General features: G+C 41.4%; 2 protein-coding genes across 3 annotated transcripts; one reads left to right on the forward strand and one right to left on the reverse strand.

The window, feature by feature from the left end:
• Positions 1-11,946: 11,946 nt before the first annotated feature.
• Positions 11,947-22,379, reverse strand: TSPAN6 (tetraspanin 6). The gene is made up of 8 exons (XM_066249850.1): positions 22,166-22,379; positions 21,025-21,213; positions 19,688-19,762; positions 18,758-18,856; positions 18,139-18,273; positions 15,765-15,848; positions 13,889-13,992; positions 11,947-13,082 (listed from the first exon to the last, which is right to left on the reverse strand). Exons 1-7 carry the CDS (start codon positions 22,250-22,252, stop codon positions 13,924-13,926), a joined length of 738 nt encoding a protein of 245 aa, XP_066105947.1. The 5' UTR covers positions 22,253-22,379; the 3' UTR covers positions 11,947-13,082; positions 13,889-13,923.
• Positions 22,380-30,851: 8,472 nt separating this feature from the next.
• On the forward strand, positions 30,852-57,359 carry SRPX2 (sushi repeat containing protein X-linked 2). 2 transcript variants are annotated; one of them, XM_066249045.1, is made up of 11 exons: positions 30,852-31,139; positions 32,779-32,996; positions 38,481-38,561; positions 47,889-48,080; positions 50,113-50,289; positions 50,589-50,715; positions 50,851-50,972; positions 52,268-52,447; positions 52,796-52,929; positions 55,358-55,479; positions 56,570-57,359. In XM_066249045.1, the coding sequence occupies exons 2-11, from the start codon at positions 32,915-32,917 to the stop codon at positions 56,748-56,750; spliced, it is 1,398 nt and encodes a 465-aa protein (XP_066105142.1). In that variant the 5' UTR covers positions 30,852-31,139; positions 32,779-32,914; the 3' UTR covers positions 56,751-57,359. The 2 variants fall into 2 exon arrangements, with proteins under 2 accessions (XP_066105142.1, XP_066105143.1); XM_066249046.1 differs by lacking the exon at positions 32,779-32,996.
• The last annotated feature ends 3,589 nt before the right edge of the window (positions 57,360-60,948 follow it).

Here is a 60,948-nt window from a genome sequence, read left to right on the forward strand (position 1 = left end):
AAACATTTTGTGAAGTGAAAACACCAGACAGCCTGACCAGGCAGTGGCACAGTGGATAGAGCATCAGACTGGGATGTGGAGGACCCAGGTTCGAGATCCCAAGGTCGCCAGTTTGAGCGCGGGCTCATCTGGTTTGAGCAGAGCTCACCAGCTTGGACCCAAGGTCACAGACTTGAGCAAGGGGTTATTTGGTCTGCTGAAGGCCCACGGTCAAGGCACATATGAGAAAGCAATCAATGAACAACTAAGGTGCCACGATGAAGAATTGATGCTTCTTATCTCCCCTCCTGTCTGTCTGTCCCTATCTGTTCCTCTCTCTGACTCTCTCTGTCTCTGTCACACGAAAAAAAAAAGAAAAAGAAAAAAGAAAACACCAGACACAGAAGACCACATATCGTATAATTTCATTTATATTAAATGTTTACAAAAGGCAAATGTATGGAAACAGAAAGTAGATTAATGGTTGCCTCAAGTCAGGTGTGGGAACAGGATTAACTATAAATGAACACGAAGAATCTCATTGTGGGGATGAAAGTTTTCTACAATTGATTAAATCAATGACTTGTACATTTAAAATGGATACATTTTATGATATGTAAAATATATCTTAATAAAGTTATTTTTTAATTGTAGCTAATATTTATATAGCTTTAGTATATACCATACATAGTGTTAAGTGCTTAACATGTAGAACTTATTTAATACTCATAACAACCTTATGAAATAGGCAATATTATTTATCCCTTTTTCACTGATTAGGAAACTGAGGCACAGAGAGATTAGGTAACTTGGTGAAGAACACATACAATATAGAGATGGCATCCAAACCCAGTTAGTACAGCCTTACAGTCTGTAATTTTAACCATGGCTTCCATTTATGGGAAAGAAAAAAATATATACAGATATATACTGCTCACAAAAAAATTAGGGAATATTTCAAAATGAATACGAAGCAATAAAATATCACCTAACTTTTGTGAGCAATATACTTGTATATGGCAAAATGTGAAAGAAATCACAAGGAAACTGTCAGTAATTCCCTCTATGAAGTGGGAATGAGGGTGGGCAGGAGAGGGAAACAAACCACTTTGAACTGTTAATTTTGTTTTTACATTTCATAATTCATGCATTAATTTTGTAAATAAGCAACATCTATTTTTAAGTTAAACAACTGATTATTTTTTATTTCTCAGATTTTACATTTTTCATTTTCCCTAAACTTTTTGATATTTTCTAAATTCTTCAGGGTATGTTCTTTAAGTCAAGCTCTCAAATAATCTCCATTGCATGTTTTCTGTTACTTTTTGTTCTGCCAACGTCAGAGCCCCAGGATGGGACTGAGGCCAAGGAGAGTCCAGATGAGGACTGAGGAAGACTTTATGAAAGAAGGGCTTATGTTGCTTGCTCCTCTACTTGGGCCAGGCTGTGATTGGACTGGATTCAAGACTGCACTGAGCTGCTGTGTGCCTCTCTAAATTCCTTAACTGACCTGGGGTGCATCGCAGGGGCCTGCTGCCTTAGAATTTGTTGCTATCCTGAAGAGGTAGATTATCTGCATGCAGGTGTGTATGTGCAAACAAACTCATTGAACTAAAGCACAAGGTTGGATCTGTACCTACAGGGTTAGAGTGATTCTGCCTACAGCATACAGTATGTGTCTGCGCTGCGGTGGCTTGTATTGGGGGAGGTGTCTTTTTTCCACTTAATATTTAAAAATACTCACCAGGGAACACATCCTGAAATCAGCTAGGTGTTGTGGAGTATATTTACTAACATAGGAAATATTAGTTTATAAACTTCAGGAAGCATTCGACTATATAACAAGATGCTTAAAAGAAAATGGTAGATGTTAATGTTTAAACTATGATTAACTCTTTGTAATCATTTCTTTGGTTCAAAAATGTTGGGGCAGGGAATAACAACAGGGTTTGTTTGTGTTTAAATGTACTTGTATGCTAATACCCTATCAGAGCATATAGAATACTATTTTTCATGAAGGCGTTCTTTTTAAAGGTTACATATGCGGCTGTGGCTAGTTGGCTCAGCAGTAGAGCATTGACCCAGCATATGTATGTCCCAGGTTCAATTCCTGGTCAGGGCACAGAGAAGACCATCTGCTTCTCCACCCCTCCCCTTCTCTCCCTCTTTCTCTCTCTCTCTTTCTCTTTCTCTCTTTCTCTTTTCCCTTCCTGCAGTCATGGCTGGACTGGAGCAAGTTGGCCACAGGAACTGAGTACGGCTCCATAGCCTCATCTCAGGTGCTAGGAAGGGCTCAGTTGCAGAACAACAGAGCAGCAGCACCAGATAGGCAGAGCATTGCCTTGTAGGGGGCTTGCCAGGTGGACCCTGTTCAGGATACATGCAGGAATTTGTCTTTCTGCCTCTCCACCTGACACTTAATAAAAAAATTTTTTAATTGCATATGCAATAAAGACAGATTAAAAGGTATTTGGAAAAGTAATTTTTCTTCCTTACTTCTGTTCTCTGGCTATGGACTAGTGTCACATAATCCCTACATAATTTCCTTTTTGCTGTTAAAATGAAGCAAAATCCAATAAAAGAAGCATGAGCTTTAGAGTCAGATATTGTTCAAATACCAGATCTGGCACTTACCAGCTGTGAAACCTTGAATAAATTATTTAATCTAATCTCCAGCTTTTTTGGAGAAGGGCAGGATGTTCTGAGAAATGAGGACAGCAGTAGCTCTCAGCACAGTATGGTTGATCAAAGCACGCTACACAATGTCTGGCAATTAGTAAGTGCTCAATAAACATTACTTCTCTTACCTCCTTTTTGGGACCAAGAAACTGAATGGGGGACGAAAAGATCCTTTGCAAAGTGTCTACCTTTTCCTATATGCCACTTTCCTAAGGGAGTACAAGAAAGAATGACAATGTATGCATGCCTTCCCTAAGCTCGCAAAATTTCTTATAGTGTACCTCACATGTATTGTCCTAACTATGTACATTAATGTAGCTATTTCACCTTTCCAGAGATGACTGAGTAGTTGTATCACCTCCTTATATGCTATTTACACAACTTTATGAATTGTTTCTGTCCAGGCAAGCACCATGCCAGTTTGATTCGCTTTGAGACTATTGCTACTACCTTGTCTTTTCCCAGAGAAGGTGGTGAGAAACATGTTGGAAGAAAGAAGAGGCATTACGAGTCACTACTTTTTTTTAATAAAAACTTTGAGGACGTGGTAATGAGAACACCACCAGCTCAAGCAGGACAATCTTACTCTAAGAATTCATGTTTGTCTAATATATGCATGTGGCAGAAGCAATGGTAATGAACTCTTAGAGCAACTGGTCTGTTACCCCAAATTCCCATGAACTGTGCTATTCCTACTGAAGAAACCAGTTCATTCAAGATCAAATGAGTGCCTATTGTCCATGGACTAATATTATAGAGGGAGTTCTTGAATTTTAAGCGTTCAGAATGTTAAGCCTTTGGGTATGATTGAGGGATAGGAAGAATGCAAGCAAGCTGCTATGACCAACACACAACTAACCTGACCAATTAGAGAGCAAAGGGTTAGACCTTGTGACCATCTACATTTAATTCCTCCAAGGTTATCATAGTCTAAGAGCAGAAAGCCAAATGCAGGCCTTTGGGGACAGCCACACTTGGAAATAAGAGAAAATTAGGCCCTGGACAGTTGGCTCACCAGTAGAGTGTTGGCCCAGTATGTGAAAGTCCCAAGTTCAATTCCTGGCCAGGGCACCCAGAAGCGCCCATCTGCTTCTCCACCCTTCCCCCTCTCCTTCCTCTCTATCTCTCTTTTCCCCCTCCCACAGCCAAGGCTCCATGGGAGCAAAGTTGGCCTGGGTGCTGAGGATGGCTCCATGGCCTCCACCTCAGGCGCTAGAATGGCTCTGGCCACAACAGGCCAATGCCCCAGATGGGCAGAGCATTGCTCCCTGGTGGACATGCCAGGTGGATCCCAGTCAGGCACATGTGGGAGTCTGTCTGACTGCCTATCCATTTCTGACTTCAAAAAAAAAAAAAAGAAAGAAAGAAAATAGGAGGAAATTAAAACAGCAAAGTAAATCAGAAAAAGCAGTAAAAGCAAAAAAAAGCAGGATATTACAAGATCAAAACAAAGAACAAAACAAGAATCTGGTAGTTTCAAATGAAGTAAGTTCAGAAAAGAGAAACAGCAAAAAGCGATTTGACCAAGAGGAAGTTAGCAGTGGTTTTTGAGGTTAAGTGGCTTCTAACCAGGCAGGTAGTTTGTACTATATAAACGGTGGCTTACATGGAATGAGATATTTAGACCAACAATGTATTTCACACAGAGCATTAAAGAGACATTATAATTAGTATCACTCACTTATTTCATTAATATTTGCTGTGCTCTTACAAGTACCTAACACTACTAGCCATGGGGTAGAGATCCCTAATAGAAAAGCCATAATTAAGTCATAATGGCTTCTCTCTCACAAGGAATTTGGGTGAAGCTGTAAACCAATTACTTAAAAATGAAAGTCTCATTCCCTGGTAACTGTTTCAGTTTATGTATTATTTTCTGACATATCAGCTTTTACCCTTTTAGAATTAAACAAAAGTTGGATTTGCCACATCACAGGCAAAGAGTCAACCTCAAAGGATGACAAACTTAAAAATCAATGCATCTTATGCATGCTGAGGAAAAGTAGAGATTGTATTTATTGTGTGTTAAAGTTCTTTCTACAAGTACAAACGCCTACACAGAATAGCCCAAAGGAACCAAAGTTTTCTCATTTTCATAAAAAAAAATGTGTACCATACATTATTTTACTTCTCATAATTTAATTGGTTGAGTTGGCCACATCACTGGCAAAGTACCAATTCAGATTCTGGCAGGAGGTTAAACACATCATGTCTCAAAGAATCCTGTGTGAGCTCCAAGGAAAAACAGAAATGGCATTTATACCTTGTATTAGGTATTCATTTCCATAAAACGGTGATGCCTAAAACATATGTCTAACCCTCTACAGGAATAGGCCAAAGCTGCCAGGCTTTCCATACTTTCAGAAAATGTACCCATGGAACTTTTCTTCTCAAAGTGGAGTTCAGAGCTGCTTTGCAGGAATCAACACGGGGCCTGGAAGTGAATCAACCCACAGGATACCTTTGGCATGTTGAAGGTGGAAGTAAATTTTACATGTCAGTATGCACACACACACATTGGCTATAAGGTCAATAAAATAAACCCACTTTAAAATAAATACATAAACATCCTGACCTGTGGTAGTGCAATAGATAGAGCTTTGATCTGAAACACTGAGATTGCTGGTTTGAAACCCCAGATTTGCAGGATCAAAGCACATACGAGAAGCAACGATGAGTTGATGTTCCCCACTCCTTTCCCCCTTTCTCTCTCTCTGCTCTAAAATCAATAAATAAAATCTTTAAAAAAAATTGTTTAAAAATTTTAAATAAATACATTAACCAAGCTTAAGGGTGATGTGTGGTATATATTTTTTTAATTTCTACTTCCCATATTTTCTCTTTTTTTATTAGTGAGAGACAGAGAGAGAAAGAGAGAGAGGGACAGACAGGAAGGGAGAGAAATGAGAAGCATCAATTCTTTGTTGCAGCTCCTTACTTGTTCATTGATTGCTTTCTCATATGTACTTGGCCAGGGTCGGGGGGCTCCAGCAGAGCTAGTGACCCTTTGCGAAAGCCAGCGACCTTGGGCTCAAGCTGGTGAGCCCGTGCTCAAGCCAGCAACCTAGGGATTCGAACTTGGGTCCTGTGAATCCCAAGCCAATGCTCTATCCACTGTGTCACTGCCTGGTCAGGCTCTACTTTCCATATTTTCTATGTTTTCTTTCTTTTTAATAATGAGGGGAAATGTTTAACTTTTCAAAAACTACTTAAAGAAAACTTTAAGCCTGATTAGGCAGTGGCGCAGTGGATAAAGTGTTGGACTGGGACGCAGAGGACCAAGGTTCGAAACCCTAAGATCACAGGCTTGAGCGCGGGCTCATCTGGTTTAAGTAAGGCTCACTTTTTTGAGCCCGGGGTCACTAGCTTGAGCAAGGGGTCAGTCTGCTGCAGCCCCCTGGTCAAAGCACATATGAGAAAGCAATCAATAAACAACTAAGCTGCCTCAAGAAAGAATTGATGCTTCTCATCTCTCTCCCTTCCTGTCTGTCTGTCCCTATCTGTCCCTCTCTGTCTCTCTCTGTCTCTGTCACACACACACAAAAAAGAAAACTTTAAAAGGTTCTTCATCCTAGTGAAAAATACCTATTGGAAAATTGGTGATTCTCCTTTAAATATTTTCTCTTTTGGCTTCATTAATTCTGTCATTAATTTTGTCCTTGGTGCCAATTCAACACCAACAGAAATCCCCAATTTTGGGGTGCAGTGAAGAAGGAAACTTTAGTACAAACAGCTTAATTGTGATACAGCATAGCTGTGAAAACAGCATGGCTGTGAAACAACATGACTACGAGGCAGCCCTGGGATGAAGCAGCGCTGTGGCAAGGGGGTCCTGGGTTGAGGCTCCTCTCCCCGTAGACGGCTGTTCTCTGTTCCACCTGCTCAGTTCTGCCTGCTCTGTTCCACTACACTTTGTGCTGCTCTGCTCCACTCTGCCCTGCGCAGGTCTGCCCTCTCTGCTCTAGTGTGAATTCTTTGGTGTTTCAGCTCCAGATGAGGAAATGCACTCTTTAGTCTTCGGTGGAAAAGGAAAGTACTCTCCAATTAAGAGGGGAGCTGACATATAGACAGAAGTTCCTCTTTCTGGTCTCTCACTGGTTTGTCCTCATGAAAGTGAAGACTGCAGAGCCTTACAGTTTTGTTCCAAAAAACACTGTTCTGATTGAGCAAAATAGAGCTGATCTGATTGGTCAATAAAGATGCTGATGGGGGCCTTGACTTGACCGGTTGGCTCAGTGGTAGAGCATTGGCCCACTCCAGTGTGTGGATGTCCCAGGTTCGATTCCCAGTCAAGGCACACAGAAGAAGCGACCATCTCCTTCTCTATCCCTTGCCCTCTTCTCTCTCTCTCCCTTTCTTCTCCTCCTGCAGCCATGGCTAGATTGGTTCGAGTGCATAGCCCCGGGAGCTGAGGATGACTCCATGGAGCCTCTGCTTCAGGTGCTAGAAATAGCTTAGTTACAAGCATGGCCCCAAATAGGCAGAGCATTGGTCTCAGATGGGGTTTGCGGAGTGGATTCTGGTTGGGACTCAGGCAGTAATCTGTCTCTCTATCTCCCCTCCTCTCACTTGGAAAAGAAAAAAGAAAGATGCTGGTGGGGATAAAGCTGTGTAGCTCTGATTGGATGGTGTTGAAATACAACTTCAGGAACCTTTTTCTAAGGGCTGGCTCAGATGTCAGTGCAAGCAAGCAGATCAGTGCAGGCTTCTCCCTGAAGTATGGTTTGAATGAGAGACCAGTTTAAAAACAGCTTCTAAGCTCTGCTTTTAAATTTGAGCCTGATTAGCCACCAGAAGGTCTTATCAGTAGGTATCTTCTTTCTCAGTGTCCATGAGGAGCCACTGCGCCATTTCACCCCCAGGTGTTGTAAAGCACCAAAGGCTACAGAATTAATATTAATATTTTAGGAGGCTTGGAGAACATTTTATTAATTTGGGTTAAGGTGTGCAGAGAAATTGTGAGAATAGTCTCTGTACTGTGTGATTGGCATAACCAGGATGGCTCTTGCCATTGTATTGTAAATGAAAAGGGAAGGAAAGCATGGATTCCCTGACATTCCACCACACCTGTGGGGAAAGGAGTGAATGGCTAGCCAGGTGCAGGAAGAGAAAAGCCAAAATAAACCTTTTCTTATAGCAATGAGCCATTTGCGGGCATTTGTCCCCACGGAAACTACCTCTCTTATGTAAATGCATGTGGTTAATACGTCTGACTCTGGACAGAGAGATGGCCGATGAACACTAGAAAATATAGGAAGGCCTTTTAATATGTAAAGAGATATCTTTCTACCATTGTGTTGACTTGTAAATTTTGTTTTCTCCAAAATGATGTATGGTTTGCAAATTGAATGTGGTCCTATCATGTTAAAGGACATATGACTATAACCAATAGCGGTAAGGGGCTCCTAATTGCAATTTTTGCTTCTGTACTTCCCACTTACAAAACTATAAAAACTAAGTAGAACAAAGGGCCGACGCGCTCTCCATCAGATTTCTGTCGGAGTTCCCGCAGCTTGGCCAAGCTAGACAATAAAGCTAGACAATCGTTTAATGTGTAAACGATGGACCTTGTTCCTGTCTTCCATATTTTGGGTCCCTCCGAATTTGGATTAACATCTACAATTCCAACAGCCAAAAAACTACTAATTTACTGCATCTGGAGAGTCACTAATTTTCAACTGTTTTATCACTCACTTTACATTATGTCAAGTCATCCCTCAGTGTTTTAATGGACAATATGCTCTTTCTGCAGTAACTCCAAGCATTTTAAAACATGTCCTTGGCAGTTACTATTACTGCCACATCAACCACATCCTCCCACAACCACATCAAAATTACAACTAATCACTAAGAACCACCTGAACTCTGGCTGAATAGAGATCCTACAACTAAGAAATTAATGAAGCCACACGAAGACTGGTAGGAGGGATGAAAGACAGGAATGGGCTGGTCGCATTCTTATGTGTGGCAGATTAAAATCACAAAGGATAGCTCAGCTGCAGAGGTTCCCCTTGAGGAACGAGGGTTCTCAGCCCCACCAGGCCCCCCAGCCCAGAGATTCAGTGCCAGGAAGAGAAGTTCCCATAACCTCTGGCTGTAAAAACCAGCAGGGATTGGGGCAGAGAGAGGTGAACAGCTGTTGCAGTCCAAGGCAGCCCCTCTTAAAGAGCCCCCAAGCATAGAAATGGTCAGACTCACTCCCTCTGAGCTCCAGTGCTGGGGCAGCAACCTGAAAGGAACCAGACATCCGGGGAGGAACTGGATTGTCGAGCATCAAGGCAAGAACTAAGGGGTACAGCTTTCTGCCAGATGAAAGTGCTGCCAGAGGTTACTGTTTGTTTTATAGACACTACCAAGCACACATACACAGAGCCGGCAGGCAGGCAACATATCTAAGCTCCCATCAACCTGGGTCACACTGTTTACCCCAGCCAGGGAATTCCCTGGGACCCCACTCCACCCAACTTGTAGGCCCACCCAAGCCATTTTAAGTGGCTTTCTATACAAATGGCCTGTCTTAGCTCATGCTTTGGACTTTTCTAAAATCTCTCAAACAAGCATCATCCGGCCTCTGCATACCCCAGACCACTTGTTAAGTAGCTCCAGGGGCCTGGCACTAGGGGCACCTGTCCTTGGTTCACAGCGTAGCTTCTTCTGGATACCTCCAAACCCAGCCCAAGTAGCAGCCATCTGAAGATTGCTCTGTAACTCCTGCCAGGTGGCCCCAGGCAGTGGCTGACCTTATACCTCCCAGGAGGTCCCAGAGCCAGTGTATCTAGTTCACAGCTTCAGACCATTCCAGAGTACAACTCTAACACCTCCACAAGCAACACATGCAAGGAGTGGACTCAGTATGCACCAAAGCCCCACTGAAGCAAGTCCTGCTCTGTAGGGTTGACTCCAGCACAGCAGCTCTAGTGCTGTATTCTCAGCCAGTCTTCAGAGCTGATCGGCCTGGTGGTCAATTCCTTTCACTGATGCCAACAGCAATCCAGGCTTAACTACAAGACAGTGCACGCAGCCCACACAGGGGCACACTTGGAGTGCCCAACTTGGGTAACTGAGGAGGCTGTGCCATTGGACTCTACAGGATAACTACAACACAAGTTCACTCTACCAAGTCTGGGAGACATAGCAGCTCTACGGAATAAACAGAAATAAACAGATAGGGAAGCAGCCAAAATGCAGAGACAAAGAAGCAGTTCCCAAATGAAAGAACAGGAGAAATCTCCAGAAAAAGAAATTAATGAAATGGAGGCAAGCAAACTATCAGATACAGGGTTCAAAACAATGGTTATAAGGATGCTCAAGGAACATAGTGACAACTTCAACCAAAAAATAAGCATAAAAAAAGACATAGAAACCATAAAAAAAGAACCACTCAGAAACAAAGAATAATTTACAGGGAATCAACAATAGAGTACATCAAACTAAGAACCAAATTAGTGATTTGGAATATAAGGAAGCAAAACCCACCCGATCAGAAAAGTAAAAATAATTTTTTTTTTTAAATGAAGATAGTGTAAGGAGCCTCTGGGACAACTTCAGGCAAACAAACATTTGCATCATAGGGGTGCCAGAAGAGAAAGAACAAGAAATTGAAAGCCTATTTGAAAAAATGACGGAAAATTTCCCTAACCTGGTGAAAGAAAGACATACAAGTCCAGGAAACACAGAGAATCCCAAACAAGATGAGCCCAACAAGGCCCACACCAAGATACATCGTAATTAAAAAAGAAAAGGCTAAGGACAAAGAGAAAATCTTAAAAGCAGAAAGAGAAAAGCAGTTAGTTATCTACAATGGAACTCCCATAAGATTGTAAACTGATTTCTCAACAGAAACTTTGCAGGCCAGAAGGGAGTGGCAGGAAATATTCCAAGTGATGAAAAGCAAGGGCCTACAACGAAGACCACCCCTCTATTCAGCAAAACTATCATTTAAAAGTGAAGGACAGATACAGAGCTTCCCAGACAAGAAAAAGCTGAAAAAGTTCATCATGGTCAAACCAGTATTATTATATGAAATGTTGAAGGGTCTTCTTTAAGAAGAAAAAATATATGTCTGTCAACAATTGAATCTAAAATGCAAAGTAAACAAACTAGCAGGACAGAAACAGACTCATAGATACAGAGAACATTTTGAGGGTTGCAAGATGAGAACAGGGTTGGGGGGGTGAAGGTGAAGGGATTAAGAAGTACAAATTGGTTGTTACAGAACAGTCATGGGGATTGATGTAAAGTACAACATAGGGGAAATAGTCAAAATATTCTAATGAGTATAGATGATGTGCACAAGACTTATCAGGATGATCACTTACTAAGTTATATGCCCAATCACTGGGGTGTACATGTGAAAATAATATGGTATTAAATGTCAACTGTAATTGGAAAAATTTTAAAAATGATTAAAGATAAAAAAGAAAATTATTACTAATTTTACTTAGTTATTTTTGTCCTTTTTTTTTTTTTTTTGTATTTTTCCAAAGCTGGAAACGGGGAGAGACAGTCAGACTCCTGCATGCGCCCTACCGGGATCCACCTGGCACGCCCACCAGGGGGCGATGCTCTACCCCTCCGGGGTGTCGCTCTGCCACTACCAGAGCCACTCTAGCGCCCGGGCCATCTTTGCTCCAATGGAGCCTTGCTGCAGGAGGGGAAGAGACAGAGAGGAAGGAGAGGGGGAGGGGTGGAGAAGCAGATGGGCGCTGGCCCGGAATCGAACCCGGGACCCCTTGCACGCCAGGCCGACGCTCTACCACTGAGCCAACTGGCCAGGGCCATTTTTGTCCATTTTTTTAAACTATGATTGACTTTCCCCCTTACCATCAAATTTCAGGACTGTGTGTGGATATTGGGCAATCAGAGATGAGTTGTTTCTAATAGATATACAAAGAAACCCAAACCAAGGGAAGAATTCCCCCATTTACACTCAAGTTCTAATCATTTCCTTATTACCCTGAAGATATTGAGTCACTCTATCCAACTTATTTTTTTAATTTTATTTATTTAATTTGAGAGAAAGAAACATTGATTTGTTATTCCACTTATTCGTGCATTCATTGGTTGATTCTTGCCTGTGCCCTAACCAGGGATTAAACCTGAAACCTTGGCGTACCAGGATGATGCGCTAACCACTGGAGCTTCCCAACCAAGGCTTTCTCCAACTTCTTAATGCACACTACACACTTAAAAAGTCTGATTTCTGGGAGAATGTGAAGATTTTAACATTTCATTACAAGAAATGTAAACCTTTCACAGGGAATAAGTTTTTGTAAAGAGAGACATTAATTCTTTTGTTTGGTTTTATTATTACATTTATTGGGGTGACATTGGTTAATATCACATAGGCTTCAAGTAGAATATCATGCTAAGTGAAATAAGTCAGAAAGACAAGAACCACATGATTTCACTCACATGTTAGACAGAAAACTGAGCAACAAATGAACAAACAAAAAATACTCATAGACAAAGACAACGGTGCAGACATTGTTTTAAAAGAATAGAGTCAATAGCTCAGTTTTATATTTCAGATGTAAAACTGCACTGCAATTAGAATTATGGGGCTTAGCTTTCTCAGTGGAAACAACTATCCAGCAGGTTTTCTAAAAGGGAAATTTAAACAAACACGATGATTTTGGAGGAAAACAATATAATCAAAGGCACAAAACAAAACTAAGATGAGAAAAGCTGACCACAATTTTGACATTTAAGTCATATCAACCGGGTAAGGAAATACTGGCTAAAGCTAATGAAGATGAGTTGCTTTACATTTTTTCAGGAAAACACAATTCATTCTGACACCGTTAGAACCTTTCAAATGATAGAGGAAATATATACATCTCTATAAACACCTTAACTTGGAGGCGAAGAAATGTGAAGTGTGTGTTGCTATCTGATGTGTCACAGAACACTGGTAGTGCTCTTTAGTCTTTGGTACGTTAGGGCAGAGGCTGTTACCGCCATCTGGCAACTCTGATGGGTGCCACCCAATTCCTGGCTGGAATTAATATTACACAATTTCACTCTCTGCCTATCAGCAGAACAGAGAAAGGCTAATCAAAACATTTTAACTTTTTGACACTAATTATGCAATCAAACCACATAACCTTGGCCAGGAAGGGGCCGGTCCGAAGGGGTCAATTTCCCATTTTATAACAGTACAACAAAATAGAAAATCCACAGTGCCTTTAAAAGGACCTATGTTGCGAAAAAACAAAATCAAGAGGAACACAGCATTGTTTCATTTACAATTTACTAGCACTTCCAGTGTTTCCGAGTGATAAGGAAGTTTCCATGATCTTACATACACTGACAAATGTTGAATCAGACTTTTAGTGTAGTTTTTCTGTCTACTGGTACACTGACAGTTTCCAACCAGGCAATCTATTGTAGTAGTAGTTCATGGAGCAGGGGATGCAAATGTCCTGAAATTAAAGGAAAAAGACTTAATGTAATTGTAACAAGAATTTCAATATCTGTATGCACATGCACACATTCTCTTCTACTAATGAAGACCTTCATGTGTTCCTAGTCAGTGGCTCAATGGAAATGTGAAGGGTGCCCTAGGGATTAATGCAGTCCTCACAATCTTCCATTTAAATACTGCAGTTACCGAAACACACGTTTCCCCAAATTCTGGTTCCTGGTTAGGCTAAATGAGTTTATGGTTTTAACAACAGTCCACCAGGAGACTGTGATAGTAAGAACCAGGTCAAAGATTAGGAGATATGCCACTATTGGTCAAGAGCTGAGTGTACTTGCCAGGGAACCTCATTTCTATCCATTCCAGGTTCAAATTTGTTAGCAAGCCTGACCCGTGCTGGCACAGTGGATAAAGCATCTATCTGAAATGCTGAGGTTACTGGTTCAAGACCCTGGGCTTGCCTGGTCAAGGCACATATGAGTTGATGCTTTCTGCTCCTCTCCCTACTTCTCTCTCTCTCTCTCTATTTCCTTTCTAAAAAATGAATAAATTATTTTTAAAAATTGTTAGCAAGGGGACCACTTAGAATCTTTAGGCTGGACATGTGTAAGTAAACCCAAGGCTCTTCGTCCTTTTTGACCATGCCTTGTATTTAGAGACCTGGGCTGCTTATGTGGGGCTAACAGTACCAATAAGATCTGAAGGCCCTACCGGACAAGACCTTTTGGCGAAGTTACTCCATCCGTCACATGCACAAGCTGAAACAAACACCAAGACTGACAGAACTGAGGACCAAAATGAACATACCTTAAAGTTGGACAGGAGTAAGCCAGTCATGTCCGTTACACTATCTCATACTGGTTATTTGTTATAGCACGAGAGAGGCAGTAGGCAAGAAAGATACCAACGAGCTGGAAATAAAATATGAGGAAAATTAAACACACACACCAAAGAGCTTTAGGTATAGTCTCCTTCACTTATAATTTACTAGTGATTTCCTCCCTGAAGGTTTTCTAGACAGTTATGTTTGATAGTCTGCAACACCTAGATCACATTCAAAGACTAGAAGTGAAGTTTGACGATTACTATGCCCGGGTATTTCATAACTGTCACTAACAAAATCACTCAAGGAAAATTCTAAATGTCATAATTTTGGGGAAACTTTTCTTATTCTTCCCCTCAGTTATCAGAACAAAAAGGGTATGGCTTGGAATAAGTAAGTATCTCAACAAGTAACCCATCTGTGAGGACAGAAATTTTCTTGGGAGGGTTTGGAACAACGTTGCAATGCTGATAATGTACATTAATACCTGTCCTGTTCAATACCATCATCACTAACCATTTGTGGCTTTTCCAAACTTCAAATAAGGCTAGAGTAGCTGAGGAAACAAATCTTAAATTTCATTTATTAGAACCTTTCAAAGTTGGTAAGTGGCTATTTTATTAGTGCCGATTCAGACATAGCTAGGCCTTCTACGTTAGATATATATTAAGATTAGAGTTCATTAATTACATAGGTCAAAATGCTTCTGTCTTCTCTCTACAATGTTTAATAGGAAAAACTCCACCCCCTATAAAAACTGTCTAGAGCCACAACACAGACTTTTTATGCTACAGTGAGACATAGGAAAACTCAAGAAATACAATTTGATCCATATCATAGCATCTACCCAAAATAATAGGCATATATTGAATGGGGGGATGTATGATCTAAATCAGGGGTCCCCAAACTTTTTACACAGGGGGCCAGTTCACTGTCCCTCAGACCGTTGGAGGGCCGGACTATAAAAAAAACTATGAACAAATTCCTATGCACACTGCACATATCTTATTTTAAAGTAAAAAAACAAAACGGGAACAAATACAATATTTAAAATAAAGAACAAGTAAATTTAAATCAACAAAATGACCAATATTTCAATGGGAACTATGCTCCTCTCACTGACCACCAATGAAAGAGGTGCCCTTCCAGAAGTGCGGCAGGGGCCGGATAAATGGCCTCAGGGGGCCGCATGTGGCCCGCGGGCCGTAGTTTGGGGACCCCTGATCTAAATTGTAACAGGCTGGGTCTTATATCCAACTCACCAAGCAGTTTCCTCCCAGGAAAAAATAAAGAATAACGTTTTAAACTCTTGAGTGACTGTAGACTAGAGAAGGTTACCATCTATCTGTTTTGTTTAATGAACTATGATGCTGGAAAGTTCCTACAACTAACAGAGCAGCAGGTCTTTCTCCAGTTAACTGTTTTCAAAAGATGCATACTGCTAGAAGTCAATTTTTCAACAGTTTCAAGGCGTGATTGGCCGTGGTAAAAAAAAACAAAAAAAAAACAGGTAAAATGGAAAATGGAAATAAAAACTTAGAAAACTCTGTAATTGTGAAAAACGGTGGGGAAATACAAGCTCCAAGACATCAAAAAACTGGAATGAAAAAAGCAAACTATACCCTCCCAAGGAAGCTAAATAAAGACCCAATCATAAATCATTTACTACATGTTTCATGTACAAAATCAAAGGATTTGTATGCTGGGATGTGCAACTGAGAGTCTGGAAAAAATGTAACTTCTCTGAAAACACCTGTACTATCCAAGCTCCTGAGGCAGAAACTTGAAGCTTGCAAAGTGGACATCTTCTAGCCGACACCTACAACGCTGATGAAACATTTCCTAAGCACAAGGACCTACCTGAAAGCAAGCCACTCCAAAGCAAATTCCAGCAACAACTTCCATTTCTGATTCCACAGTGGATATCACCTTTATAAAACAACCCTGACGAAAGAGAACTACGTTAAGTACAGCACAGGCAATCATAGTTTGATCATACAGCTCTGCAGCGAGCTTTGACTATCCTAGCCTCTTCCACTGCATTAAAATGTACTCTCATGTAACAAATCCTGTCTCCTTTCCAGCACAGTGCTTTTTAGAATTTTTTAAATTTTCATTTATTGATTTGAGAGAGAGAGAGAGAGGAGGAAGGGAGAGGGGGAAGAGAGAGAGGAAGAGAGGGAAAAGGGAGAGAAGGAAGGGAGAGAGGAGGAGGAGAGGAGGAGGAGGGGGAGAGGACTAGAGGGGGAGGGAGAGGAGGGAGAGAGGAGGAGAGAGGGAGAGAGGGAGAGAGGGAGAGAGGGAGAGAGGGAGAGGGGGAGAGAGAAAGAGAGGGAGTAGGGGGAGGGGTGGGGGAGATGGGGAGAGGGGGAGGGAGAGAAGAAAGGGGAGAGGAGGGGAAAGAGGGGGAGAGAGGGAGAGGGGGATTGAGAGGGGGAGAGAGGGAGAGGGGGATTGAGAGAGGGAAATAGGGAGAGAGAAGGAAGGGAGAGGAGGAGGGGAGAGGAGGAGGGGGAGGAGAGGAGGAAAGGAGAAGAGAGGGGAGGACCGGGAGAGAGGGAGAGAAGGAGAGGGGGAGAAAGGGGAAAAGGGAGAGAAGGGGAGAGGGAGAAAGGAAGAGATGGAGAGGGGGATTGAGAGAGGGAGAGAGGTAGATGGGGATAAGGGGAGAGGGAAATAGGGAGAGAGGGGGAAGAGGAGAGGAGGAGGGGGAGAAGGAGAGGAGGAGAGGGGAAGAGAGGGAGAGAGGGAGAGGAGGAGAGGAGGTGGGAGAGAAGGAGAGAGGGGGAGGAAGAGAAGAAGGAGAGGAGCAGGTGAGGGGAGAAGAGGGGGAGAGAGGGAGAAAGAAAGAAGTGGAGAGAGGGAGAGAAGGAGAGGGGGAGAGAGAGAGGGGCAGTAGGGGAGAGGGGGTGGAGGAGAGGGGGAGGGAGAGAACAAGGGGGAAAGAAGGACAAAGAGGGGGAGAGGAGAGAGGGGGAGAGAGGGAGAGGGGGATTGAGAGAGGGAGAGAGGTAGAGGGGGATAAGGGAAGAGGGGGATAGCAGGAGAGGGGGAAAGGGAGAGGAGGAGGAGGGGAGAGGAGGAGGGAGAGAAGGAGAGGAGGAGGAGGAGAAGGAGAGAGGGAGAGGAGAGAGGGAGAGGGGGATAGAGGGAGGGTGGATAGGGAGAAGAAGAGAGGGGAAGAGAGGGGAATATAGGGAGAGAGGGAGTAGGGGAGGGGTGGGGAAGATGGGGAGAGGGGGAGGGAGAGAAGAAGGGGAGAGGGGGACAAAGAGGGGGAAAGAGGTAGATGGGGATAAGAGAGGGGGATAGGGGGAGAGGAGGAAGGGAGGAGGAGGGGTGAGGAGGAGGGGGAGGAGAGGAGGAGGGGAGAGAGAGGGAGAGAAGGAGAGGGGGAGAAAGAAAGGGAGAGAGGAAGAGAAGGAGAGGGGGAGAGAAGAAGAGAAGGAGAGGAGGAGAGGGGAAGAGGACGAGAGGGGAAGAGAAGGAGAAGAGAAGGGAGAGAAGGAGAGAGGGAGAGAGGGGGGAGAAAGAGAGGGAGAAAGGGAGAGGGGGAGAGAAGAAGAGGGGTAGACAGAGATAGAAGGAGGGGGAGAGAGGGAGAAAGGGAGAGGGGAGAGGGGAAGAGAGGGAGAGGGGGAGAGGGAGAAGAGAGGGGTAGAGAAGGAGAGGGGGAGAGAGGAAGAAAGGGAGAGAGGGAGAGAAGGAGAGGGGGAGAGGGAGAAAGGGAGAAAGGGAGAAAGGGAATGATGGAGAGGGAGAGGGGAAGAGGGAGAGGAGGAAAAGAGAGGAGGAGAGGGGAAGAGGGAGAGAGACTGAGAGGTCGAGAGGGGGGAGGAGAGAGAAAATCTGATTTGTTGTTCCACTTCTCCATGCATTCTTTGGTTGACTCTTGTTATGTGCCCTGACCAGGGATCAAATCCACAACCCTGGCATATGAAGACAATGTCCTAAACTACTGAGCTATTTGGCCAGGGCTCCTTTCAAGCATAGTGATTTTAACAGAAATTTGAGGAGCACTAGTTCCACCGTTTGGATTACACATTGAAAAAGTGTTTCTTGCTAGCTGTATGAACTCAAGTCTCACTTTTTCTGAGTTTCCATTTCCTCATTTGTTTATCGAGAATAATACCTGCCCCATTTCATATTATGTGTACTGTGAGTAAAAATTTTAAAAATGCATCATCCTATATTCAGTTAATGTCCTTAAAAATTTTTTTTAAAGGCTCCTTACTTCATTGTTTACTTTATCGGCATCTCTCTGAGGAGAACAATCTTCAAGTTTACAACAGCTTTTGGGAAATCCTTGTTCTATGTAATAATTAGAATCCTGCCAATCTCTAAAGTTGGTGACACCGCAACAGTGCAACTGAAAAATCATAAGAAAAACATTGATATTTCACATGCCCACTTTGCAGTCAAACATTTAACCTGTCATCTTAGATTACAAGTAGTGTTCAAAGCAACATTTATTATACTTCATAATATTTTTGTGTGGCTGTCCTCAGTTAGCATTGTAATTCCAAAGGGGAGCACTTGTTTCAAACACGAAATGTTTCTAACATTTTTCTACCGGTGTTACTTTCCTGGCATCGTTGGTGCCAACACTGTCGGTCCACAACATCAGTGTGAAGAGTTGCACGTGTGAGAAGAGTGATTTGGAGAAAACAGAGGTATGTCCTTTAGTATCATCACACTCTCCTTTACAGGGCCGTAGGTCCATTCTCTCCCACCCTAAAATTATACTGAGAGTATGGGACAAGTGGACAAAGCCAGGGCCTGATCCTCTTCTCTGAGGGGACAGAGCATGTGTTCCTGTCTTGAGAAGCCACCGTGGGATTTTCACCACTTACCGTATTTTGAATCTTATCTATGGCATCACTTCTATAATCTCCCGTAGTGTTATACTCCTTTAAGGCATTCTCATAATTATTCTTAAAGCTGTTCTTAATCTACAGCAAAGAAACACAAGGCCAGTTAACAAAGATTCTAGAAAGTTCTTTCGAAATTCCCATATCTGACCAATGGTCATATCTTTGACAGCAGCAAAATGCATGGTAATTAAAATCAATGGTCTGATCCCGTGCCCCAAGCAATATGGTTTGGCTGAGGGAACTACTAAGCAAAACATCACAATACGAGTTCAAAGTGCCACAGAAGCAGGTATTTATCCGAGTGGCAGCTCCGTACTGCTATATCCTCTTCCACCCCAATTTTTATCCACTATAAACAGTACAAATTTGATGCCTGTGGAATTTCTAAGCTACCAGACCTTTCTTAGGAAGACTGCACTAACCACTTTGTAATACACTCATTGATGAGCCTTCACCTCTCAGTGAATCACTTCCCAACACCAGGCTGAATGGACTGGAACCCTGATTTCTAATTCAATATTAAGGTTCTCATGAATTACATTAAGTATATCCAACCTTTTCTAACTGTGTGGCTTAAGTGGAGAAGGTATCAGTTTTGTGCTTTAAATAGTTTCCTATCAAAGTTATAAATTACCATCTCTACTTTACTAGGTACATATAGATAGAGAAATTACTAGAAATTACGGGTAACTTTAATTTTGTTCTGGTGATTGTTAGTCTCCACAAGTTTCTAAATGTTCTTTAATATTAAAAGCAGGCTAGAATATTTTACAGGAAAGCCATTATTGTCAGCTACAGGTTGCAAAGTGAAGCTTTAAATACAGCTATAAGTGAGTTTTAACTAGTAAAAGTTGTCTTTAATTCTGTGACTTAAATTAATCCACTTTTATATCCCAAACTCAGGCTTACCTCGTGTCTGAAAACAAATCCTACAATGGCAGCAACCAGTTCAACCAAAAAAATGAGAGTTAGAAACATTGCATACTGTAGGATAAAAAGAAAGTTCAAGTCAGCAAAGGGAGTCAAAGGGGGGAAAAATGATCTGTTCAATCAGCATTTTTTGTTTGTTTGTTTGTTTTTTAAAAAAGGACAGGGAAAGCACATCAAAAGTGGTTACACAAAGATCTGGAAACAGCCCAAGTGTCCGTCAGAGGACGAGTGGATTAAAAAGCTTTGGCACATATACACTATGGAATACTACTCAGCCATAAGAAATGATGACATCGGATCATTTACAATAACATGGCTGGACCTTGATAACATTATACGGAGTGAAATAAGTAAATCAGAAAAAACTAAGAACTATATGATTCCATACATGGGTGGGACATAAAAATGAGACTCAGAGACATGGACAAGAGTGTGGGGGTTACGGGGTGGGGGGGGGAGGAGAAGGAGTGGGGAGGGGGAGGGGAGGGGCACAAAGAAAACCAGTTAGAAGCTGACGAAAGACAATTGGACTTTGGGTGATGGGAATGCAGCATAAGCAAATGGCAAAATAACCTAGAGTTGTTTTCTCTGATCATATGTACCCTGATCTATCAATGTCACCCCATTAAAATTAATCCAAAAAAAAAGTGGTTACTGGCAGCTGAACTACTTGGTACGTTTTGATAAAGAACAAGAAAAATCTTAAAAAGTCATGGCCACACATGCAGCCCCATGTTCATTGCAGCATTGTTCACAGTGGCCAGGGTATGGAAACAACCAAAAAGCCCATCAATAGATGACTGGATAAAGAAGATGTGGCACATATACACTATGGAATACTACTCAGCCATAAGAAATGATGACATTGGATCATTTACAGCAAAATGGTGGGATCTTGATAACATTATACGAAGTGAAATAAGTAAATCAGAAAAAACCAGGAACTGCATTATTCCATACGTAGGTGGGACATAAAAGTGAGACTAAGAGACATTGATAAGAGTGTGGTGGTTACGGGGGGGGGGGCACAAAGAAAACTAGATAGAAGGTGACAGAGGACAATCTGACTTTGGGTGATGGGTGTGCAACATAATTGAACGACAAGATAACCTGGATGTTATCTTTAAATATATGTATCCTGATATATTGATGTCGTACCATTAAAAAAATAAAATTATAAAAAATAAATAAATAAAATAAATTTTACATATAATAAAAAAAAAAAGTCATGGCCAGTTCCAAGAAACAAAGCCTACAAGATAGGTGTAAATCTTTTCAGAAACCAAGAATCAATTCTAAGGAGAGGAAGGACTCACCAATTTGAGCATCCATGCTGAGGCCCGGCAAGTAGCAAAGCAGCCAAAGGTGCCCAGAAGAATGATGATAGTGCCTGTGCCAACGAGCACAAAGGGAACGTTGGTGGCTCTCTCATTTAAAAGAGAAAAATAATTCTCCAGGCTCACCCTGCCCCAAATGCCAACAGCAAGAAGGATAAGGCCAGTGATCTATGTGGGAAATCAGAAAAAAGCAAGTTACACATTGCACACTCAAAGCTATACTGTATATTCAAACCACAAACCACTAGGTATTTAAGAAACAATAGGTGTGACAATTGATTTAGCAGTCTGTGGCCACAGAGCTGTGGCTCGGAAATGGCAGACAAGGGTGGCATTGAGGACAGTAGGAAGGGTAGCTGCACACAGGACAGGACTTGATAAACCCACAGCTGGAACATTTAGATAGCCCAGGTAGCCAGGGTCAAGCCAGGGGGGTCAGCTGCAGAAGGCTTCATGTTTGTTTGTAAACACAAGCCCACGGCATATTTGCCCTAGGGATCAAAACTCTCTCAACTGTTTTACTCCCGCCTTAGGAAAGCCTTACGGGAGGGGGGAAATACGTGTTTTTATGAAATCCAGAAACTTCTCCCTTTCCCCAAGTTCACACAGGAACACAAAGGGACGGTGCACAAAAAGGAAGCCGGAGGATAGATTGGCGGGAGGGGAGTCATTACCATACTTACCTGTAAAATACTCACCTCTTAGGAAGCAGTGAAAAGAAAAGAGATTTATGCAAGCAAGCCTCTCCAACGGTCAGAGGACACCCTCAGCGTACTCCGGAGGCGGGGGGGGGTCACTCCCTTCCTCGTCCCCACCCCCAACCCCCCAACCCCGGCCTTGCATTGAATTTGAATGTTCCTCGTGTCTGGGTCCCAGTTAAGCATACCGGCCTCGGACATCTGACCCACTGAGCCCCGCGCAGGCGAGATTCCCGAGCTCCATCCATAGCTACTCGTCGCCAGGGCCCAAGTCTCAATGGTTAAACTCCGTCCGAACCTCTGCACTCGGTGCCTTCCATCGAGCCCCTGATCCGAACTCCCTCCGCTAAGGGTCACACCCCCAGCCCAAGCCTAGAATCCCCCACACACACACCCCGTCCCCGGGCGCCATCGTCTCTCACCCAGAAGATGAAAGTGTAGATAAGGAGCAAGCTCTTGAAACAAGTAATGACTGGTTTAGTCTGTAGTCTCCGAGATGGGGACGCCATGACTAGCCCAGGACCCTGCCTCGCCGCACAAAACGATCGGAGCGCAGACGAGAAACAGAATCCCCGAGTCTCCACGGAAACTGCCGAAAACTTCCGAGCGTCCACAATCAAGAAGAGCCGGAAACACCGTTCGATTTTCTAGAGGGCGAAGTCCGCGAGGCTGTCCGGAAAGGGACGACAATTTCGGAGCGCCCCCTGCCGAAGGCTACTGAAAACTGTATACAAAGGTCCTAGTGACGGGCATTTCTTAGATCTTTCTATGGACATTGCTTCCTTATTGCACTAAAAATCTCCCCCCCACACACACACACACCGCCTCTCCTCTGCCCTTGTGGCTTCATATTGTTTCTATCTTCAAAAGCGCCACCACTCTGAGGTTCGGCCTCATTGGCCCCTAGTGCCCTAGAAGGAAGAAAAGGAATAAAAAGGTTAAAAGTAACCTAAAAACATTTTATTACATGGCAAAATTACCCACAATAAATATAGTTCCAAAGGGAAACAAAGTGGGCTGCAACGTGATACCTACAGTCACGTTTTGAAACAAAAACTGAAAGGGGAAAGAGCAATTTACTGGAGTGGAGGGATTAGGCTGATTTTTTTCTCACTTGTTTTGTGCTTTTCAATTTTTGAACATTGTTTTATGCGGTGGGGAGAGTGCGTGTTTGTAGAGGGACGGAATTAGAAGACCACATTAGTTGCCTACCCAACCCTTTACTTTATAATTGAAACAAGCTTAACATCACAAATGGACGTTCAGTAGTATTTCTATGGCATTAGTGAAGGAGAGGTGAATGCTCAAACTTTTCTGCTTGAAACTGAGCAGCCACTGAGCCACTTCACCCGCAGGTATTGTAAAGTACCAAAGGCTACAGAATTAATATTAATATTTTGGGAGGCTTGAGGAACATTTTGTTGATTTGGGTTAAGGTGTGCAGAGAAATTTTGAGAATAGTCTCTGTACTGTGTGATTGGCATAACCAGGATGGCCCTTGGCATTGTATTGTAAATGCAAAGGGGAGGAAAACATGGATTCCTGACATTCCACCACACCTGTGGGGAAAAGGGTGAATGGCCAGCCAGGTGCAGGGAGAGAAAAGCCAAAAATGAACCTTTTCTTATAACTATGAGCCATTTGCGGGCATTTGTCCCCACGGAAACTACCTCTTCTATGTAAATGCGTGTAGTTAACACGTGTGACTCTGGACAGAGAGCTAGCAGATGAACACTAGATAATATAGGAATGCCTTTTAATATGTAAAAGACATCTTTCTACCATTGTGTTGACTTGTAAATTTTGTTTTCTCCAAAAGGATGTATGGCTTGCAAATTGAACATGGTCCTATCATGTTAAAGGACATATGACTATAACCAATAGTGGTAAAGGGCTCCTAATTGCAATTTTTGCGTCTGTACTTCCCACTTACAAAACTATAAAAACCAAGTGTTGGGCAGATAAAATATATTATGCTCACTTTGTTAAAGACGGCGCTGCCCACGAGGAGGCCGTCGCCCAGGTGATATTAATGTGTGTTAGGGTGGGCTAAAGGCAGGCAGAATCCTTGTAGCCTGGGGCTTGGTTTTGGGATTAAGCCTTTCCACCCTTTTTGATGTGGAGTGGTACAATCCAATCATGCCTCAGAGAAGTGACTTTGTATTAGAGACTTCCCTATTTTGTATATTGGATTAGAGGTTGTGAAGCTACAATATAAAGTGGGGGCAGAACGGGAGTTTGCTCTCTTGGTTCCTGGGATGATTAGCATGAGAGAGCAGAGGGAGCAGAGCAGAGAGCAGAAAGAGGCCATGTGGCTAGGAGAAGCTGCCAAGATGGCGGAGTACTGAGTGAGATGCCAGTTTGTGTAGTGTTTGTATCTGGGATAAGGAAGGAGATGGGGAACTGAGGAGAATAAGGCTGGTAAGCTAGAAACCTTTGATTCTAGGAAACTCGGATAAGTCAGTGGCTTTGTGAGCACTGAATGTGAGTGGGTTTGGAGCCCAGTGTGTGTTTTTACTTGCCCGCCAGGTGCAAGCTAGAATTAAAGAAAATGGCCTATCAGTTTTTGGCTCCGTTGTTTCTTTACCGACTGTCCAAATCCAATGCGAACCTGCATGGGCCAGGTGGCTGCTCTGATAGTGGCCCTGGCCATGGCTCCTGGCCTTACACCAAGTAAAACAAAGGGCCAGCGCTCTCCTTCAGATTTCTGTCAGAGTTGCTGCTTGGCCAAGCTAGACAATAAAGCTTTGGTGTGTAATCAACGGACCTTGTTCGTGTCTTCAATGTTTTGGGTCCCTCCAAATTAGGCTTAACAGAAACCTTGCTTTAAACATATACCACAGAACCCAAAAAACAGGAAAGTTCCATTGACTTGGTCACACAGAGTTTCCCTGTGCTTCGAATATTGACCTAGGACCAGCTCCTTTTAGCATCATGCCAGATGTCTGAGGTCCAAGAAAGCAACCATTGGAGAATAAATTACTGTACTGCCAGGCTTTACACTAGAATTTTTTCCTAAAATTAGAAAAGCCTAACACATAAATATATGGAGAGAATGTGTAAACGATACATCTATATTCCTATTAGCAATGAGGCAAGGCCACCAGGAAATACAGTGTGCATCAACTTTTCAAGGATCACATGTGCCATAGCTACAGAAAATGAGTCTTGAGGGAAACTCGAAGTACATGCAAAGCTTTACTTCTGAGGCTACAGAGCACTCTCTGAGAAGTTCTGTTAAACAAGTATCAAGGGAAGTCTTGTTAACTCTTGTCATCTTAAAAAAATATTTTAAAAATCGTGGAAGGGATTTTTGTTGTGAGCCCCAGAGCAAAGAAATACTTCTGTGGCTGAAGGAAAAACAAAATAGTCAAAGCAAAAGCCACATCTCATTTCCAAAAATGTGTTGATTTTCCTCCTCTCCCTTCCTCTGCCACTCAACGCTGCTTTGTTTGAGTAGCAGTTGGTGCCAAATTAAACCAGAGGCTTACACAGAATTTAATATTCCTATGGTCACAACACCTTGCACCCCTGCCTCCCTCCCTGCTACACTCTCCTCCCCACCGTTCTCACCCTGCCACCAAACCTAGAAGTTCAATTTAGTTCAAATTTAGACCTGGTTTGGGCCTAAACTCAAACTAAAGGGACATCTGATCATGTCTAAGGCAATATAAGAAGTAATTCTCTAGGTCAGAAGATAAATTTATTCTTTAAAGTATTAATGATGACTGTAATATCCAGCATTGACTATGTACCAATCACAGTTGCTAAGCACTCAATATGTGTCACCTCATGCATACATCACAAAACCCATTGTTGTGATGATGGTTATTGTGATATCAAGACTACTATTGGTAGCAGTTAACAGGTGAGAAAAGAGGTTCAGAGAGACCAATTTAAGTAACTTGGCTAGGACTAAGCCCTGCCAACTTCTGTTTCCCTAATCAGAAACGGGGCCCACCCTGTGAGGAGACATGGCTGCCATTGTACAAAAAGCTGCCTTGGCTGGGAATAAACTCACCAAAGCTGCTGTACTCATTTAGCCACAAAAAAGGGCTCTTTGGAGCCCCTAAAGTATAAGAACATCAACCATTTCCTTAGTTTTGCCTTGTATTTGGAGTTATTTGTTCAATTTTACTTTTGCCTTCACTCCACTAGCCCAAACATGTAAAAAGTTACCCTGCCTATCCCAGAGTGGTGTAAAAGGGTTCAGCACTTTTCCTGGTTCAGTCTCTTATTATCCCTCTTTCTGATTAAAAAAACACATGCTTGATACTGAAAATACAGAAGAAGAAAAAATATTTAACTATTGTTGCTGCTTGTTTTACTTTCAATTTCTTTTATCTATTTACTTTTTTGGTGACAGAGACAGAGACTCAGAGAGAGACAGAGAGAGAGACAGGAAGAGAGAGAGAGAGATGAGAAGCATCAACTCTGCGTTGCGGCTCCTTAGCTCATCTTTTGCCTTCCCATATATGCCCTGACTGGGATTGGGGGGGGGGCTACAGCAGACTGAGTGACCCCTTGCTCGAGCCAGCGACCTTGGGCTCAAGCTGGTGGCCTCAGGGTCTCAAACCTGGGTCCTCCAGGTCCCAGTCCGAAACTCCATCCACTGTGCCACCACCCAGTCAGGCTAAATTCAATATTTATCAGGATCCTTGTCCCTTTTTTATTAACTTTCTGTAACCTTGGAGACTGGGTTTACATGTTTTTCTTTGGCATAACCTATGCTTCCCCCAGGAAATATGATATCAACTTGTTTCTTACTGCTTTTCCAAAGTTAAAGTTCTGTTCCACGATAGACACAGTATAATTATCTCCCCAATAAAAAGATGTTTCCTAATGCCTTCCCACCCTTCAACCTCACTCAAAATTTCTGCCCCCTACTTGTAAGTACTTAAGGTTCACCTCAACTGTAACTCAAAGAGAATGTCCTTCTTCCACACCCCAATACAACCTCTCAGTTCCCCAACATCCCACCTCCTACAACTTCCCACCTCTCCTCACCCCCACCTCCACCTTCCCTCATCTCCCATCTCTCACTACCCCTCCACCTCCCCCAACCCCTCACCCCCCCACACACATGTACCTTCCTCTAACATCAGTACTCATAGTCCGACCACTCACATTAACTCAGACCCTTAGTTACTATGGTACCTTGTACTTTCTTCTCTACTTACCTATCTTATATACTGCTGTCTACATGTTCAGAAACTACCTGAAGAGCCAGTGTGGCAGGCTCATGTGCCCCCTTTTATACTCTCCCCAACACCCTAGGACACAATGCTCAATTGATGAGCTCATTTGATACTCAGCTAATATCTGTTGAGCTCACTGGTCACAGCTCGTCTGTGAGGCTAATCACTCAGTAGTGACTCAAAATATGATTAATTAAATTAAATTTAAAAAAAACTAAATCTTAAGTCATCCAAGTATCACAGTGTCACAAATAGAAAATTTAAGCTGAACTACTGTATAATGTCCTGGGCATTACTATACTCTGTCATAGGAACAGATAAAAAGACAAAGACATCAACCATTTCACTGAGAATATATCTTATTTCTTATCTACATAGTGAATTGTACCATTTTGATTTTCTAATACCTTTTCTAGAATCTCTTCAATTATCTTTGGCTAAGTGCCTAATGTAAAATTTTAAAGTAACTCCTATTTACTAAAACCTCATTTTACAATACTACTATCAGATAAACATCATTCAAACATCATTATTTAAATAAATACTTCATATGTACAGTTTCTATAATTAGTTTCCTGAATAAGAATCTTTTTATTTCTATTGCTTCTTATATATTCTCATTATTCCTTCTATGATATTCTCTTGTGTCTATTTTTTATTCACTTTTTTCCATCAACTCCTTTCAGATTCTCTTTGAATCCTTCCCTTCCTTTTCATCCCTGCTCTTGCCTTCTTCAAAAAATTTTATTATACCTGTATACAATTTGGGACACCTAAAAATGAGAAATACTCTTGAATGGTATTAAAATTCACAATTCCATGTCAATTTACCTTAATCTATTTTTAAGAGACTTGCTTAAAGTCTTGTTAAGCTTTGCCAGGATTTCAGCTAGGCAATTCAGTTGCTAAATCTAATATTTCTTAAAACAATGTTATTGACTGCTGAGGGGCTTTATATTAAAAGTCTTGAAGTTAAAAATGATTCTGGACTTTAAGAACTTGAATAAATTCTTATCTTCCCAAACAAGTCATATAGACAAGTATTTTAATTAACTTTATATCTTTACACTGTCTAACATAGTGTTAGCCACACATAGTAGGTGCTGAGGAAATTTTTTAAATTAATTTTACCTATTTTGAGTAAGCTCTTTATATATATATATATATATATATATATATATATATATATATATATATATATATATATATAAAATGCTTCACGTAATGCTGACCCTCTTCTCTCATTTATCTCCTTACTTTATTCTCTCTATGATTTCCATATTCTCCTCCACTTTCTTTTTTAGCCTCTCTCTGCCACCCTTCTGTCCTGCTCTTTCCAGCTCTAAGTGGGATGTGAGTCCTTATGCAGCATTCTCATCATAGCCTGTGCTCGGCTCTGTGTTTGGTGCTGGGGAAATGAAGAAGACTAGGCACTCATAGTCTAGTAGGAGACCCAGTAGAGTGTGAGATGAACAGACTAGTATAGTAGGGATCAGAGATTGTCATAAGTGAACAATAAATGTAATAAATCTTATAATTGAGACATGTACAAAGAGATGTGATAGAAAAGGAAGGTGAAGCAAACCAGTTCTGGTGGAGCTGAGCTGAGCACAACTTCTAAGCAGTAAAGATGGATATGGTTTCCACAGACCAGGAAAAGAGAGAAAGAAATACAAGGTAGAGTAAATATGTCTGTGCAAAGGCACTAAGGTGTGAAAGGAATAGCAGAAAATTCAGTGTGTCCAGAATGAAAGGTCATGGAGTAAATGTTTAAAACTAGGTTGAGGACATAGGTGGGGTTTGCTTGTGAAAGATTTGGTATGCTCTGCTAAGAGTTTGAACTGTACTCTTTGACAAGAGGGAGTCAGTGAAGGGTTTTGTTTGCTTGTTTGTTTTAGAAAGAAAACAATGCTGGTAAATTATTCTTTCTCTCTCTCTCAATATCTCTCTTTCAACCTCTCTCTCTCTCTCATAAACTCACACACACACACACACATTTAACAAAATCACTGTTTTCTAATACATGTGTTTAGAGTGAATGCTTACTTTTATTTCAAGTACCCCACAATCTGGCCCTATCCTATTTATTCAATATTTGTTTCTTACTACTCCCTTGACTCTTCTAACCAGTTAGCCCAAACCCCTCTGACCTAACAGTGAGCTCTTGTCTATGTCATTTTCTTTTCTGGAGAATAGACCAAGAATCACCTCTTCCCACAAAGTTTTCATAGATTTCCCATAGTGTATACCAGTGGTCCCCAACCTTTTTTGGGCCACTGACCAGTTTAATGTCAGAAAATATTGTTACGGACTGGCCTTTAGGGTGGGATGGATAAATGTATCACGTGACCGAGACAAGCGTCAAGAGTGAGTCTTAGACGGATGTAACAGAGGGAATCTGGTCATTATTTGAAAATAAAACATCATTCAGACTTAAATATAAATAAAACGGAAATAATGTAAGTTATTTATTCTTTCTCTGTGACTAGTACCAAATGGCCCACGGACTGGTACCAGTCCATGGCCTGAGGGTTGGGGACCACTGGTGTATAGCATATATTTTGGAATTTTATATAGTCTTGTACTAGTTTCTAATTGTTTGTGTTCCCCTTCTCTTCCCTATTAAACATAAACCCTCTGGAAGCTGGAGAGTGAGCACCTTAAAATCAAGGATCACACAGCTCTTACTCACCACTGTTCCCTGGTTCTTAGCTTATAGTAGATACCCGATGAAGGTCACTTCCCTAAGCAGATACCCGATGAAAGTCACTTCCCTAAGCATACACAATTGTAATCAAAAACATTTTTGTTGAATGTCTGTCTCCTCCAGTCCATAAGGGAACAGATTATTTTCTTCTTTGTTCACTGATATCTCTCAAGTACCTAGAAGAGTGTGTGGCACATAATAGATAAGTATCTGTTAAATTAATCATGGATTAGGATGTCAGGAATGTTTGTCTCTCCATGTGCTTAACACAGTAGTTGCTTGATAAATTTGCTGAATAAATGGGTCCAATATATCTTCAGCTTTTTCATACCACTATCATTGTTGCATACATGGTAAACACTCAATATATATTTATGATTGATGGATTGGAAATAAAATAGGTTCACTACTAAACTTTTTGTTATCTTAGCACAATTCTTCTCTTCATAACTGGAAAGGGCTTACCAGTTTGCTTGCTCACACAGGGAGGAAACCCTTGTTACTGCAGTTAAAAATATTTCTACAACCACTGATTTTTCAAGGATGGAAATGTCAAGTCTGAGGGGAAGAAGAATAGAAGGACTTGGCTTGCTCTGTGGTAGAATAGTCTCTTTATCAGACACTAAAAAAAAAAAAAAAAAAAAAAAAGAAAGGTTACTTAGTAAAAAGAAACATACTTCTCCATCAGAGGTCACTGGAAAACAGCTTAGCAATAGCTATAGCTTGCCATGCACAGATCATCTGATTTACTAAAACAGCCTTCAGCTAAAGCCTCTCTAAGTATGTTTTCCCTTCACTCTTAATACAGGAAATAAGTCTTTATTCTTCAGACAAGAAGTACATGATATTTTTGCAGACAACATAATCTTATCAGAAACTGAAGTCCATACAAGTTAGGTAATCGGTGCTAAGATTTCAAAGTGTGTCTGACCCTGTACATATGGATAGCAAGGCAACTCGGAGAGGAGGAGTGTAAGGAATTACAGGAAAACTTTTCAGGGTATGTCAGAGTCAGCTATGTTCTTCTCTTCTTGGGAAGTTCTTTTTCATTCAATCTTGATGCCATGCTGAGTCATAAAAAGATGTATTCTACAGTGCGCCACATCTCTCGGGAGGCCTTTTAGCCAGCCTCTGTTAGTCATTACTATAAGCATGGGCGTGGGGCCAGCACCATTCGCTTTCCCCTGTCCTGCAGCAGACAGACCAAGTTCGTCTAATCCTTGTGTTCCTTCTCCCCAACCTCTTTCAGACCCTTCTCTGAGGGAGAAACAGCTATAGCTTGGGGGCTAATATAGCTTTAAGGAAACTTTTGGCAGATGCTGATGTCCTAACATCTGGGCAGTTTTAACAGAATCCCAGAGGCCCGGACAGACAAGGAGCCACTCGTTCTAGGAATGTTAAAGTAGAAGTTTTTTCAACTGATGAGAGAAGCAGAGAGGAAGGAAAAAGAGAACAAGGAGAGAAAAAGAGAACACAAAACCCATAAAACAGGTAAGATCTTAAACCCTCTATACTACACTATTCCTACTTCACAACCATTGAAGGTAAAAAGATCTATGACTTGGGAAACCTGGCTAGGGGTGAAGGGGGAGAAAGAAATTATTTTATGAAATTGTATCATATGCTGCTTTTCATTTGAGCTGTGACCTGGCTGCGGACACAGGGTCCCACCACCTTCCTAGTGCTCAGCAGAGGGATGGCTGACTCCAGTGAGTCAAGGTTTCAATCTGAAATTGTGGAGGGGGTGGGCAGGGACATGGTCCCAGTCTCAAAGCACTGGGTCTGGAAAGTCCTCGTTCCTGAACCAAGGAATTGGACTGAGGCTGCCTGTGGGAGGCAGGTTCAGTGATTAGTTCATCTAGCTGCTCATTTTTCTGAATTGCTCTTTAAACTCTTCTTTCTCATTCTTTTGTTCCCTTTTTCTGCTTTTACCTCTTTCCTTCAGCTCCGGCACATTACTTTTCTTTTTGTCTTCCTTCTCACATCTTTCTATATTTCTTTTTTTTTTGCCTCCCTCACTTGTTCTCACTTTTTCTCTATCCTGCTTCTTTTCCAGTGTCTAGACAAAGTCCGAAGTCAAGTAGCAATAAGTTGAAAAATGAATGTGCCATTCTTGACCTTTTCATGTCCCTTGGGGTCTCTGGCCAGAATCTGCCATCTCTTTGTTTCTCCATTTCGGGCACTGACTCCTCCTGTAAGCATGGCATTTCATTGAAAGTATGAGTGAATATTGCTTGCTGAAAAGTCCAGTGGCCAGTTTATACCAATAGGCAGCAGTTTTCATACTGTCATTTATTAGGTATTTGCCTACTGGGAACCACAAAACTTTAATCCCTTTTGAGTGAGGACAGGACAGGAAATGAGAGGGCAGTTAGAGCTTGTTCACCCTCTCCTCACGTACCTCAGCCTTCTTGCTGGCTTAACAGAGGGTAAACTAGAAGGTTAGGCTGGACTAAAAAACCAGAAGCCACTACCCAACCACTAAGTTTTAAAAACCAAAGCTAAGAATATAGCCAGAGTATAGTTACTAAGGATAGGAGACATCCAGTGCTGTCCAATAAAAAGTTGGTAATAATGACTAATATATATTGATTGTTTCCCTATGTGCCAAGCTATAATCTATTCTATAAAATAGATACTGTAATTCTTATTTTATTGATAAAGAAACTGAGGCTCAGAGAAGTTAAGGAGTTTGCCTAAGGCCCCATATTTAATAGAGACAGAATTGGATACATATTCAGATCTGTATAACCACAGTGTTCAAGTTTAATCCGTACAGGCTAATGCTTTCCCAGATTAGTAGTTAGGAAATACCAGTTAAATGGATGAAACCATCAACTGGTAGCCTTTAGATCACATGATTTTATCTTGATTAAATATGACTTTATGTTGATCTTTCCTGGTGTTGGTACCTCGGTGTCCCTCTCTATACCTTGGACAATGGAACATTGTGTCTGATCTCACCAGGGCCAACTGAGAATTAACTGTTTTACATCCTATTTCTTCTGGGAATAAAAAACCCATAAATAAGAAATAGAGTCTTGTTATTCTATAAAGTGGATGATTCTTTCAAAAAGGGGATGATATAACAGGCATTCATTAATTTTAAAATCTCTCTTCTTCCTTGCAGATCCCACATTTCTGCTTCCTCACACTTTTGAAAGTTCATTGATGGCTGATTTATGAAAGTTGTTTTCCTTTGTCCTGGTACTTTCGGCCACCTACTTCTATTCTTGTCTCCCTAATAATCCCTAACCCTTAAAAGGATGGCTGTTCAAATAACCCAAAGAGGAGCACTCTCTCTGCTGCTCTTCCTTGCTCCAGCAGTGACACCAACATGGTATGCAGGTAAGTTTTAGGAGCTGTGGCCCATTATTTCCAGAGAGGGCAGGACTGAGACCAAGTCTTGAAGAAAGGAAGTGTTAGATTGCAATGAGAGACACTTAAATTAGGTACCAGGAAGGACTATTCTCAGTAACAAAGATGGTTAAGCATTACAAAAGGCTACCAAGGAAGGATTTTGAGTCAAACTAACAAGATAATTTGAAAACAGGCTATACCAACTAAAAATGAGAAAGTTGGATCACATGGCTTTTGAGGCCATTGTCTCATCTACTTCGGCACTTAGCATTCTCCCTTCCTCCCTCTCTTTATCTCTCCCTCTCTCTTTCCCTCCTTCTCTCTCTCTCACCCATAGACCTTAATTTATAGGATGAGGTTTTTATAGCCCCTTCCTACCAAAGGTGTTAATGACAATACAGATCACATTCTCTCAAACAGAAATACCCTAGCTTTTTCTGGCTTGTTAGTTCATAAGGGATGGAGAGTTCTGTCTTCCTGAATGTTTCATACTTTGCCCCTAGAGACACAGGGAGCTGAAGAGAACAGATTCAGTGAGGAGAGGGAAAAGGGGAGGGGGAGAAATGATGGAAAGATAATGAGGGGGCAGACAGAGGTTTTAGATGGGGCCCAGCTGGCATTCCAAGTACTAAGAATATTCTGTGGCCTGCAGTGTCTACCCTCACGGGGACTGGATGTTGGGGGGAGTAAGGGAAGGAGACAGGCCCAACCAGTGGAATTGGGAAAACATCCAGAGATGAGTAAATAACAAACTACTTCCATCACAGCCACAGTAATTGCAGCTAAAATTTTCCACATGCCATGGGCTCTTGGTGGAGGCCTTTGGCAATAACTCTGTTTGTCTGGAACAGCTGTATGAAGCTTTCAAACAAATATGCAAACTTCTTTCCCTCTTTGGCTTAACTTGGCTTTGTAGGGGGTGAAGCACAAGGCCTGACATTGAGATGAAGAAATGCAAGTCAAGCCCTTGGCAGAGTGTACACTGTTTGAGGTTAAAGGAGCCATCCTCTCCAACCTTCCCAAACTTCAGTTCAAGCGCTTAAGGCCAAAATCCATCCAAAGACCATAGGACTTAGGGAGTGAAGATTAGATGGCTGAAAGCCCAATATTGAACACCTGTAAGAAACCTCATGGAATACAAAGGCCTTTACCTTTTGCAGGATAGAAGCCTGAACTATGAAATCTTGAGAAAAGGAGAGTTTTATTTTAAAATGTAGATTCACCTAATGTACTCTAAGGGCTGTTTACAAAGGTGGCACTCTTACTTTATAAGAATTACTAAGGTCACCACTCTTTTTACAGAGCCCAGGCTGCAAGATCTCTGACAGCCGTGCAAACCCACTCGGTCTGCCCTATTCACTTCTTAGGAGGCTACATGATGAAAGAAATCTGGAAATAGTTCAATAATCCTCCCCCAACATTGCTAGCTCAGCTGTCTGAGCTTGCTCCATTGATCTGTTCATTCATTTGCTATACAGTGTGTCTGTAAAGTCATGGTGCACTTTGACCGGTCACAGGAAAACAACAAAAGACGATAGAAATGTGAAATCTGCACCAAATAAAAGGAAAACTCTCTCAATTTCATACCTATTCAGTACAGTTCGATGTGGGCTCATGCACAGATTTTTTTAGGGCTCCTTAGGTAGCTATCCCGTATAGCCTCTACAGACTCATCATTGACTGATGGCCTACCAGAACAGGGTTTCTCCACCAAACTGCCAGTTTCCTTCAAATGTTTATCCCACCCAGTAATGTAATTCCTATGTGGTGGCATTTAGTTATAAACGCGCCGATATTCACGTTGCACTTTGGTCACAGATTCTAATTTAGCGAGCCACAGAACACACTGAACTTTCCTCTATACTGTCCACATCTCGACTGGCATGGCCGTGGGCTGCTCCGCTGTATACACGGTGTTACGTCATCATCTGTGCATGCACACATGCTGCCACATCATCCTACAGAAACTGGGAGGGTTTTCCTTTTATTTGGTGCAGATTTTAAATCATCTTCTGTTGCTTTCCTGTCACCGGTCAAAAATGCACCATGACTTTACAGACACACTGTATATATTGACCATTTCTATCCAGCACTGTTTCATTCCCAGCTATAGCTTTGTTCCCAAGTGGGAGAGGCACAAGGAAAGCCAAGTGTGGAGTCAGAGATAATTAGTAAAAGGACCCAGGAATAATCAGCAATGGTTGGGAAGGGTTAAGAATATAAACAATGCAGACTTTTCCTGGATGTGGACTTTTTCTGGACTCCTCCTCCTTGTGATAGCTCCTAACGGACTGAACTGGGGTTGGGTTGCATTCGCAGGGATCTGGAATGGTGTTGCTGCCAACTTGGACTTGGTGAACATGTTAAGGACACTACTCTTTTATGGATTCTTGTTGTATTGGCCAAGAGTTTGCTTAAAGGCCTTAATCACTGTAAAATATATATAGAGAGAGAAGACTGGATAAAGAAGATGTGGCACATTTGGGGGAGGGGTATACAGCACAATCAAATGTCAAAATAATCTAGAGATATTTTCTCTCAACATATGTACCCTGATTTATCAATGTCACTGCATTAAATTTAATAAAAAAAAAGAAGATGTGGCACATATACACTAAAGTATACTACTCAGCCATAAGAAATGATGACATCGGATCATTTACAACAAAATGGTGGGATCTTGATAACATTATACGGAGTGAAATAAGTAAATGAGAAAAAACCAAAAAATAAAAAAAGAATATAAATAATGCAAACAGTGGGTTAAAGGTGTATATTCAGTTATCTGTGCCATTCAGGAAGTCAGACCATGTTTGCTATTATAAGCCAAGCATTAATGTGGATCTGAAAATAGTCTCAACTGTCAGTTACATTTCTAACCATACCTTCATGAAGAGCAGTGCTTAGAAGTTCTGACTATACTATGGAAGTTGGAGGAACCCAGCATCAGACCTCACAGTAACCGCTGAGGAATGCTGCCCAAACCTTTCTCCCAGGGCTAAAGAGGGACAAGTAGATACAATGTGGAAAGGGTACCCCTATACTTTCTTTATCTCATTTAAGTATCCTAATATTTTAATAAAATACCCAGAGACAGTCTGAGAAGGGAAATGGGAAGGTTTAAAGTAGTAATGTGGCTTAAGCCCATTCCCATCACAAAGCGAACTTGGCACTGGTGCAGCTACCTCTGCACCCTGATGGAGACTGTAATTATCTGGCTGAGTCGTTCCCTCAGCTTTTCCACATCCTCTGTAATTCTAGAATGATGTAAAATGCTTGGTGGCTTTAAATCCCACCCACACAAAGTAAAAAATTTGGATTGCAAAGAAAAGATTTTGGATTTTTAGCCCTGCTGGACATTGTCCAAAGTTCTCCCCTACTGCCACCTTTTTTTTTTTTTTTTTGTATTTTTCTGAAGTGAAAAGCAGGGAGGCAGAGAGACAGACTCCCATATGTGCCCAACCGGGATCCACCCAGCATGCCCACTGGGGGGCGATGCTCTGCCCATCTGGGGCTTTGCTCTGTTGCAACCAGAGCCATTTTAGCGCCTGAGGCAGAGGCCATGGAGCCATCCTCAGTGTCCGGGCCAACTTTGCTCCTATGGAGCCTTGGCTGCAGGAGGGGAAGAGAGAGATAGAGAGAAAGGAGAGGGGGGAAGGGTGGAGAAGCAGATGGGCGCTTCTCCTGTGTGCCCTGGCTGGGAATCATCCCCTACTGCCATCATTAGTGGAGTGTCTGAGTTTAATATTGAGTGGGTCTAACAGCCCTGGGACGGAATGTTCACTTTACTCCTTGCTAGCTGGGAGACTTGGGCTTCTCCACTCCTAGAAGCCTATTTCCTCATCTATACTTTAGAGAGAAATAAAGATGTTGACCTCACTGAGATGTTAGGATGACATAATGAGATAACACATGTAACAAGCTGAACACAGAAATTGTGCTGATGTTAGCAGTCGTTATTGGTGTTGTTGTTGTTGTTATTGTTGTTGTTATCTAGCCATAGGTCTCTGTCATGCCTATTTGCTCTTCTGGTAAACAGAGGCTTGCTCTCTGCTGGCCATTTCTTCACAACCAAGCTCTACAAATCAAACACATCTGGCCTCCTGTTTACAGGAGCTGTAAAGCTCTGAGGCTAATGCTAAACTGAAACAGCTGACAAGAATTCTGCCCTCCACAAAGAAACCTCCCATATGGGAAAAGAGAGAGCAAACCTGAGGGAGATAAGGGAAGCCAGAAGAACTGAAATGGGAAAACAGAAAAAGTCAAGGGAAAGAGAAAAAATAAAGTCTTTCCTCTGGAATGAGAGTAAACCAACAAGGACATGATTTCATAAGGCAAACTTTCAATTTGATTCATTCCTGTCTGTAGGGAACAGAGGAGCTTCATCCTCTAGCCCTTTGCTCCACCCTTTAGTGTAGGGGCCCTAGGCTTTTTTCCAGAGAGGAGGCAGACATGCTTGTGGTCTGAGTGTTTACACAGGAGAAAGGGCTCCAGCACTAAAACCCAGCCCTGTCCTGGAAGTGAGGAACTGTCTTCTAACTCCAGCACGGCTGGCTGTTTAATTCCTGTGCGTGCATTAGGGCTCAGGGAGGCTGAAAGGAGGACTTCCTGAAACTTCATTCCGGAAAGGACCAAGTTGTATTCCAATTAGTTTGTGTTCATGACTGATTTCCTGCCGTCTGGTGGAACACTCTGTTTAGTTTTCCAGACATTTGCAGACCTGCCTGCAGGTCTGGGCCACTTAACGGAATAGCAGTAGATTGGGAATGTTCTCTAGCTCATCAACTCCCTGATAGAGCTCCTGCTGGTTAGAGGAACCGGAAACTTCTCCAGAGGACTCTCTGTTTGTTTTTCCTTCAAACCAGGACAAACCACTCAGGAAGTGAAACTATTTTCTTTTCCCCTTGCCTTTTGAGCACTCTTTGCCGTGGCATGCCACCCTTAGCAATCGCAAACAGGTGACACAAGGCTGGTTCCCTGTGGGCAGGTGGGATTTTGAGGAATCGTTTCCTTCAGAGGACTGTGAGCAGGCTTGTCACTAGTGGGAAGACTGTTTACCCAGGCTCTATTTTTCCCTCCTACCTGGGACAGCTGTCTAACCTCAGAGCTTGGTCATCAGCAGCTCACCAAGACTTGTGTCTTGCATTAAAGAAATGGGTCGTTTATAGTCTAGATTGGTGGGATTGGCAGATAGTCAAGAAGGTTGTTTTCTTTTTTGAATGGAGGCTTCTAGTGCTACCAATTCCCCTCACCCCACCTCACAAGCTCCCCCTTTATGCATCTGAGGTGTTCAGGTTTGCTCACAATAGTTCTGCTGATTTACAAGGCAGAACTTCCCCCACTGAATATCCACCCGACTTATCACCCATGGAGTGCCATGGTCTCAGGAAGAAACCAAATTGAAAGGAGGAAAGATTGTTAAGGATTTCAGTGAGAAGTCAGTATGTCATCTTGATGTCTTATTTATTGTAGGTTCTGGCTACTATCCAGATGAAAGCTACAATGAAGTTTATGCTGAAGAAGTCCCACAGGTTCCTGCCCTAGACTACCGAGGTAATCCCCACTGCTTCTCAGGCTCAGGAAGGGTCTCTTCTGGACTAAGGCCTAGGCCCTCCCTGAACTATCCTCATTCAACTTGGCTCATATGTGCCAAAACTGAAGTTCAAGGAATCAGGGGCTGTGATTTCCAATCATGAACTTAGTTACTGACTTGCTGTGTGATTTCACCTCTCTAGCACTAAGGTTGCCCAACTATTGTTAACCATTAAGTATTAATTGAGTACCTCCTGTGAGCCTAATCCTGTGCAATATGAGCCTGTGGATGATACAAAAACTGGGGACCCCCAAGGAGGTTACATTCTGCTGGATGAGGGATTAGTGAGGGGACAATAAAATTAGCACATGTAGAGCAAGTTAAGTATGAAACTATGTGGTAGCAGTAAATGCAATTGGAGTTAAGAAAAAGAAGTCAGGGAAAGGGTCGTGAAATATAACGTTTAGAGTATATCTTGAATGATGGGTGGATTTTGAGAACTGGAAAGGGGAAGGGAAGACTTTCAGAAAAGCAGATGGCTACAGAGGTAAGAACAAATCTCTTAGAGGAAGGAGCTAGGAAGAAACCGTCTGACTGGAAAAGATGGGGTGTGTAGGAAGTAGTAGAAAATAAGGTTGAGGCCCTGGCCAGTTGCCTCAGTGGTAGAGCGTTGGCCCAGCATGAGGACGTCCTGGCTTCGATTCCCTGTCGGGGCACACAGGAGAGGTGCCCATCTGCTTCTCTACCCTTCCCCATCTTGCTTCTCCCTCTCTTCCCCTCCTGCAGCCATAGCTCTATTAGAGCAAGTTGGCCCCAGGCACTGAGGATGGTTCCATAGCCTTGGCCTCAGGCACTGAGAAGAGCTCAGTTGCTGAGAAACAGAGCAATGCCCCAGATGGGCAGAGCATCGCTCCCTAGTGGGCTTGCTGGGTGGGTCACATTTGGGGCACATGCGGGAGTCTGTCTCTGCCTCTCCTCCTGTCACTGAATAAAATTCAGTAAAAAAGAAAGAAAGAAAGAAAGAAAGAAAGAAAGAAAGAAAGAAAGAAAGAAAGAAAGAAGGAAAGAAAGAAGAAAGAAAGAAAGAAAGAAAGAGAAAAGAAAAGAAAAGAAAAGAAAAGAAAAGAAAAGAAAAGAAAAGAAAAGAAAAGAAAAGAAAAGAAAAGAAAAGAAAAGAAAAGAAAAGAAAAGAAGGTTGAATATAAAGAGTGAGACCAAATTAGGAAAAGATCATGATCTACAGACACTTCTAAGGAACAGTAGGGGGACTCTCTGTGAAGCATACTGAATAGCTATTCTTATACTAGAAGGAAAGTTAAACCAGGTGATATCTAATATCCCTTACATTTTTATGATTATTTGTTTCTATGCTTTGCAAGCCATACAGAAGGGTTTAGCTGTTGTGCTCTGAGTTATAAGGAGCCAGCATATGTGTTTACTTACGCATGAGAGTAAAATGGTAAATGGTAATTTCAGAATATTAACTTCATTATTGTGTACAGAAAGTAGGGGTTCAGGACATGTAGAGCCTGGGTCAGGGAGACTCTCCAGGTATCAGTAACAGTAATTTTGGTTAGAGATGACTCAGGGTAGTGGCAAAGAAATGGAGAGTAAGGACAACTCCCAGAGATGTTTCAAAGAAAGAGATGGCAAAACTTGGTTCAGCTTTGATGTAGCAGAGGCTAAGAAACAAAAGGATGTCTGAAGGCATCCCATCTGAATACCTGGGTGAACTGTAAGGTCTTTCTCAGAAAGTTAGGGATAAAAAAGAAAACTGGTCTGGTGAAAATGCCCTATAGTCTATGAGAAGTGAAAAGATGGAGCTTTGTGGGTCATGAGTTTAGATGGATGAGCTGTCTGAAGGAGCAGAGGGCCAAGGTCAGGATCCAAAAAGGGAAAAAGAGACATGACCAGCCATGTAGAAAGAAATCAAGATAATATCTATTATATTACAGAAGCCACAGGAGAACAGAGTTTTAAGGAAGGGGAAGGGATAAGAGATCTATGCTGTCAAATACTGCAGAGACAGACTGAGGGTGTTGTAAACATTCTATTTGGCAAGAAGGTAAATGGTAACCCTTGAGAAAATATGTTCAATCAAGAAATGATAAGAACTTTTGGCTTCAATATGCTTCTCTCTGATATATGCTACCTATCTTCTTCTCACTGCCAAATGGTCCATACCTACTCCCTCTGTATCACACTAATTCCTAAACTCCATATAGTCTGTTTCCACATATCTCTATGCTTAAACAACATGCTTTAAGGATCACAATTCTATCCCAAAGCCCAAATCCTATGGCTCTTTTTTGAGCTTCAGCCTCCCCAGTCTCTCAGCAGCAGGGAGCATGTCTCTCTCTTCTCAGTTCCCCTTCTTTGTGTTCCATGACACTCCACTATTCTGATCATAGTTGAAGCCAAGAAGGGAGATGGGCTCTCTAGTAGTGACAAAAGAGAGAATGAAGCATGGATCTGAACTTTGGGCAGCCCTGGCCTCTCTCCTGAGCTCCTGGACTACAATTTCCAACTGTTGCTGGACACTTCCATTTGGAGATCATCTAAAACCAAATTCTTTCATCTTCACTGAAAAACTATCTACCAGATGACCTTCCCACTTTTGATAATGGTACCATCATTCTCTTAAAATTACCTCAAAGGGGCCCTGGCTGGGTGGCTTAGTAAAGAAAGCATCATTCTAGCAAACCGAGGTTGGGGGTTCAGTCCTCAGCCAGGGCACCTATGAGAAGCAATCAGTGAGTACACAACTAAATGGAGCAACTAAGTGGAACAGCAAGTTGATGCCTCTCTCTCTCTCTCTCTCTCTCTCTCTCTCTCTCTTCCCCCCCCCTCTCTCTCTCAATCAATGGGAAAAATGTTTAATTAAAGAAACATCAATTGCATATTAACTAGCCCCCTTTAATAGCCCTCTTTTCTCATCACCTCTCAGTAGTCATCCACCAAGAAATGTAAATTCTTTATTGATCCACGGATTAAAACTTTTATTATGTCACACATGGGTAATGTCAGTTGCTTCCTAACTGGAGTCTCTGGTTCATGTTTTTCCCCTTCAAATCTATTGGGCCACTGTGACCATTTCTGACAGAACTTAGCCTCAGTCTAGCTGTCCGACCTGGCAACACATTTACCCTTCTTCTCACATGAAAACATGAAATTATTGCTTCCACCAGCTTAGTAGAACTGTGTTCTTTTCCATGACTGCTTTAGTCCACACTGAGCTTTTCCTCATCCATTCATTATTTTATTCATTTATTCAGTAAATATTCATTGAGACCTACTATGCACCTCTTCTGAAATAAGTATTTACTGTCTGGACCACTCATTTGACATTCATTATACACTGCCTCATTGGTTTACTTTTTATTACTTTTAACAAAATAGTTACCTATTTAACAGAAGGAAACATGTATGATACACCCTCAGAAGTATGTAAAATTTAAATCTCAAAACATGTTTACTGGCTGGTTGGCATCCTGGGAGCAGAAGCCAGATTATAGGAGACTGTAAATGGGATAAGTGAATAGAATAAAGCAACAGATACAGAAAGTACTTTCAAGAGGTCTGGCAATTCTGTGATTAATACTAACCTACCTCATTGGTTATTTTAAAATTTGTATAATACCCCTTAGAAAAGTATAAGCCATATGGCAGTCTTTTGGCCTTGGGATCAAGTGCCTCCTGGCTTTTTTTGGGATTACTCTCAGGGCATAAAACTAATTGAGTGATGGGGGGGGGGTAGCTGGGAAAGTACAGCCTGAGGTCCCAGCCTCCCTTGTGAAGTCTTTGTGACTTCATAATCCCAACTTTATGACTGTAGTGTTTAAGAGACTTTCTGCAGTTTGGGGATGGTGTCTCTAGGTGTTGTTGCTTGAAGCAGGATCAGTCGGTGGCTCAAACCCAGACACTGATTTCAGGAATATCATTCCTAGGGCAAGATGTAGTTTACATACATAATTTCACTTCATTCTCAAAACAGCTCTATGAAACGGATTTGTTATCCTCATTTTACAGATCAGGAAACTAAGTTCAGGGAAGTTAAATTTAGAGAGTCACAGAGCTCAGAGGTGGCAGAGCAGGAATTTAAACCTAAATCTGCCTGACTCCAAAACCATGGTCATTCTATTTCTTTCATCAAAGATGTAACCCAGTGTTTTAAGAAAGATTTTTTTAAGAAAAATTAACCAGCAGCCCTGGCCGGTTGGCTCAGCGGTAGAGCGTCGGCCTGGCGTGCGGGGGACCCGGGTTCGATTCCCGGACAGGGCACATAGGAGAAGCACCCATTTGCTTCTCCACCCCCACCCCCCTCCTTCCTCTCTGTCTCTCTCTTCCCCTCCCGCAACCAAGGCTCCATTGGAGCAAAGATGGCCCGGGCGCTGGGGATGGCTCCTTGGCCTCTGCCCCAGGCGCTAGAGTGGCTCTGGTCGCGGCAGAGCGACGCCCCGGAGGGGCAGAGCATCGCCCCCTGGTGGGCAGAGCATCGCCCCTGGTGGGCGTGCCGGGTGGATCTCGGTCTGGTGCATGCGGGAGTCTGTCTGACTGTCTCACCCCGTTTCCAGCTTCAGACAAATACAAAAAAATTAAAAAATTTAAAAATTTAAAAAAAAAAAGAAAAATTAACCAGTAAAAAACCAATTATAATTCTACTGCCAATGTAGCTTGGTGCCATTTTCATTCATCTTGAAATTTCTTTCATTCCCCTATCCTAACTCCTAGCTTGGAGTCATAATTCCTTCTCTGAGGTCTGTCCTCAGTGCTCTGGGCTGTCACTTTCCTTGAGGATTGTTTCAGCCCTGGGCAAGCTGGTAACTCTGCCAGGGTTATCTGAAGATAATCAGAGAGAAGGCCCTTTTAACCCTGTTGTAAGCACTTTGTTTCCTTTATAATCACTGAAAAGTGATAGGTTACTGGCTACACATATCAGAGGCCTGAGTTCAAGCCAGCTCCTCCACCTTCCAGCTCTTTGACCTCAGACAAACACCTTTAGATGCCAGTCACTGTGATATATATTTTAAAGATGTTATTTAAGTAAATTGCATGCTTGTAGTGATATGGGAATATCTATAAAACACATGAAGTTTATTTTTTAAAAAAGCATTGGTGGGAACAATGGGCATAATATGCTACTCTAAATGTTACAAAAAGAGGGAAAAATAAGAATCTATAGAAAGATTTGCTTTATATATATAAACTATTAACAGTGGTTCTTTATGGGGGAACCAAGTAGCTAGCAGTATATGTTGGAATAGGATGGACAAGAGACTACTGTGTAACATTTTCTACTTTTTGGATTTTGAACCATATATTTATATCACCTATTCAAAAATGTAAATGTATATTTAAAATAGCAACCTAGGCCTGACCTGTGGTGACACAGTGGATAAAGCGTCGACCTGGAATGCTGAGGTCGCTGGTTCAAATCCCTGGGCTTGCCTGGTCAAGGCAAATATGGGAGTTGATACTTCCTGCTCCTCCCCCTGTTCTTTCTCTATCTCTCCCTCTCTCTCTCTCCCCCCTCTCTCTCTCTCCCCCCTCTCTCTCTAATAAAAATGAATAAATAAAAAAATCTAAAAAAGTAAATAAATAAAAAATTAAAAAAATAAAATAGCAACCTAACATGCTACAGTGGCAGATATTGTGATCAGAAAAAAATGTGGGTTTCAGAGCCATACAAAGCTTGGGTTCAAATCTCTGCCGCTTGCTTGCTAGAACATGGGTAAGTTATTTCCTCGCCAGGAAGATTGGGATAAACATCTTCCTACTGCACAGGGATGTTGAAAGAACTATTTGAGATGATAGATTTGAAAACGAAAATATAAAGCATGGTGCCTAGCACAAAGTAACTGCTACCAGTCTGAATGCCCAAAAAAGAAGTGAGGTCAGTCTTGAATGACTTGTTCTTGAGGCCACCTGAGGATCAGCGCTTCTCTTCCTAACTGCTCATAAGCCTGTGCTTAAATATTCTAAACTACTATGCTGTCAGTGCTGTCAGTCTCACTAGGCTGCGGTTCCCAGAGGCTTCCTCCTTCTTCCTTCTGGGGATCTAATGTTCAGCACGGTCATTATAGTTGATAATACTGTATGTATAGTGCCAGGTGGTTATTGGACTTTTCAGGGGCTATTAGACACATCATTAAATAAATTAAATAAATGTCTATCCCCTATGCTGTACGCCTGAAATTATTATAGAATAATATTGAATGTTAACTGTAATTGAAGGAATATCATGTTATACACCTTAAATATATAGTTTTGTTTGTCAATTATCCCTCAATAAATCTGGGGAAAAAGAAAATTGTGACAATGTTTTTGTTCTTTTCCAGCTTCCCAACATATTTTCTTTATACCAGGACTCTTCTGGGCCAAGAAATTTGAACTTATTTACAATAGCTAGGCCTTCTCTACTGTCTCAGTATTTATCCTTAGTTGTATATTTCCTCTTACTATGTTTGTCTGTTCTATCTATTCCAATCTGATGTGTATTTTCCTTAACAGAATGTAGAAGAGAAATAAGACAGGAGTGATTAGAGATTCTAGCCTGCCATATAAAGTCTTTGTGATATGTGTTGTGATCTCATAATCAACAGCTCTGTAACTGTAGTGCTTTGCACTTTGTGTAATTTGCAGATGGTGTCTCCAAATGGCAGCCTTGTGTCACAACCACAGATTCAAAATAATGCTGAAAGCCACAAGGGTATTGTTGCTGGAAGGACAGTTTTCTAACTGTCATCAGTTTTCATTCTCAAGCTGCCTTCAAGCAGAGGCTCCAGCCTTTCTTTATTCCTTTAACTCCTGATACACTTTTTTTTTCAAAGTCCCCTTGTTTTTGTTCCTTAGAATTTGAGAACTCAGTGAGCTCCCACGGGGTGTTAGCTTTCCCAACCTCAGACTAACAGATCTGTGTCTTCTGTGTATGCATCCTTGGACAGGTAGTCCTCTGCTTGTTTATAAGCATCCCTTTAAAATCTGAATGCACTGAGGAGTCATTTCTATTGTGTATAAAATGAGGTGACTTCATGATACTTTTATGATTTAATGGCTCTATTAGTCTTTGTGCTCAGTACTGAACTGGGATTGGACTATCAGTTTAAAGCAATCTTCTTTGATATTGCATTCCTTTTCTCATTCTAGCTTCCATCTTTGTATGATGTTTAAAAAATATTTTAAATGTACTTACTGTGAAATTCACTCTTTTTGGTGCAGAGCTGAGTGAGTTTTGACGTATGCATAGTTATGTAACCACCACTACAGTACCAAACATCTCCATCACATCAATAACTTTGAGGTTATCCTGAACCTCTACCCCTGATCTCTGGAAACCATTGATCTGGCCCTATATTTTTGCCATATCAGAATGTTATATAAATGAAATCCTGCAGTACACAGCTTTTTGAGTCTGCCTTGTTTCACTTCACAAACTGCATTGAGGATTCATCCATGTTGTTGCACGTATCAGCACGTCCTACTTTTCTATGGATAAAAAACAGTTTAACCATTCACCCACAGGACTTGTGAATTGGTGCTAGCTTTGGCAATTATAATTATACTAGAGATACTTTAAACATTTGCATACAGGATTTTTTATGAATGCAGGTTTTTATTTCACTTAGGTAAATACCTAAAGTGGAATTGCAGAGTTGAATGGCAACTGTATGTTTACTTTTATAAGAAACTACCAAAAATATTTTCCAAAGTGGCTTGTCTCACTTTGAATGCCCCCCAGGAATGTATGAGTTCCAGTTTCTGTCCAGCCTCACCAGCACTTGGTTTTTCCAGGTTTTTTTTTTTTAATTTCTACATCCTGATAAGTATAAAGTAGTATTTTGTTGTGGTTTTAATTTGAATTTCTCTAGTGACTTATAATACTGAATGTCTTTTCCTGTACTTATTTGCCATGAGTATATCATCTTCAGGGCTATGTCTGTTCAGGACTTTTGTTCATGTTCTAACTGAATTGTTTGCTTTCTTTTTACTGTTGAGTTTTGAGAGGTCTTTATATATTCTAGATCAGTGGTCCCCAACCTTTTTTGGGCCACAGACCAGTTTAATGTCAGAAAATATTTTCATGGACCGGCCTTTAGGGTGGGACAGATAACTGTATCACGTGACCGAGACTAGCGTCAAGAGTGAGTCTTAGATGGATGTAACAGAGGGAATCTGGTCATTTTTAAAAAATAAAACATCGTTCAGACTTAAATATAAATAAAACAGAAATAATGCAAGTTATTTATTCTTTCTGTGCATACCAGTACCAAATGGCCCATGGGCCGGTACCGGTCCGCGGCCCGGGAGTTGGGGACCACTGTTCTAGATACCAGTCCTTAGGTGGGTGTGTGGTTTGCAGATATTTTCTCTCAGTTTGTAGTTTGTCTTTTATATATTAACAGTACTTTTCGCAGAACCAAAGTTTTTAATTTTGACAAGGTTAAATTTATCAATTTTTTTTTTTATTAATTGTGCTTTTGGTGTCATATCAAAGACCTCTTAGCTCGACATCCTAGAGATTTTATCCTATTTCTTAAATACATTTTTATAATTTTACTTTTTTACATTTAAATCCATGGCTCATTTTGAATTCATTTTTATATAAGGTGTGAGACTTAGGGTGAGCTTCTTCTCTTCTTCCTCCTCCTCTTCTTATTATTCTTCTCCTTCCTCCTTCTTCCTTCTCTCCTTCTCCTTCTCCTCCACCTTCTTCTTCTTCTTCTTCTTCCTCTTCTTCTTCTTCTTCTTCTTCTTCTTCTTCTTCTTCTTCTTCTTCTTCTTCTTCTCCTCCTCCTCCTCCTCCTCCTCCTCCTCCTCCTCCTCCTCCTCCTCCTTCTTCTTCTTCTTCTTCTTCTTCTTCTTCTTCTTCTTCTTCTTCTTCTTCTTCCTCTTCTTCTTCTTCTTCTTCTTCTTCTTCTTCTTCTTCTTCTTCTTCTTCTTCTTCTTCTCCTTCTTCTTCTTCTTCTTCTTCTTCTTTTCCTCCTCCCCCTCCTCCTCCTCCTCCTCCTCCTTCTTCTTCTTCTCCTCCTCCTCCTCCTCCTCCTCCTCCTCCCCCTCCTCCTCCTCCTCCTCCTCCTCCTCCTTCTTCTTCTCCTGCTTCTTCTGCTTCTCCTTCCCCTTCCCCTTCTCCTTCTTCTTCCCTATGGAAGTTCAGTTGCTTCAGCAACAACTGTGTCCAAATGGCTATCTTTTCTCCATTTAATTGCTTTTGCATCTTTGTAAAAAAAATCATTTTGACATATTTGTGTGAATCTTGGCTCTTTTTTCTGTTCCATTGTGTCTGTCCTTTCACCAATACACTGTCTTAATTACTGTACTTCTAGCTTACTTTTCTTCTATTGCTACAGTCCCCCGATGGTGTTATACATTAAATATCCAAGATGGAGAAGCCACATGCTACTCACCAAGGGGAGGGAATTACTACAGCAGCCTGGGCACTCGTTGTGAGATCTCCTGTGACCGGGGCTTTCGACTGATTGGACAAAGGTCGGTGCAATGCCTGCGAAGCCGCCGCTGGTCTGGAACTGCCTATTGCAGGCGTAAGTGGTGTGTGTAAAGATGCTGACGTGTGTATGTGAGAGAGGCTAGCCAGCCAACCAGCTACTGCGGGTGTTTGCCTGGAGGTGTTACTCTGCCTTGTAAAGTGCAAATTGAGAATTTTCCACAAGTGCCCAAAATGACCTTTCTTCATCCTAACATTCTAGCTCATTTCCTTTTTCTGTGGTTATTGCCCAAGTAATATGAGCATTTAAGTAGCAACCAGCTCTTCTGGCTTGGGCAACCAATGAGTGTATGTAAGACCTGGGCCTAGGGCCTAATGTGAACCTGGGCCTTCTTCCAGAGCTCTCAAAGATGAGTGATCTCAGATGCCTTTCTGCTTGTGACAAACTGCTATACTTCCTGGCCTAAGACCTTATAAGGCCTTGACAGTGAAGTTATGAGTCTTTATTTTCTTCAGAAAGTAATAAAGAATCCTTAGGCTAGAATTTGGGGGTGACACCTTCCAAATGATGTCCTCCTTGGTGTCCAAATCCCTATCTCTTATTCAAACTCTACAGCCTACCGTTTTTTAGTAACTGATGTCATTTGTAGAGCATCCCTGAGTGAAGGGCCCTGTGTTGGTTTCTTCAGGAGCTTACTCAATTCCTCAGTCACCCCCAGGCAGCTTATAGACTAATGCGATAGAAACACAAATGTGTGTTCATGAATGCAGTGTGACCTGACACAGAGAGCTAAGCATTCAGAGAGAAATTGTGTTGGAAAGAAAAGATGCTGTGGAGGAGAGGAAAAGCTTGATACACAAAAATAGGGAAGCTACTATACCCTCTAAATGACTGTAATTAATTTGTTTTAGGCCTTAGATCCCATTGTTTTCAAAATAAATTTGAATTGACCTCATAAAATTTTAAAAAATATGTCTATAAATGAACATAAAACCGTTGAAAAAACTGGAGATTTACATATTTCCAGGTTCCTAGAATGAGTTGATTACTATATTTGAACATTGAATCTGGCTTTGCCTTTCCACATAAGAGACAAACAGGTAATCACTTTGGATGTATCATTTTCACTGTCATATAATACTAAGGAAACGAATTCATCTGAAAAGACAAACCTTATTTCTTGGCCCAGATTTAAAGGAGGTAATTTCTGCATGAAGGACTAGAAAATATAAAAGGCAATAATCTTCATGTCTGGTTTGACCAAGAAGCAAAATAAACATCACTTATAGAATCTTTATGCAAAGCTGCAATAGTTGAACTTATGCAGGGTTAAAACTTAGACAAGATAAAGGAATATGGCTTGCCCACTTCCTTCAAGTATCAGGTATCTCAAACTAGACTTTGGTGAGCACAAGCTCACAATCAATTCATGGCATCAGTCTCCACTTCTGGCACATGGGGTATCTAAAGTGCATGGATTCCTCTCAAATCAAGTACCACCAAAGTTGGCCCTCCAGATGCTGGCCTGATTGGTATTCTCACCTGGACAAAGGGCCAGCCTTCTTTCACATGTGAACCTCAGCTGAGGAGTACTTGTGGCAACACCAAATTTATACTCAAAAAGGAGCTTTGCATTTGCTCAAAGATATCTAACATTTGAGGAACAAGAGATGAAAACTAATAGCAGCTGAGACCCAAAATTAGTCGAGAGGTTAAAATGCATCGTCCATTTTAATATTCACAAAAGTTCTATGAAGTATCCACATTTTAGTGGTAAAAACACTGAGACTCAAAGAGATGAGTTAATTTGCTCAAGTCAGAGAGCTTGTAAGAGGTGGAGCTGGGATCTAAACTCAGGTGTGATTCTCAAGGCCATGTACATGTTAGACAAGTAATTTACTTATGTTAGAACCCCCCCCCAGCACTACTGTGCCTTATAATATAAAAACAAAAAGGCAATTAGGATAAAAAAAAGCAATTAGGCACAAAAATGTATGGGAAGTTTGGGGTAGGGTTTTCTGTATTTCATGATATCTCTGATGTGGCTCTCCCTATGCTAGATGCCCAGGCATCCCCTCCAGATAGTCCCACAGGCCACTGAGCTTGCTACCTGGTTTTTTTTTCTTAGAAATGAGATGCCATGCATTGCCATTCATTACGAGTGGCACCTACACCTGCACAAATGGAGTGCTTCTTGATTCCCGTTGTGACTACAGCTGTTCCAGTGGCTACCACCTGGAAGGTGACCGCAGTAGAATCTGCATGGAAGATGGGCAGTGGAGTGGAGGCGAGCCTGTATGTGTAGGTAAATGTTGGTCACTCCCAGTTGTGCTGCTACAAAAAGTCACCCTGCTATTGTGTCCACAAAAGATGTGGAATCCTTACTGCCAAAGGCATCCCTGCTTGCTATGAGAGTGGTACTCTGAGCAATGCTTAAAAAGTGATTGCTTTCTCTGCAGCTGGGACTTCTCTCTCAGGTTCATTGAGTATCTTGGATAGTGAGTGCATCTTTTACCTACCCAGTGATGTAGTATTGCTTCTATGGGTTCCCTCCAGGGAAGGCTGGGGGCCCACAAGGCAGCACCTGATTTCTGACCTTGGCAGACATAGATCCCCCCAAGATCCGTTGTCCCCACTCACGTGAGAAGATGGCAGAACCAGAGAAACTGACTGCTCGAGTATACTGGGACCCACCTTTGGTGAAAGATTCTGCTGATGGGGCCATCACCAGGTGAGTAACAGATGCCCCTATGCCTCTCAACAACTTGACCCAGGCTCTCTGGCTGATGCTACAAGGATGATGTGCCCCAATCCCTGATTCTAAGGGTCTTTTTCCTCAGTGATTCTTTCACTCTGTCCCATGTAGGGTGATACTTCGGGGCCCTGAGCCTGGTTCTCACTTTCCTGAAGGAGAGCATGTGATTCGTTACACTGCCTATGACCGAGCCTACAACCGGGCCAGTTGCAAGTTCATTGTGAAAGTACAAGGTCAGAAAGAAGCCTCCTATCTCCACATTGTTCATTATTCCTGCTCTGCCCAGATGCTCACCACAACCCTCTCCTCTCTATGTCTGAGATATACAACTTATTTAGATTGGGAGAGGGAAAAAAATGTTCACTAAAAAGGGTCACCCAGGAAACCTGCATGGCATTGTGCTCATACATGTTTCAGAGACCCTGACTCCCCAACAGGATTTTCTCATGCACTTCATTCTAGATAAAATTCACCAAGGTACTCTGTATTTATTTCTTTTCTTGACCTTTTAATCACAAATTTAATCAACCTTCATTCTCAGTTTTTTCCCTCAGCTGAAATCTGTAGTGTTGCCTGCCTGATCCTTCCTCTTTGTTTAGTGTTGTATTGTTTTGTTTTGCTTTTTTCACTATAAATATAATTCACTTTTGAACACTTGGGAAATAAAGAAATATACAAAAGAAAAAATCTATTATCCTATCATCCAGAGGCAATTGTTGTCAATCTTTTGCTATTTTTTTCTAGTTTTATTATCTACACATGCTTTAAATATATATATAAAATATATATTTGAGATCATACCGTCTATTCAATCTTAGATCACCCTTTTTAACTTTTCATTATAACACAAATAATTTTCCCATGTTCTTTAAAAATTCTTCAGAAATAGTTTTAATGACACCATAATAATCTACTTCTAAGAATATATTTTGCTTAACTCTTCTCCAAATAATGGATATATAAGTCTCCTCCTCTTTATTTTTAATATTAAAAGTAATTTTATAAGGTGATCATCTTTATTTAAGGTGTCCACAAAGTCTGAAAACAAAAAATGCAATATTTATTTTACAGATTAATAAAATCTTTTGAGGACATATACACACTTAGCTGCACTTTCAGATTTTATGAACACCTTTGTCTACATTTCAGATTTAGTGCCTTAAGAAAAGAAAATTCTGGTTCTATCCCTGGCCATTGGAAACATGAAGTCATTCATTCTGATGGTCCTAGTTCTGATTTAGGAAACCCAGCATCGGCACCCTCTTAATCTTTTTTCTCTAATAAAGATACCATTGCCATCCTGTGGTGGCACAGCAGATAAAGCATCGGCCTGGAATGCTGGGGTCATCAGTTCAAAACCCCAGGCTTGCCTAGTCAAGGCGCATATGGGAATTGATGCTTCCTGCTCCTCCCCTTCTCGCTTTCTAAAAATGAATAAACAAAAAAAATCTAAGAAATAAATAAATAACACTACAGACATTAAAAAAGAGAGATACCATAGCCCTTAACTTGAACTCCTCCCTGACAGTGAGACGCTGCCCAACTCTGAAAGCACCACAGCATGGCTACCTCACCTGCAGTTCAGTGGGGGACAACTATGGTGCTACCTGTGAATACCACTGTGATGGAGGTTATGAGCGCCAAGGGACTTCCTCCCGGGTCTGCCAGTCCAGCCGCCAGTGGTCAGGATCACCACCCACCTGTGTTCGTGAGTGAAACCAGGGAATGGGGAGAATGGATATATTGATCAGGGCTACTTTGGAGGATCTACACTGTGCATGGCACAGGGGTTAAATAGTAATGTATATGATGTGGGAATGGGGGGAGGGGTTCTAAGATGTGTTTATTTTAAGGGCCAGTGTTTTCCTTCAGAATACTCTTACTCCAAGGCAAAGTGTTTTAAATCTCCAAGTGTTCCTTCAGGGTTTGCCACAAGGAAAGGGAGAAACAACCATAGAGGCTTAACCTGAAAGATTGGAAGTTCCCAAGGTGGTGTGACCCATGCTGGGATGGAAGAGACGTTCATACTTTAACTGGCCATCTGCTTCTGGCCTAGCTATGAAGATTAATGTCAATGTCAACTCAGCTGCTGGACTTCTGGATCAGTTCTATGAAAAACAACGCCTCCTCATCATCTCAGCTCCTGATCCCTCCAACCGATATTACAAAATGCAGCTCTCTATGCTACAGGTGAGACCCACTCCCCTTATTAGAGTTTAGCACCTTTATATACCCCCTAACCCCAGCCCATTACTCCCTTACCTTTTCCAAATCAAAGAGTTGTTCTTTCTGCAACACAAACCCTACTTTCTCAAACTCTTTGTGGATAACATTTGATCAGTTTTACTCTAGACAAATTTAGCATATTTTTTAAACTTCTATGTTTTTGGACACAGACAACAGTGTGGTGATTAGCCAGAGGTAGGGGAGAAGTGGGGGAGAGTGTATGGGAAATAAATGATGATGGACGAAGACTTGACTTGAGATGGTGTCCCACACAATACAGTGTAGAGATGGCATGTTGTAGAATTGTGCACCTGAAACTTGTACAATTTTGTTAGCCAGTCTCACACCAACAAATTCAATAAAAAGGAAAAAACTGCTGTAATTTTACTAAAAAGAGAGAGAGGACACTGAAATAATGGGTGTGACTTGCAAGAGGCTTGATGAAGGAGGGGAAAGAAAGCATGGCAGAGAACACTGTAACAAGACTTGTAAAATAGGTGTGATCAATGTAAATGTTGGGGTTAAATTATGTTTATGTTTTCAAGGATTAATAACATTAACAAATACTTAAATGGTAAATGTTACATAAGTATATGCTTTACACATATTTATTTAATTCTCAAAATAACACTTAAGAGATAGGTACTATTACTATTCCCATTTTAGGGTAAAGAAACAGAGGCATAAAGAGGTTAAAGATTTGCCCAAAATTACTAGCTAATAAGTGACTGATCCAGGACTGAACCCAAGCAGTCTGATTCCAGGATCTGTGCTTTTAACCTCTACTTGTGGAAAAGTATTGTGATATTTCAAAGTAAAATAAGGGTGCTGCATGGTGATTTTTAATGCACTACAAGATACCTAGCCAAAGCCACTTGTGGAGAAGGAAAGGTGGGATAGCACAGAATAGATATGACTACTGAGACTTATCAAAAAACTAGACTAGATTCTTGAAGACAACTCAAGGTATCATGACAAGACAAAGAGAACCAGCTCTGAGGAGCTGCAAAGGAGACTGGATATCCAGGTTGTTTAAAAAATAAAAATAAATAAAAAGCTATTTAAGAGTTTCTAAAGGTTGAGTTTACAAGTTGCCAAGTTAATATTCAGAGGCCCATGATGGAAGCATCTTTATCAAAAACATAACCTTGAGTATTTAGACCAAAAAGGACTTTGTTCCACCAGTGACCCCCATAAAAATAAACAAATAGATAAATAGATAGATAGGTAGGTAGATAGATAATAAAAATGCAAACAAAGGCAATAACTTAGCTTGAACAGAAGGCAAGAACAAGAACTAGAGCCAGCCAAGAGGACAGTGACTCTGATGGTCAGGACTAGAGGAGTAGCCCACATATTAGATAAGGGATTGGGCATCAGAGAGTGTTCAGTGAGGTTTTAAACCTCAGCTCAGGTAACTAGCTCAGAGATAACCCTACAGGACAATGCAGGACAAAGAGCCAGGGAAGGATTACACAGCATCCTGCATAGTGTGAGGAACACAACAAAAGTTAATGAAAAGAACACTAGCACTATTTTGAAGAGATCCTGGAGACAGAGATTGTAGCCTAATGGGTAAGGAGCACACACTTGGATAGGCAGTGGCAGCCCTAAGTTTAAATCTTGTCTCAGCACTTTATTGCCAAGCAAATTTGGGCAAGTTATATTTCCTCTACAGAATAATACTACCTGCTTTGCTGAGGGTATTTGAAGATTAAATTAGATTATGCCTGCAAAGCATTAGGTATTCAGTAAATAATAGTCATTATTATCATATCACAATAGCTCTCTATTAAGGACCTATGTAGCTCCCAATTGTAATGTAAGTAAATCCTAGCTATATAATGTACAGCATGGTGACTATAGTTAATAATACTGTATTATATATTTGAAAGTTGCTAAGAGAGTAGATCTTAACAGTTCTCATTAAGACAAAAAAAATTATAATTATATATGGTGGTGGATGTTAACTAGAATTATCGTAGTGATCATTTCATAATATATACAAATATTGAATGATTATGTTATGTACCTGAAATTAATGTTATATGTCAATTAGTATCTCAATTTAAAGAAGAATCTACATAATTTAAAACCTATGTAAAACCAAGCAAGTAGAGTTTATCTTCCTGCAGTTCATAAATTGCATTTCTCTTTTCTACCTCACACATTATAACCAGTTTCATACACTTCATTAGAATAAAAGGAAACACTGTTAGGGCAAGTACATCAGGAATGACAGACGGAAGAGGTTGTAGACCCTATCATGTGACGGATGAGAGAAGGCTTTCCTTTCCCACACTGTCTCAAAATAATCCCAGGAAGAATCAGCTAAATAGTCTTAGCTTTGAGTCTGAGAGCCTATTCCACAAAACGTTCTCTCCTCTTCCAGCAATCCACCTGTGGACTGGACCTGAGGCACGTGACCATTATCGAGCTGGTGGGGCAGCCACCTCATGAAGTGGGGCGCATCAAGGAGCAACAGCTGTTAGCCAACATCATCGAGGAGCTCAGGTCCAGGCTGGAGGTCCACAGGGAAGGAGTGGGTAGAAATCCTAGGTGAAACACTGATAACAGGAAGATTATGGGAGAATCAGCTACACTACTCTCTTGGGGCACTACTTGTGTTTGAACTCTTTGGGTACATTAGTTAAGACCAGAGAATGGCAGGACATCAGAATCAAATTGGGGGTTGGCTCAAAATACAGATGGCCAGGCCCCATTCCAATGTCAACTCAGCTGCTGGGCTTTTAAAAAAAAAAAATAAGGCACTTCACATGACTCTGAAGTAGAGATAGGGCTGAGACACAGACTCAAACATGACTCAAATAGTCTTCTGATCTTGTTGCCTCATGACCTCATCTCTTTGCATTTAACCTCTATGAGGTAGTAAAATATGAATCATACCTATCTGCCCCTGGGGGAAGAACAGAGTATAGGTGACGGGTAGTAGAAATAAACTTTTCTCATTCTCTATTCATTATAACGCTTCCAATGCTTTCACATATACTCAGAGCCAATAAAGCCATCACTACTCTGCTTTAGATACTCTCTACCTGCCTCTAGGTCTCATCTCAGTAGGGACAGAAAGATTCAGTCCCAGGTAGGGGAGAGACTGAGAAGCATTCCAAAGAAGGAGACTGTGGACTTGCAGCTACAGATAGACAGCTACAGATTGAAAAGTTGACCAGGTAATATTGATCGACCTCAGAACTTCCATATATGGTTGTGCAGATACACTCAGCTCAACTCTAAAAAACACCAGTCATATCATAGTGTATGTGACTGGTACTCCCAAGAGTTATTCCATGCAGCCTGCAGAGTTATATGGGGTAGCCCTGCATAAGGGGGCCTATGAAGGAAGCACAGCCTGGTAATTATGTAGCTTCTCCATCTGGGATGAGGAAGGAACAACTTAGGAAAGCTAAACATACAAGGGCAGTAGTCTAGGGTGTGAGGTGAGAAAAACAAAGTGGCTTGAGATAGATAGATAGTGGGGAAGGAACTAGTCCATCGGTAGAGTTGTGAAAGGTCAGAGAGTAGTGGAGCCTAGTGGAATGGCACCGACACAAGATCTCACACCTACCTGGGCTCCTCTCTTTAGGCAATTCCAGCGCCTCACTCGCTCCTACTTCAACATGGTGTTGATTGACAAACAGGGGATTGACCGGGAACGCTATGTGGAACCTGTCGCCCCAGAGGAAATCTTCACATTCATTGATGACTACCTACTGAGTAATCAGGAGCTGACCCAGCGCCGGGAACAAAGGGATGTATGCGAGTGAACTTGAGCCAGGGCATGGTTGAGGTCAAGGGGAAAGTTTCCCTAGTTGGCAAAAACTGGGGCCTAATAGAAGGAGGAAATGGTTTCCCACAATTCTAGGGATAGGACTCTGAGGTAAGTGAGGTTCACCAATTTCTAGGCAGCTTTTTAGGACTATGTAATTGTTCCCCTAAGCAAGTCTCTGCTTGAGGTCGCACTGGAGGAGCATAAGAAGCTAGGTAGGGACTAAGGAGAGGTGCTGGGAAGTGGGTTGGTTGTAAAATGTCTTCCTTTCCTAACCTGGGCCTCTCCCAGGTCTCCAAAGTCTCCCAGATAAGTAAATTCTAAATTCATTTCTAACTGCCTGATTTTTTGTTTTTGTTTGTTTCTTGACATTAGTCAGCAATACATAATATTGTATGGCTATTTTATAAGCCATTATTCTTTGTGACTCCTTGCTATATTTGGCGATTATCAAATATACATAAACATTTCAATTAGAACTTTGGAACAAGTTTGAGGCTGTGCTGCAACACGTTATAACATGTTTTTTAAAGGACTGCCTGAATTCAATGGACTGCCAGGTTTGAAGAGGAAACCTGGTGAGACCAGACAACCTGCAATCAGGATAAAAATGAGAGGCTTTATTTTCACATGGCATAGTTAGACCACAGCAATTCCTTCCTGTTCAGAAGAAACAGAACCACTCTATACTGGATTTTCTCTTCTTTTTGTAGAAGGAAATGAATCAGCTCATAGATAAGACCTGGATAATGTCCCAGTCCCAGTTACAGATCATAAATTTTTATGGCATGGAATATTTCTCTCTGAAGTTAAGTATAAACAAACTTAGATATCTTATAGGACTTTTTAAAGAGAGTAAAAATTGACCTCATGTCCAATTTTCAGGTGTATAACATAGTGAGATTTCATATTTATACAGCTTACAAAATGATCACCACAAAAATTTACTATCTACCGGTCACCAAACAAAATTATTGTGATATTATTGACTGTATTCCCTATACCCTACATGACATCCCTGTGACTTACTTATAACTATAAACTTATACCCCTTAATCCCTTTCATCTTTTTACCCATAACCCGGGTGCCCAACCCCATGACAACTATCAGGTTTTCTGTTTCTAGGAGTCTGTTTTGTTTGTTCGTTTAGTTTTTTAGATTCCACACATAAGTGAAATGATACAGAATTTGTTTCCTTTGACTTATGTCCCTTAGCATAATACCCTCTAAGTCTATCCATGTTGTTGCAATGGCAGAATTTTATTCTTTTTTCATGACTGAGTAATATGCCTTTCATTTACTGATGATTGCCAAGGTTGCTTCCATTTCTTGGCTATTGTAAATAAAACTGCAGTGAACATAGGAGTGCTTATATATTTTCAAATTAGTGTTTCATTTTCTTTAGATAAGCACCTAGAAGAATTGCTGGGTCCTTCTTTGTCTCTTGTTATAGCCTTTGTTTCAAAGTTTATTTCATCTGATATAAGTATTACTATACCAGCTTTTTTGTTGTTTTTCCATTTTCATGAAATATCTTTTCCATCTCTTTATTTTCAGTCTCTGTATGTCTTTCAATCTAGAGTCTCATGTAGGCAGCATATGTAAGAGTCTTGTTTTTACATCCATTCAGTCACCCTATGTTTTTTCAATGGAGCATTTAGTCAATTTACATTTAAAGTATTATTGATAGGTATGTACTTACTGCCATTTTAATTGTTTTCATACTAGATTTATAAGTGGTTGGTCTACTATTTTTATTATATGTTTGCCTTTACTAGCAAAATCTTTTTCTTTCATATATTTCATTTCTAGTTTTGGCCTTTTCCACTTATATAATTCCCTTTAACATTTCTTCTGATGCTTCTTTAGTGGTGATGAGCTCCTTCAGCTTTTGCTTGTCTGGGAAAATCCTGGATCACTCCTTCAATTGTGAATGCTAACTTTGTTGGGTAGAATATTCTTGGTTATATGATTTTTCCCCCTTTCATCATGTTAAATACATCATGATACTCCTTTCTGGCCTGCAAAGTTTCTGTTGAAAATTTAGCTAATAGTCGTATGGGCATGTAATTTGTTGTTTCTCTTGCTGCTTTTTTTTTCTCTCTTGCTGCTTTTAAGATTCTCTCTTTATCTTTAACTTTTAACAATTTAATTATAATATGTCTTGGTGTGGGTTTCTTTAGGTTCAACTTGTTTGGGACTTTCTGTGCTTCCTGGACATAGAAGTCTGTTTACTTTGCCAAGTTAGGGAAGTTTTCAGCCATTATTTCTTCAAGTGGGATTTCCGTCCCTTTCTCTCTCTCTTCTCCTTCTGGGACCTCTATGATTCAAATGTTAGTACATTTCATGTTGTCCTAAAGGTCTCTTATGCTATCCTCATTGCTTTTAAATATATTTTCCTTTTAGATCTTCCAACTGGGCGATTTCCACTATCCCATCTTTCTGATTGCTGATCCATTTTTTTCTGCATCATGTGTTCTTCTGTTGATTCCCTCCAGTGTATTTTTTTATTTCTGTTGTTATATCAGTTCTAATAGGTCCTTTTAAGTAATTTTTTATCTCTTTGTTGACATTATCACTGAATTTATCCACTTGTCTAGAGAGTTTGATGAACATCTATATGACTATTACTTTGAACTCTTTATCTAGTACACAGTTTACCTCAGTTTCATTTAGTTCTTTTTCTGAGTTTTTGTTGTGTTTTTGTTGTTGTTTCTTTGTTTGTTACATATTCTTTTCTCCTCATTTCTCCTCTTTGTTTCTATGTATTAGGTAGGTCATCTATGTCTCCTTGTCTTGATAAAATAGCCTCATTTAGAAGGTGTCCTGTATGGTTCAGTGGTGGAATCTCCCTTGTCACCAGAGCCAGGTGCTCCAGAGGTGCTCCCTGGGAGGAATAGTGTGGTTTCCTGTTGTGGCTGAACCACAACTTCTATGGACACACTGCCAGGCAAGGCTGGTCCATGGCCTGCTGCCTATGAGAACTGGTCACAACTGTTGTAGGCTCACTGGTATGCAGAGTAAGCCTTTGGTGTGGCTGACTGTGAGGCCCATCTATGCTTTTTCAGACACTGCTGTGTACTGATGCTGAATGAGACTGCCAACTGGGTGTGGCAGGACAGGAGCTACGTTGGAGGGATGCTAGCCTAGGTGGGTCCTCAGGGAAACACCAGGGTGGAGTGTGAACAGTATTATTGAGGTTAATGGACAGTGTCAGAAATGGTGCCTGCCCGTGTCAGACCAACTGGGTTAAAGAAATGGAGGTAAGTGGCATTCGCCAGCACTTCTGACTCAGGAGAAAGTTCCAACAGGTCCTTGTTTCTCCAGAACATACCCTAAAATTAGTCAGTATATCACCTTCACATATGTACTAGATGCTTTTCAAACTGCTGCCTCTGTGCCAGGACTCAGAAAGAGTGCAACCTGGAATTCCTACAGCCCTTTGGCTCTCCCAGACATAAGCCCTGCTGCTTTTAAAAGCCAGATGTTATGGGAGCTCCTCTTCCTGATTCATGTCCCTCAGGCTAGGGTCAGACCCCTCGCTCTTCAAGGATGACCTCTGAAGTTGTGATATCCCTCCCACTTGAGAGTCACCACATGGGGATTGGAAGATAGGGTAGGTCCTGATTAGACTTAGTCTCTACTCCTCCTCCCCTTTTCAATGTGGCTTTTTCTTTATATCCATAGTTGTAGAAAATCTGTTTGGCTAGTCTTCAGGTTCTTCTCAGAGATAGCTGTTGTATATGTAGTTGCAGTTTTGATATTAATACGCTCAGGATCTTCCTACATGCCATCTTGAACTCAAAGCCAGGAGCTCGATCTTGAATACCAATTTCGCTTGTCTATGAAATGCTGTTCCTTGAGGTTGGTGCACTGGCCCTGCAACAAAAGTATCTTCAGGTAAGATAGCCAATAACTGGTAGTGCTTTAAATGGTTCCTCTACCATGAAGTGACAGCAGAGGGCAGCACCATCACAACAAACAACCAGGACACTTGCAATTGTAGCTGGATTTTCCTCATAGATTAACTGTATCACTGGAGGTGAGAAGAGCTTCAAAACATTCTTGGACTTGTTTTTTCCCCTTTTAGGGTATTGGGCTATAAATGTTATGTTAACCATTGCTTCATGTGAGAGTTAGGATAATGCTGCAGTTGGTGGGAGCTTAGAAAGCAAAATTAGACCAAAAAAGAATG

The sequence above is a fragment of the Saccopteryx bilineata genome, chromosome X, assembly GCF_036850765.1.
Source record: "Saccopteryx bilineata isolate mSacBil1 chromosome X, mSacBil1_pri_phased_curated, whole genome shotgun sequence".
In the NCBI taxonomy this organism is placed as follows: Eukaryota; Metazoa; Chordata; class Mammalia; order Chiroptera; family Emballonuridae; genus Saccopteryx; species Saccopteryx bilineata.

Coding starts and splice junctions, on each gene's coding strand:
- TSPAN6 (XM_066249850.1), bottom strand. CDS start 22,252: ATGGCGTCCCCATCTCGGAGACTACAGACTAAACCAGTCATTACTTGT. Junction 21,214..22,165: donor TCTACACTTTCATCTTCTGG/GTGAGAGACGAT, acceptor TTTCCCACATAG/ATCACTGGCCTTATCCTTCT. Junction 15,849..18,138: donor CCGATAAAGTAAACAATGAA/GTAAGGAGCCTT, acceptor CTCTTTCGTCAG/GGTTGTTTTATAAAGGTGAT.
- SRPX2 (XM_066249045.1), top strand. CDS start 32,915: ATGGCTGTTCAAATAACCCAAAGAGGAGCACTCTCTCTGCTGCTCTTC. Junction 50,973..52,267: donor GTTCATTGTGAAAGTACAAG/GTCAGAAAGAAG, acceptor CCTCCCTGACAG/TGAGACGCTGCCCAACTCTG. Junction 55,480..56,569: donor AACATCATCGAGGAGCTCAG/GTCCAGGCTGGA, acceptor TCCTCTCTTTAG/GCAATTCCAGCGCCTCACTC.